The sequence below is a fragment of the Phaseolus vulgaris genome, chromosome 8 (genome assembly GCF_051622355.1).
Source record: "Phaseolus vulgaris cultivar YP4 chromosome 8, ASM5162235v1, whole genome shotgun sequence".
Taxonomy (NCBI): Eukaryota; Viridiplantae; Streptophyta; class Magnoliopsida; order Fabales; family Fabaceae; genus Phaseolus; species Phaseolus vulgaris.
Genome location: NC_143505.1, coordinates 33742899 through 33814987, shown reverse-complemented (window position 1 = coordinate 33814987; position 72089 = coordinate 33742899). Strand labels below are relative to the sequence as shown.

The window sequence follows — 72089 nt, the reverse complement described above, 5'->3', positions numbered from 1 at the left end:
CGGCGATGTTGGGCCACCGCAAGTCGCCTAACCTCAGCAAACGTGGCGGGGTGTGCCCTGATCAACGCCTCGCAGAATGGTCCCGACAGCACGCCTTTCTTAAATGCATAGACTAGCATTTCTTCATCTTTGGCCGGCGATCTGACCATCTGCGCCCCAAAGCGATTTAGGTAGTCCCTGAGGGACTCTCCCTGATACTGCCTTATATCAAACAGGTCGTAAGACACCCTGGGCGGTGCCTTATTCACGATGTATTGCTCGACGAAAATCTTCGAGAACTGCTGGAAACTGGTTATGTGACCGTTAGGCAGGCTCACAAACCATTCCAGCGCCGTTCCCTGGAGCGTGCTCACAAACATCTTGCAATACACGGCGTCTGATCCCCCTGACAGCATCATCTGCGTATGGAACGTGGTGAGATGAGCCTCAGGATCCTCCACGTCGGTGAAAACAGCCTTAACAGGAACCACACTCGTAGGAATAGGCGTGTCAGTAATCTCCTGATCGAAAAGCATAGGAAAAACACGAGGTGGCGACGACGGCGCGACCTCTTCAGCAACAGAACGCCCTTGCTGCTCCTGAAGAGCTTGACGCAGCTCCTCGGTCACCTTGCTAAGCTCATCATTCCTGGCCCGAGAGGCGGCCAGGTCCTCATGCATTTTCGCCTGTTATATGCGTGAGGCTTCCACAGTTGCCTGCAACGAGCGCATAATCTCTACCATCTGCGCCATGGTCATGGCGGCGGCGCCTTCAGCAGCGACGGGCGCAACTGGACTTGAACGATTGCTTCTCATTTTTCTCATGAAACTTGGCGAATCACAGAATGCGGCAAACAACACTTACTTCAGCTACGATCGATTCAGCGATCAATCGGGAAAAACTGCGCGAAACTCTGCAAGAAACTCAAGAACACCGCGAACCTCCAAAGAAACCTGCAACTCCTCCAGAAACCACCGCTTCTCCCACGGATAACCAAACGAGCAAAGGAACTCAAACTCCACCGAACAAATCACGTGTAAACAGCAGAAAACCTCACTTCACCGAACAAAAATCCAAACGAACGGTGGAAAACGCGAAATCACCGAACAAACCTCAAACGAACAGCAAACGATGGTTGCACCAGCACACAACCACGCAGAAAACCACGAAAACCTCCAAGAACTCACGTTGTGGATGGGAACAGGTTTTACACGACCCCACGGTGGGCGCCTGATGATCCTGCCTGTTGACCAGAACGTTGGAACCTGCCTCGTCAAAGGATCGACGTGTGCACCGCTTTCAAACCTCTGCCCTTCTTCAAGATCCACCTCAAGAACCTACAAAAGAACAGAGCGGCGCCGCTGCGGCCGATCGCACTCCAACGCCCAAGTCAGTGACCGAACCACCAAATACTAAGAGCAAGAACACTCAAGAAATCTCAAGGAACCGTGCAATGTTCTCTCTCACAGTAAGCTCTAGAACTCGCAAGCGTAAAGAGTATAATCTGAACGTGCGTACCTCAGAAAGTTCGTTGAGAACTCTTATATACCTGGTCACTTTCTCTCTCCTGGCAGTTACAGACCTGGACACGTGGCTCGCATCCAGTCGTACACGTGCCATCATCTGGAGCCTCCTTGAGTTGGGCGCTGCTTCTGACTCTCTTTTTGGCTAAGTTATTTATGCATGGTACTGCCCAGTGCATAGCTAACTTGGGAGCGCGATCTGTACTGGAATTGGCGAGTGAGGGTGCTCTCGTACACCTTCCCTGTGGTCTCGCCGGCCGCCTTCATAATCTGCACCACCTTCATCTTCGGCGATGTGCTTGCTCTGGTGATCTCCAATCATTTGGTCGCCTGAGTTTACATCTGGCGACTTCATCTTTAACCCGGTGATCGCCGGTTCTGGTATGCTGGAGATCGGAACACGCCAACTTAATAACTGGCGACTTCCCGAGCCCCCCCGACTTCCTTCACTTCTGCGAATCTGGCGCCTTGTCAACACGCCTACACTGTAGCTTGGTGCCACGTCATCACCTCCGACTACCAGGGCGATACAAGAACCAAAAGATCAAAGAAGACGAACTGTCAATGAGGGAACTAAAAGATCAAAGAAGAAAGGTCCAACGGTAGTACAGAAGGGAAGAGTCGATGAGGAAAGAACGCAGGGAGAACTCTTGGAAGAAAGACGAACAGTACGGAGAAGATACGAAAAGATAGAAACAATGAGTTCAAGTGCGGGATTTCAAAGACTCAAACGTTACTAATCCGATCGGTCATCGGTAGTCGATGACGTCAGCATCAGAGAACCACGTGGACCACTCGCAGGGTGACACGTGGACCAGGTGGCAGAGAGGTAGGGGGACGATCGCCAAGAGAGGTGATCGGTGGTCAGTAACCAAGTTACCACCGACAGATCAGGCGGCAGAGAGGTCGGGGGATAGATCACCCAGAATGGTGATCGGTGGTCAGTAGCCAAGTGACCACCAGCAGACCAGTTCCCAGACTCGCGCCTGGAGGCAGAGCGCGAGTAGCGAATAAACACTGATCAGTCATCGGGTGTATTGTCATTGGGGTCTCGTGTTACACGCAGTTAAACTGGGACTAAGGTTCCCAGCGAGAGCGTTACGCATAGACCTCGCATGAGCACACCTCAGGGAATCATGCACGAGAGTGGCCTGAAGGAACTAGTAAGCCAGTCAGTGATTGGTGATTCCCTCAACCCATTACGTGCGTGTCATCCAGAAGGGTAAGTCGCCTACACAGAGAGTAACGTTCGGTGAGTGCGCCTAGACCAGCCACACCCGACGACCACTCCTAAGAGTGTGCAATTTACCCAGATAAGAGAAGCATCCTAAGTTACTCCGCAAGGGCGTAACTTAGGCACACAAAGAGAGGCGCTAGAGCCCTTCCAGTAAGTGACACGTGTGTGGTTAGATGTGAGTTGCAGGCCTCCACGTGTCATCATCTGAGAGGGGTGCGGTCCAGACAAAAGAGCACTCCGTACCACTAAAGGTACAGACAGGCGCAGCCAAGCGCAGACATGCGCAGACTCTCACGCTCCCCATTGCTGATTCTGAAGGTACGCTTTCTCTGAAAAGCACGACAGGGTTCTGACACATGCCAGAAAAGCATAACAGAATTCTGTTATGCCCAGAAGCAGGGAAAGAGAGATAAAAGGCAGAATCAGAGTGAGGGTGAGGGGAGAGAGGAAAAAACAGAGTGCAAGTTTTTCGGATACACACACATTTTTACTAAGTTTCCAGTTTTCTGGTGGTTCTGTTGAACTAACTTGATCGTCGGAGTGCAAACGGCCGCTAGAGGCGCCGTCTGTGTATTTTGCAGGTCACATTTCGAAGACATCTGAGAGAGAGTTCAGAAGGTGATTCTTCAGGAGACACAGTCGCGAAGATAGGGCAGAAAGTGTTACGAAGCGATTCACCCACGTTCAAGTTGCCGGCAGGATCATTTGGCGCCCACCGTGGGGCCCGAGTGAATCGTTGTCCCACATATACCACAGTTTTAAAGCTCACCAGAGTTTTATCAGTTTCTCTGATAGAGAAGATGCCTAGAAACAGACAACCATCACCTGCGCCATCCGCTGACGAAGGAGCTGTGACAATGGCGCAGGTCCTGGAAATGGTGCGCACGCTGCAGGATAACGCTGCAGCATCGAAAGTCGAACAAGAAAGGATGCAGATGGAGTTGGCTGCGTCGCAAAGCAGGAACGACGAACTGAATCGTGTCAACGAAGAGTTGAGAAGAACGCTGCAGGCGCAGAGGGAGCACGTCGTTGACGAAAGGGTGTCTAGGCAGCCTTCACCTCCAAGGGCATTTCCCATGCCATTCTCCCCCGAGATTATGGGAACCATGGTGCCTTCCAACCTGGTGGGGGTAAAAGCGTCGTTCAAAGGGGTAGAAGACCCGGAGGCGCATCTGACGGCATTCCACACCCAGATGATGTTGTCTGGGGGCTCAGACGCTGTATACTGCAAGATGTTCATGAGCACCCTGAGCGGAATCGCCATGGAGTGGTTCGTGAGTTTACCAGAAGGGCATATCACGTCGTTCTCTCAGTTCTCGAAGCTCTTCATCGAGCAATACATCGTCAACAAGGCACCTGCAGTGGTGTCCTACGACCTGTTCGACGTGCGCCAATACCAGGGGGAGTCGCTGAAAGACTACCTCAACCGTTTTGGAGCACAAGTGGTTAGACTACCCAGCAAAGATGAAGACATGCTTGTGCACGCGTTTAAGAAGGGAGTGTTGCCTGGCCCTTTCAGTGAGTCTCTCATCAGGAGCCATCCCAGCACCTTTGCAGAGATCCGACGACGTGCGGTGGCGCACATAGTGGCAGAAACAGAAGTTTCTGAGAAGAGGGGAAGTGCTGCGCCACCCAGACCGCATGGAGGGCAAGGAAAACCACAGCAAGCGAGGGTGCATGAGGCCAAAGAAGGGAAGAAGGTGCGGGAAAAACCTCGTCCCTATGCACCAGGCAAAAACCAGAGTAAGGGGCGTGCAAGGGAGAATAACGCGCCCCCAAGATACAACTTCATGGTGGGGTTGGCGGATCTCATCGCCCTTCCTGCCGTAGCAGCAAGACTACGAGTACCAGAGAAGACAGATAAGGTACTCGGAAGGAAGAAGAATGAATGGTGTGAGTTTCATCAGGCCTTTGGACATACACTTCATTCCTGTTTGGCGCTGGGACACCAACTGGCAGAGTTGGTGAAGTCTGGTTTTCTAGCAGATTACCTGCGTGAGCCACAGGGTGATCGTGCGTCAGGATCCCAAACTGGAGAGCAACAGCATGAAGTCCCTGTGCATGGGGAAGTGCAGACGATCGCTGGAGGCTTCTCTGGTGGGGGATGCACAACTTCACAAAGAAGGAGATACACTCGATCTGTGATGACGGTAGATGCAGCGAGTGAGAGTCATTTCCCTGAGGTGGACATTGTCTTCAGCAAGGCTGACCTACGAGACGTTGTCCCACACGACAACGACCCTGTGGTCATTTCTCTCATCACCGCAGGAAGACGAGTGCATAGAGTACTCGTAGATCAAGGAAGCTCGGCGGATGTCATGTTCTGGCCAACGTTCAACAAGCTACAGTTGTCCCCTGATCAGTTGAGACCGTATACTGGTTGTCTCTACGGTTTTGCAGGGGACCAGGTAGAAGTGCGGGGATACATCGAGCTGAGGACAACGTTCACCGACGGAATGGCAGCCCGCACGGAAAAGATAAAGTACCTGGTGGTGAACGCCCCTTCTGCGTACAATGTCCTGTTGGGGAGGCCAACGCTCAATAGACTGGGCGCAATACCATCGACAAGGCATATGAAGTTGAAGCTGCCGTCGATGGAAGGGGCCGTGATAACCATCAAGTCGGATCAGGCTGAGGCAAGACGCTGTTATGAGAACAGTTTGAAGCAAAAAAGAAGTGTATGCCATGTCACCACAAAACCACCACCAGGCGTGCGCAAAGAGCAACCGGCGGTCAGGGAGACACAAGGCGCTCAGAGGATGGAGAACGCTGCGGTGGGGGGCTCCCAGGTGGCCCAAGTCGTGGAAGAGGAGGAAGGCGCGATCACTCCTCGCGAGTCAGGGATCGCGAGAGCGGTCATTGCCAGTGAGAGGAGGCCCCACCCAGCTGAAGGATGGGTCGAGGTGGACATCAGGGGAAGAAAATTCAAGTTGGGGAAATCCCTCATTGAAGAAGAGCGAAGGCTGATCATGGGTGTAATTGAGAAGCACATGAATGCCTTTGCATGGTCATCATCCGACATGCCAGGAATCGACCCCGATTTCCTCTGCCATCGTCTATCAATGGACCCCATGGTTCGACCGGTGCGACAGAGAAGAAGGAAATTCAACGAGGAGAAGAGGAAGGTGATCCACGACGAAGCGCAGAAGCTCCTTGTCGCAGGGCATATCAGAGAAATCCAGTACCCCGAGTGGTTAGCGAATGTGGTACTGGTGCGGAAGGCAAGCGGCAAGTGGAGAATGTGCGTGGACTTCACTGACCTCAATAAGGCGTGCCCCAAGGATTCTCACCCCTTACCCAGTATAGATGCTCTAGTCGATAGCGCCTCGGGGGGAAAGCTACTCAGCTTCTTGGACGCTTTCTCAGGGTATAATCAGATCAGGATGCACCCAATGGACGAATGCAAGACCGCGTTTATGACGGAACGGTCTTGCTACTGCTACAAGGTCATGCCATTTGGGTTGAAGAATGCGGGGGCTACCTACCAACGGCTCATGGATAGGGTGCTCTCGCCCATGCTGGGAAGAAACGTACACGCCTATGTAGATGACATGGTGGTTACGTCCCAAGAGAAGAAGCATCATGCAGCTGATCTGGAAGAGTTATTCACCACCATTGCCAAGTATAGGCTGAAGCTCAACCCTGAGAAATGCATATTCGGTGTAGAGGCTGGGAAGTTTTTGGGTTTCCTCTTAACAGAGCGAGGAATCGAAGCTAACCCGGAGAAGTGTGCGGCGATCGTGGCGATGAGGAGCCCAACGACGGTGAAGGAGGTGCAGCAGCTCACCGGCCGCTTGGCAGCACTGTCCCGGTTTATGTCTGCTGGTGGGGAGAAAGGTCACCCATACTTCCAGTGTCTCAAGCGCAACAGCAAATTTCTCTGGACGCAGGAGTGCGAGGAGGCCTTCATTAAGTTGAAGGGATATCTGGCAAGCCCACCAGTCTTGCGAAAGCCCCAGGTAGGCATTCCCCTCCGTCTATACTTTGCTGTTACGGAGAGGGCAGTCAGTTCAGTCCTGGTGCAAGAGCTGGACCAGGCCCGGAGGCCTGTTTATTTCGTCAGCAAGGTGCTGCAAGGCCCTGAAACCAGGTACCAGGCCCTCGAGAAGGCTGCTCTAGCGGTGGTATTCTCAGCCAGAAGACTCAGGCATTATTTCCACAGCTTCACAGTGGTGGTGATGACTGATCTGCCTATCCAGAATGTATTGAAGAAACCTGATGTGGCAGGAAGGATGGTCAAGTGGGCAGTAGAATTATCGGAATTCGATATTCAGTACGAGCCCGGAGGACCGATCAAGGGGCAGGTGTTCGCGGACTTCGTAGTCGAGCTATCATCCATCGCGACACCTGCAGAAGGGCTAGATTTTCGATGGGTGTTATCGGTGGATGGCTCCTCTAATCAGCAAGGAAGCGGCGCTAGGGTCATCCTGGAAGGGCCAAACGGAGTACTGATTGAGCAGTCCCTCCGTTTCGCCTTCAAGGCTAGCAACAATCAGGCGGAGTACGAGGCCCTGATCGCGGGAATGTTGCTAGCAAGGGAAATGGGAGCAAGAAATCTGTTGGCCAAGAGCGATTCGTTACTGGTCACCGGGCAGGTTACCGGGGAGTTCCAAGCAAAGGACCCCCAGATGGCAGCCTACCTGGAGTATGTGCAGCTCCTGAAGACGTCTTTCGCCGAGTTTGAGTTAGTGCATGTACCAAGAGAGCAGAACGCCCGAGCAGACCTGCTTGCCAAGCTGGCCAGCTCAGGCAAAGGGGGGAAGCAGAGGACTGTCATTCAGGAGACCCTGAAGGTGCCGCGCGCGTTTGTATCAGACAACCAGGTGCTTCATGTATACAAGTCAATGGAGCGTCTAACGATCGGTCATCGGTCGTTGACTCAAGAGACGCTGAGAGCGCCGAGGGTGAGATCGCGACCCTCAAAGATCGGTGAGTCGATGGAGGTCCACGCGGAGAAGGAATCCCACACCTGGATGACGCCATACTGGCTATACTTAGAAGATGGTGTACTCCCGCTCGATCTGGCAGAGGCAAAAAGAATAAAGAGGGGTTCAAGTAAGTTTACTCTCATAGATGGAAGCCTATTTAGATTTGGATTTTCTCACCCTGTGCAGATCTGTGTACACGGCGAGCAATGCACCAGACTCATGTCTGAGCTGCACGAGTGGGTGTGCGGAAGCCATGTAGGTGGTCGCGCTTTGGCAAGTAGAGTACTCCGCGCGGGGTACTACTGGCCAAAGCTGAAGGAAGATTGCATAAGGTTTGCTCAGCGATGCAAACAATGTCAGCTACATGCAGACTGGCACAAGGCACCCCCTGAGGAGTTGAGGTCCATCCATAGCCCGTGGCCATTCCATACATGGGGGATTGACATCCTAGGACCTTTTCCCCTGGCGACAAGGCAGATGAAGTTCCTCATTGTGGCCATTGAATATTTCACTAAGTGGGTGGAGGCAGAGCCAGTTGCACACATCACCGCACAGAAAGTCGAACACTTCGTCTGGAAGAACATTGTCTGCCGCTTCGGAATACCCAAGAGGCTGGTTTCCGACAACGGCACCCAGTTCACCAGCCATCAGTTGAGGAAGATGTGTGAAGAGCTAAAGATACAACAGGTTTTCGCCTCAGTGGAGCACCCACAAACAAATGGGCAGGTGGAGTCAGCAAATCGGGTGTTGCTCAGGGGGCTGAAGCGAAGGCTAGACAAGGCCAAAGGAGGCTGGGCAGAGGAGATCCCCAGAATTGTGTGGTCTTATCACACCACCCCACAGTCCAGCACCCATGAGACACCCTTCAGCCTTGTCTATGGGACAAACGCCATGATTCCTGTAGAGATACAGGAGAGCTCCCCCAGATTCTTGAACTTCGTTGCTGAAGAGTCCAATGAAGAGCGTAAGGTGAATCTGGATCTACTAGACGAAGTGCGAGAGGAGGCCAGAGTCAGCGCTGAAGCCGTGAAGAGAAGAGTAGAGCGGAGGCACAACTCTAAAGTGAGGCCCAGGCGCTTCCAGGAAGGTGATCTGGTGATGAGAAAGGCGCATCAGAATGACATGCAGAATAAGTTATCCCCGAAGTGGACAGGCCCGTACAGAGTGGTGGAGACATTAGAGAACGGAGCCTATCGCCTAGAGACTTTGGAAGGAGGAGCAATCCCCAGAACGTGGAACGCCACCCATTTAAAATTTTATTTCAGTTAAAATTGTACAGTAATGGCGTTCTCACGCTAAAGGCACACGCTTTGTTTGTGGTGGAAACAGTTGAGCAGACAAGGGGGCACTTTTTTCCCTAAAGAGGGTTTTTAACGAGGCCACCCAATTAAAAGAAAAATTCCCAGCATATAAAGTGTTCTCAAGTATTAAAGTTAAAATCCTCCTTGCCCCAGGTGCAAGTGCAGGTGATTGGTTAGGCCCTACTTGCCCTAGGCGCAAGTACTGGCACCGATCTAAGTCTTCCTCACCCCAGGTGTGAGCGCAAGCAGAAAGGTTTGAAAGGTCAGGGGTGCTAGTAAGACCAAGAGAAGGAAAGGAAAGGTTTTGACAAAACATCCTTACCCACTTGGCATGCACCAATATTGGCCCAGTAAAACTCTCAGTCAGAAAACCTTTCTCACCCCAGGAGTGAGACAGGGAGTGAGCGACTCAACCCGCCAAAGGGTGATGACCTCGGGGAAAGGGAAAGGGGTTAGCGAGAAACACTTCCTTTTCCCCAAGATGAGGCCTCACTTTGAGCAATCGATGTCAAGGTCCTTTATGCACTTAGCGCTAGAGCGACAGAGAAAGCTAAGTAAGGACTAAAGAGCGATCACCGATGAGTCGTCAGTAATTGGCTAGTAGTACAAAGCAGCGCACGAGGACTGTTAAACACCAAGCTGAGGGAATAGCCAGTCGAGATCAAGCAGATCGCGCTAAGCCTGAGTTGGTTAACACTTAGTCGCGCGCAAAGAGTAAGAGAAGCAGATCGCGCTAAGCCTAAGCTGGTTGACACTTAGTCGTGTGCGAAAGGAAAGGTAAAGCCCAAAGATCGCGCTGAACCTAAACTAGCTAACAGTTAGTCGCGCACATAAAGATAAGTGGAGTCCAAAGAAAATACAAAGAGAAATTGAGCAATTGAATCCGAGATATATCACCAGAGATGTTCATACAATTGTCAGTTACAAAGAGTTGAATGGTGCAGAAACATAAGGTGACAGAATGAAACTTTGTACAGAAGAAGTCAAAATTACAAAGGGGAGGAGATTCAGGGAGTAGGAGGCCTAAGTTTTCCATCTACCACCGAGTGATGAATGCTGAATTGCGCAAGGTCTAGGTCTGGGAGGACGCAGCGAACTTGCTCGAGCGCCAACTCGAATCCATCAATGAGGGAATCGGCGCCCACATTCATCAAGTCCTCTTTCTCCGCCTCCAGACTTCGCCTCGAAGCCTCTGCAGCATCCCTCTGCGTGGTAAGGGTAGCAAGGGAGGAGGCAGCCTCAGACAGCTGGCCCACTGCCTCCTCAAGCTTCTTTTCGGCAGCAGCAGTTGCCTCCTTGGCGGCCTTGAGCATCTCCACCCGCTGAGAATCCTGTTGGCGTAGGGAGGAGTTCTCAGCCTGTAACTCCTCCGCCATCTGACTCCGTTCGAGCAAAGAGGAATTCTCAGCCTGTAACTCAGCCACCTTCAAGTCCAGGGGACCAACAGTCTGCCCCATCAAGATCTCCATCTTGATGGTCTCCTGGACCTGCAGCAAGTACTCCCTCCTGGCCTTCTCCACCATGCCTCGCATCAGCTCGATAGACCCCTGAGCGGCTTCAAGGTCACTGTGCATCGACTCATTGTCGTGCTCAAGTTCCCTCACCCTTTTCTCCAGGGCTTTCTGCTTGCGATGCTGGGTGGAGAACTCTAGCGAGAGCACCACCTGCTTGGCAAGGTGTGCGTCTATCTCCTCCCCGCTCCAGTCGACGAGCTCCCCATTGCTGATGTGCTGCCGCACCATGGAGATAACTCTACTGAAGTTCTCATGGTTGGCTCCAGTGTTGCTTGGGCGCGAGTCAGACCCACCATGTTCAGCATTGGCGGTGGAGATTGTCATTGGAGGCGGGGCACACTCTTTTTGAGCAGAAACACCCCCAGCAGGGTGAGCGGATGGACCAGGTGATTGGCCTGCTGGGGGAGAAGTTGGCGGTTGAGAGATTGGAGGCGATTTTTTGCCAGGAGAAGGAGGACGTGCGGGCTCTGGGGCCGGTCGAGTAGAGGGAGAGGGAGGTGGTGAACCTTCCTCTACCTCTACCACCTCTATCCCTCCAGGCTGGAGAGACGAGACCCCCTCGGCTACTGCTTTCTTCCTCTGGCGGTGAATGAGGGGGGAGCCTGAGCTTTCCTCTTCCACTGAGGCAGCAGCAGCAGCAGGTACCAGCGAAGAAGCCTTCACCAGTCTCTTCCTTTTCTTCCCTTGCTCGAGGCCTTCGGCTGGCGCGACCGAGAGCAGAGGGGCTTCGATTGGCTCGGTGGTGGAAGAGGAAGAGCCAGTCCCTTTGGCCGCTCGGCGTTTAGCGAGCTCCAACACCGCCAACCTCCTATCTTTCCCTGACATTGAATCTGCATAGGCAAGAAAGAGGGAAATTAGACAGCTAAGAGACGCAAGCAAGGTGAAAAGTATAAGAGCATGCATGAGGAAGTATAAATGTCCTAAGGGGCGGCAGAGAAAGGACTACCTATATATTTCTTCAGGGAAACCACATCAAACTCATCCTTGATGAGGCGAGCGGAGTCATACTTAGCCCCCAGGAGCAGCCCACACAGCTCGCGCTCGTAGGGGGCCATGGTCTCGAGATCCTTGGGTTTTTTAAATTGAACCTGGGGAACCCAGTAGAGGGGGTACCCCTCGAGCAGATGAGGGCTTTGTGGGGTGGCGGATATCATATAAAATCTGCCCTTCCAGTCTTTGAAGGACTGCTGGTACAGGCCTAGGAGCACCCGTCCAGCAACCCCGTTCAGGCTGACCCAAAACCTATCCCCTGGTTTTTTCGCCTCAAAGAAGTAAAGGAACACCTCCACCGAGGCGTTGTGCCCAAAATGGTTGCACAGGATCTGAAACGCCCGGATGAAGGCCCAGGCGTTGGGGTGGAGTTGGCAGGGCGCGACGTTCAACTCCATCATCAGCTCTTTCTCGAAGAAGGTGAAGGGAAGTCGCAGCCTCAACCTTTTGAAGATCGCGGAGTAGACAAAAACGAAGGGCACCCCATTGGTGGCCCTGTCGTCAGCGCAAATGGGCATCCCTCGGGGAGGGATGCGGACTCGGATGTGGAAGTCGTTTTCCCTGTCTATGGAACACGAGGGTTCGTCCGGGTCGTGGCTCAGAAGTGAGTTAAGATGGTCCTCAGGTAGCAAGGTAGACGTTTCAGATAGCAACGCCAGAGGGGCCCAGTCATAAACTTTGGCGTTGTCATGGAATGAGGTGACAACAGGCGGTGGCGAAGCTGGTGCACTCGCGGAGGGCTGTGCACCAGAAGAAGAGGCAAGGAAGCGAGCGGTCTGCTTCAAGCGAGCCATCGAGAGATAGCTGCAATGGAGGAAAACGAGGGGTCAGAAATAGAAAGGGAGAGAGTGATGGATGGTTCGGTGAAAAACAGAGAGAGGGAATGAGGGAGAAATGCCCAGGTAAAGGAGAAAGAAGAGGAGGCAGAAGTCAAAGCGGAAACATGAGAAAAACCCTAGCGCGGGTTGAGAAGAAGAAAAACAGGGAAGATGGATGCATGATAACTAGAATGATAAATGCAATCGGTAAAGATGACCAAAAAGGGGCCAGGGAAAAGAAAAACCATACCTTTGGATGATCGTAAGAGTTTAGGATCACAGAGAATTTGAAGAAAGATGGGTGCGCAGAAGAGAGGTTCGCAGAGAGTCTGGGAGTCAAATGAAGAAGATGAAGGAACAGTGGAAGGGCGCGCCAATTTGAATGAAAGAAGCGCTAGCGACGCACAGCGCTGGCCGTTGATGGGGCCACGTGTCGCGAGATTAAGAAAGGAAGTCCAAACGTTAAAGAAGCAGCACGTGAGGTGGCACGTGAGGCGGCCCCACTTGCCACGTGGACTGAGGGCACGACCACTTAGTCTCTTCGCTGAGAACGAGTTCTCGACTCGAGACTGGGGGGCTTGTGATCCGATCGGTCATCGGTAGTCGATGACGTCAGCATCAGAGAACCACGTGGACCACTCGCAGGGTGACACGTGGACCAGGTGGCAGAGAGGTAGGGGGACGATCGCCAAGAGAGGTGATCGGTGGTCAGTAACCAAGTTACCACCGACAGATCAGGCGGCAGAGAGGTCGGGGGATAGATCACCCAGAATGGTGATCGGTGGTCAGTAGCCAAGTGACCACCAGCAGACCAGTTCCCAGACTCGCGCCTGGAGGCAGAGCGCGAGTAGCGAATAAACACTGATCAGTCATCGGGTGTATTGTCATCGGGGTCTCGTGTTACACGCAGTTAAACTGGGACTAAGGTTCCCAGCGAGAGCGTTACGCATAGACCTCGCATGAGCACACCTCAGGGAATCATGCACGAGAGTGGCCTGAGGGAACTAGTAAGCCAGTCAGTGATTGGTGATTCCCTCAACCCATTACGTGCGTGTCATCCAGAAGGGTAAGTCGCCTACACAGAGAGTAACGTTCGGTGAGTGCGCCTAGACCAGCCACACCCGACGACCACTCCTAAGAGTGTGCAATTTACCCAGATAAGAGAAGCATCCTAAGTTACTCCGCAAGGGCGTAACTTAGGCACACAAAGAGAGGCGCTAGAGCCCTTCCAGTAAGTGACACGTGTGTGGTTAGATGTGAGTTGCAGGCCTCCACGTGTCATCATCTGAGAGGGGTGCGGTCCAGACAAAAGAGCACTCCGTACCACTAAAGGTACAGACAGGCGCAGCCAAGCGCAGACATGCGCAGACTCTCACGCTCCCCATTGCTGATTCTGAAGGTACGCTTTCTCTGAAAAGCACGACAGGGTTCTGACACATGCCAGAAAAGCATAACAGAATTCTGTTATGCCCAGAAGCAGGGAAAGAGAGATAAAAGGCAGAATCAAAGTGAGGGTGAGGGGAGAGAGGAAAAAACAGAGTGCAAGTTTTTCGGATACACACACATTTTTACTAAGTTTCCAGTTTTCTGGTGGTTCTGTTGAACTAACTTGATCGTCGGAGTGCAAACGGCCGCTAGAGGCGCCGTCTGTGTATTTTGCAGGTCACATTTCGAAGACATCTGAGAGAGAGTTCAGAAGGTGATTCTTCAGGAGACACAGTCGCGAAGACAGGGCAGAAAGTGTTACGAAGCGATTCACCCACGTTCAAGTTGCCGGCAGGATCAGTTACAGTTGAGGCGCCAAAGGACGCAAAAAGAGCTCCGTGCGATTGGGCCACGTGTCACGAGATTAAGGCATGACCTGAAGAGTCACTCTTCTTGCTCAGAGAATATCACATCGTTAGAATCCTCGAGGGTGCGTTGCGCCGGCGGTGCAGAAGGCGTCACGTCAACCGGTCAGGAAGTGACGCGTCATCAAAATACCCTAAGGACAATGGAGGCGAGGCCTTAACCTTAGTCTTTTTGCTGAAACCAGTGTCAGCTCAAGACTGGGGGCTTGTGTACCGTCCTGTTCCCGGGCGTTGACCAAAGGTCAGGGTCAACGCATGGTGGGACCCAAGGAAGAGAAGTCAACAGGTTGGTCGCTCGAGTCACTGCCTCGCTGAGGCATCGCCCAAAGAAAGGCGTCGCCAAAGAGAGGTGTCGCCCAAGGGGGGCCTCGCCTAAAAAGAAACATCGCCGAACGAAGACATCGCCCGATAGGCCTCGAGCCTCGACCATACGGAACAACGGTAAGGAGAAGAGAAAGGTGGCTTCAAGGCCATAAGTCTAGCACCAGAAGGGGATATCCTGACTCGTGAAGTACCCCTGCCACCACTGGGAGACCCTGGAACAGATACGGGCCATGAGAGGGCCATAACCAGGGGAGAACCACGTGCATGGTACGAGGGAAAGGTAGATCCACCCGGAGGGTAAGCAGCTAATGATTGGGGCGCGTGAGTTGACGCCCAGAAAGTCAACCCACGTGCCATAAGCACTTCGCAGGAAAGAGGGCTCACACTAGAGAATAACCCTAAGATGGGTTGCGACGTTGTGGGACCCTCTACTCAGAACAACGGTCAAGTCAGAAGGGCACGTGGCAAGGCACACGTGCTCATTAAAGGTTTCAGTGAAAGTTTGCCAAGGTACGCGTTAATTCAGTTAAGATTCGAATGTTCCAAGGAATGTTTTTATGCGCTTTGACGTGCTTTAAAGATGAGAAGGGTATAAAAAGGGACCTTGGGAGCATTTGAAAAGGATAAGATTTTTTAACCTAATACACACGGATACACAGAGCAAACCCTAGTTGTCTTTGCGGCGCACTTACAGTGAGCACAAGGCAATTAGGGCAACACAGTTCTAGTTACACAGTTTTAGTCATTCAGTACAATTTCTTCGACCACCTCTCAAGGGTGTGTCCCCTATTGATGTTTCTCGCTAGCTGACTTGATCATCGGAGTGCAAACGGCCGCGAGGGCGCCCCTTTGTTCACTTCTTTCAGGTACTCACAGACGGAGCAAGACGAAGGTGCCCTAGCTCGCAGGGACAAGCCACGCGCAAAGACGATCCCGGTCAACCGGCGGGAACAAATACAACGTCGAGGCCCTCGCGATGTTCTATTCACTGCCCTTACTTGTTCTTGCTTTGTGTATGACTTATCTGCTTTCGTTGTATAGTACTTAACTTGTGCCTAACCCCTACTGCATTTATCTTCTTGGTGCAGGTTCAAAGATGGACAAGCAACGAAGGTTGAGGCTTGCTCAAATTCTGAAGTGCAAGGGCGGGGCTTCTTCACAAGGGGTTGGAGATTCCACACCTCCAACTTCTGCGACCGCCCCTGCTTCTCCCAACTCTGGCCCTCAACACCTTCCAACGCCATCAACTCCACCAACACAGCTCTCTCCTGATCAACCTCCAAACTCACCCTCTCCCATCGCGGCCATGCCCCTTGCGCTGGTCGAAACTACTACTTCATCAGCCCCCCTTGATAAAGGGAAAAGGGTAGTGGAGGTGACTTCCGATGATGATGAAGACTCTGCTGATGGGCAAGTCTTCAAGCAACAAAGGACAACTCAGCATGCCCCTCAGACAGTCGCCTCTGCCACTTCATCCTCACATGGGGCCGAATCCTTGAGGGAGGACCCTCCAAGTGCCAGTTCCCCCCCTCAACCTATGGCCCTGGAGGGTGGGATTGAAGTTGAGCCCACAACAGTTCCACCACCTGCCCTAGAACTCCCCCTCCCAATGCAAGATTCGCTGAGGGGTTTCCTGGGTAGGATGTCCCCGCGCGGCCAGGCTGAAGGGACCCAGAAGGAAAGCATTTACTATTACATGGGCGCCTTCATGTCTTGTGCCCACTCCTGGCATGCGCAAGCCAAGGCTAAAGCTGTCGAAGCCTCTGCTTTCCAAACGCTGGAGAAAGAGGTCGCCTCTCTGAAAGAGGAGAAGGAGAGGTTGGCCACTCACTGGGGGCGCCAAGAGGATGCTTACAAAACGTCTTTGAGGGTGGCGCAGAAGGCCAAGGAGGAGGCCAATAAGCGGCTGCATGAGGTTTCGCAAGCCCATGTTGAACTCCTTTATCAGGTGGTGCCCCTCCGAGTAAAGGTCGCTAATCTGGAAGCAGAGGCGAAGACCTCAAAGGCGCGGCAAAAGAAACTCGAGGACCAGTGTGTGGATCGGGAGCAGACACTGGGGAAAACTGAGGTCGCGCTTGAGGCAAAGACTAGTGAATGCTCCCAGCTAGCCGCCGAGAACGCCACCCTCCAAGCCAAAGTCCAAGAGTTTATGGCTGCTTTGGCCTCCAAAGAACAAGAGATGACCACTCAGGCTGCTGAGGAAAAGATGAACAAGGAGGCTGCCATTGGGTTCGTCGATGGGTTCGCAGAGGCTCTTGTCCAAACGGCCTGTGCCAACCCCGGCATCGACGTCTCCGGGTGCAGCCCTTCGAATGAAGTGGTCGATGGCAAGATTGTGCCTTTGGAGGCCTCTAAGGAATAGCTTATCCCTACCTTTTTGTAACCGCTGCAAATACTTCCTTTATAAACTTGTATTTAGCGACTTTTAAACTTATCTGTAATCCTGACTCGTGACCCTGTTTAAATGCTATCCGCTTTCAACTCCACTTATGTATTTTAGATACAAGTGATTACTCTGGCTCCATACTCTTGTGTATCTTTCTCTGCTTTACTACCTTGCCTTTAGCTCTTTAGGTAGCGCGTAACTTTCTCTTTTACTCTCCCTTCTTAAGACGTGACGCATACCCTTCTCTTGGTCTTTCACTTAGACTCCACTTGGCTTTCGTATCTGCGAGGGATCTTTCTTATGAAGGCGTCACCTGCCTCGGCATTGCCCAAAGGCAAAAGAGGATTTAATTTCGCGTATTTTTCCTTGTATCTACGGCTTTTGATAGCTCGTGCTTTTATGCTTCTTTTTCTTCTTGCTCATCGGTTTTTACTTGCCTTCTGAACTCGCAAAAGTCTTCAACTTGCTTTGTACTTACTTGTTTGAGCCCTCTGGCACTCACTGCCAAAGGCATTGTTGGCTTTTCCATCACTTCAAGATGGAAAATAGGGGGTCTCATCTCTTCTCTGGCCTCGACATCGCTCAAAGGCGAAGGAGGACTTGATCTCCTTTATGGCCTCGACATCGCTCGAGGGCGTGGGGGGCTTATCTTACCTGTACTGTGTGTCCACGCTCGAGGAGAGACCTGCTCTGGGTGTCCTCAGCGTGTCTAGACACTTGGGACGAAAGTCGCGCTTCGGTGCCATGCCCATGGAGAGGCCTATACGATAGTGTTGTATCGTCCATGGGGTGTCTCAAACACCAAGGCAACTTAGCCCTTATCTCTTCGCATTTGTGCCCACGCCTGAGGAGGGGCCTATAACAGCAGCGCCGTATCGTCCTCTGGGTGTCTGAAAACACCAAGTGACCTGGTTCTCCACTTACCTTCTGATGCTCACACTCGAAGGAAACGCCTCCCGACACTTCCTTACGAGGTGTCTAAACATCAGACACAGGAGCTAGCTATTCATACCTGAGGAGGGGGCGTCCCGAAGGAATCCCTTAACCCCTGCTCAGGGACTAGGCACCCGGATTTCAACTTAACATTTGACACCGGGGCTAGTTATTCATACCTGAGGAGGGGGCGTCCCGAAGGAATCCCTTAACCCCTGCTCAGGGACTAGGCACCCGGGTTTTAATTTATACTGAGCGTACCTGTCTTCTTGATCTATGGGTATGAGCATGCGCTCCAGCTACTTGCTCTGAATTTTGACGTTTGTTTTCTCATCTGGCGATGTCTCAACTTGGTGAAGCCTACGCCTGGCGATGCCTACTCTTGGCGACGCCTCCACTTGGGCGACGCCTCATCTTGACGATGCCTTGTCTGGGCGACGCCTTATCATGGCGATGCCTACCTCAGGCGACGCCTTATCTTGGCGATGCCTACCTCAGGCGACGCCTTGAGTCTTTGTCTTTCGTTTCTTAATCTTTGCTCTTACATCGTGTGGAAGGGAAAAACTGAACAAAGCTTTACTTGAACTATCTTTTTTACTTGGGTGACCTCACTAAAAAACCCCTTAGAGGGAAAAAGAGCGTCCCCTTTACAACTGTGTATTTCATACTGACTTGTAACTAAAGAGAGTTCTAAACTACACTCGCTTCCCTAGGCATTGCCCTTTGTCCTAGAGGGGCGCTCCCATACCCTAAACACCCCCCTCTTCGTCTTTAAACTATTCTCATAGCATCTTCGGGCTTCTTCCTTATCGGACTTGATCACAATCACCTTGCCGCTCAGATCTGGCAACTTCATCTTCATATGGCGAGTGGAGGACACTGCCCTTGGCCTATTCAGTGCTGGCCTGGCCAACAAGATGTTGTAGGCTGAATTGGCGTTTACAACTAAGTACCGAATGCTCTCGGTACGTGACGCCGCTCCATCGGTAAACGTTGTCCTCAGTTCTAGATAGCCACGCACCTCAACTGGGTTGTCTACGAATCCTTACAGGCATCCAGTGTAGGGTCTCAATAAGTCAGGGAACAACTGTAGCTTGTTGAAGGTCGACCAGAACATGACATCAGCGGAGCTGCCCTGGTCGATGAGAACTTTATGTACTTTACTTCCAGTTGTGACGACCGAAATGACCACGGGGTCATTGTCATGTGGGACGACATCCCGTAGGTCAACCCTTGTGAAAACGAGGTCTGACTCCCATGGGTCATCCGAAAATTCCTCAGCGTCCAAACTCACTAACCTCACATATCTCTTACGCTGGGAGGCAGTGGGCCCTCCTCCAGAAAAGCCAACCAGAAATGGTGTGCACTTCTCCATGGATCGGCATCTCGTGTGCTTGATTCTCCTCAGGCACTGTTGGGGTTGTGGTCTCAGCAGACCCAGTAAGGTAATCTTTTAGGAACCCGTTCTTCACGAGCTCATCCAACTGATAGCCCAGCGCCAAGCAGTTGTTGATATGGTGCCCAAACGCCTCATGGAACTTGAACCACGACTCTTTGTGAGGTCCTAGCACCTTATTAGACTTCGTTGGTGGCTTCAGCCTGTCAGCTATGTTAGGCACAACGATGAGGTCCTTTAGCTCCACCACAAAATTGTGCCTCAACAGTCTATTCCCTTCCCTTGCTGGCCTGTTCCCTTCCACTCGACCCCTGGGCTGGGGCCTCCTTCCCTCGTAGGGGCGCTTCCTTTCCTTATCTCTTCTCCCCGTCGTGGCCTCGTTGACCCTAACGGGTTGCGCACGCGTATGTGCTCTCGGGCGTGTGGGCGCGACAGTTGTGCGCTTCTCGTATACCTCACCCTCAGAGGCAATGTGTTCTACCGCACGACGCCTTATTTCAGCAAAAGTCTTGGGGCGATTGCGGATGATTGACTCGGAGAAAGGCCCAGGGCACACCCCCTTTCTGAACGCATACACGATCATTGGCTCCTCTATGGTGCCAACCTTCACCACCTGTGCCCCAAAACGGTTAATGTACTCCTTCAAGGTCTCACCTTGATATTGCTTCACGTCAAAAAGGTCGTACGAGACGGGCGATAGAGGTTGAGGTCGAGGAAGGATCAGGGAAGCTTGTTCCAGGCTTTCGAAGCAGAGGATGAAGTCGTCAGATAGTCATTCCCTAGCTAGCCAGAGGTTGAGGTCGAGGAACAGCTTACCCGAGCATGCACGATGAAGTAAGTGAAGTAAATCATGATGGCGGCCGGGGAGACCACAAGGAAGGTGTGTATGAAGACACCCGTACTCGCCACGCAGAAGAGATCACGCTCCAAGACAGTTATGCGCTGAGTTGCTTCCTGCATAAGTAACTTAGCCAAAGGCCTGAAGAGTAAGAGGTGACGCCCAAGTCAAGGATGCTCCAGATGGTGACACGTGTACAGCTAAATGCGAGCCACGTGTCCAGATGTGTAACTGTCAGGAGAGAGAAAGTGCACAGGTATATAAGAGATTCTAACGAACTTCTGAGGTACGCGCGTTTTAGAATACTTCTTTTACGCTTGCGAGAACTTGAGTACGCTGAGAGAGAATTTTGCACGGTTCCTGAAAGTTCTTAGTTTTCTCTTAGTATTTTTTGGTGGTTCAGTCGCTGACTTGGGCGTCGGAGCATGATCGGCCGCAGCGGCGCCATTCTGTCTTTTGCAGGTTCTTGAGGTGAATCAAAGCGAAGGACGGAAGCTAACACGGCGCAAAGTCGATCCAGATTCAGCGAGGCAAGGCTCTTGCGTCTTGGTCAACAGGCAGGATCATCAGGCGCCCACCGTGGGACCGTGTAAAACCTATCCCCATCCACAGTGTGAGTTCTTGGAGTTTCTGCAGTTTCTGTGTGGTTGTGTGCTGGTGCAACAATTTTCCGCCGTTCATTCAGGTTTTGTTCGGTAGATTCGTGTTTTCCACCATTCGTTCGAAGTTTTGTTCGGTGAAGTGAAGTCTTTCGCCGTTTACGCGAGTTTTAATCGGTGAGATCGAAGCTTCGCCGTTCGTTCGGATTTTCGACCGGTGAATCAGAGGTTTTGGTGGAGAAGCGGTGGTTTGTGGTGAAGTTGCGAGTTTCCGCGAAGGTTTTTGCTGATTGAGTTTGTGTTCTTGAAGTTCTGTGGAGTTTACGAAGTTCTGACCGATTGATTGCTGGATCGATCGTTGCTGAAGGAGGTTTTGTTCGTCGCTCGTTGTGATCTCTTAAGTTTTCATGAGAAAGATGAGAAGCAACCGTTCAAGTCCAGTTGTACCAGTTGCTGCTGAAGGTGCCATGACTATGGCGCAGATGGTGGAGATCATGCGTGCGCTGCAGGCGAATGTGGAAGCCTCGCGCATAGAGCAGGCAAAGATGCATGAGGACCTAGTCGCCTCTCAGGCCAGGAATGAAGAGCTCAGCAAAGTGACTGAGGAATTGCGCCAAGCTCTTCAGGAGCAGAGAGGGCGCCCATTCGCTGAAGAGGTCGCACCGTCGTCGCCGCCTCGCGTTTTCCCCATGCCATTTGCTCAGGCGATCACAGACACGCCTATCCCTGCGAGTGTGGTACCCGTGAAGGCTACTTTCACCGGCGTGGAGGATCCCGAGGCGTATCTCACCACGTTCCACACGCAGATGATGCTGTCAGGAGGCTCGGATGTTGTGTATTGCAAGATGTTTGTGAGCACGCTCCAGGGAACAGCGCTGGAATGGTTTGTGAGCCTGCCTACAGGTCACATAACCAATTTCCAGCAGTTTTCGAAGCTTTTCGTCGAGCAATACATAGTGAACAGGGCGCCGCCTAGGGTGTCTTATGATCTGTTCGACATAAGGCAATACCTGGGAGAGTCCCTCAGGGACTACTTGAATCGCTTTGGAGCGCAGATGGTCCGCTCGCCAGCCAAGGACGAAGAGATGCTGGTATACGCCTTCAAAAAAGGCGTGCTGTCGGGACCTTTCTGCGAGGCACTAATTAGGGCTCACCCCGCCACGTTTGCTGAGGTTAGGCGACTTGCGGTGGCCCACATCGCCGATGAGAGTGAGGTCGCCGAGAAGAGAGGGAGCGTGGCCCCTGCCAGGCCACGTGCCCAGACCAGGTTCCAGCCACAGAGGGTGCTGGAGACAGCGGCGGCCAAGAGGGATCAAAGGACCCACCATTCTTATGATCCAAGAGGGCGCCCCAGGGAGTACAATCGCCCGCCAAAGCATAAGTTTGTCATGGGGTTGGCGGACTTGATCGCCATCCCCAATATAGCAGCCAGGCTCAAGGCACCCGAGAAAGTGGGCGACAAGGTGTTGGGACCAAAGCCGGACGCCTGGTGCGAATTCCACCAGGGTTTTGGTCACACCGTGGACTCATGTTTTACATTGGGATACCAGCTCGACGACCTGGTCAAGAGCGGTTTCCTGAATGATTACCTGCTGGACAGAAGGACGGGGAGCCCGTCGAGCTCCCAGCCGGCGGGTGGCGAGGCTCAGCAGCATGAGATGCCCACTCATGGACAGATCCACACCATCATAGGAGGTTTCTCGGGTGGTGGATGCACCGTGTCACAGAGGAAGAAGTATGCGAGGTCTGTGATGACGGTGGACATGTTCGAGGACCACTCGCCAGATGTGGACATCACGTTCACAAGGGAAGATCTCAGGGACGTTGTCCCTCATGACAACGATCCAATAGTCATCTCGCTTGTTACGGCGGGAAGGAAGGTCCATAGGGTTCTGGTGGACCAAGGAAGCTCCGCAGATGTGATGTTCTGACCGACTTTCACACAGCTGCAGTTGCCCCTTGACCAGCTGAGGCCCTATGGAGGGTGCTTGTATGGGTTCGCCGGCGATCAGGTGGAGGTCAGGGGGTACATAGAGTTAAGAACTACATTCACGGATGAGGCGGGCTCGAGGACGGAGAAAATCAAGTACCTCGTCGTGAATGCTCCCTCAGCATATAACATTCTGTTGGGAAGACCAACACTCAACAGAATAGGTGTTGTGCCTTCAACCAGGCACATGAAGGTGAATTTGTCATCGATGGAAGGGGTGGTAATCACCATTAAATCTGACTAGAAGGAAGCGAAGAAATGCTATGAAAATAGCCTCAAGAATAAGAGGTCAGTAAGTTACATCACAACGACGCCGCCTCCCGGCGTGAAGCCCAGGCCAACAGCGTGGCGAGTTGTTAATACGGCGATGGAGGTGGCTGCCGGAGGCGATGTCCCCATGCTGGATGTTGAGGCTGAGGGAGAGAACGCCGATCGGGAAGAAGAGGCGAGGAACCGCCCAGAGGAAGCGAGGGAGCTGGGAATCGCCAGGGCGGTGATCGCCAGGGAAGCTAGACCCAAACCCGTAGAGGAATGGCTCGAAAGGGAGATCGGGGGAAAGGTCTTCAAGCTGGGAAGATCCTTGGAGGCTGAGCTCCAAGACCAGATCGTCGAGGTGATAGAGCGGCATCTAGATGCTTTTGCATGGTCTGCTTCGGACATGCCAGGTTTCTTGTGCCACCATCTAGCAATGGACAACCAGGTCAGACCAGTGCGACAGAGGAGAAGGAAGTTCAACGAAGAGAGGAGGCAGGCAATCAGGGATGAAACACAGAAGCTCCTCGCCGCAGGCCATGTCAGGGAAGTGCAGTACCCTGAGTGGTTGGCCAATGTCGTGCTGGTGAAGAAAAGCAATGGGAAGTAGCGCATGTGCGTCGATTTCACTGACCTGAACAAGGCTTGCCCAAAGGATTCGTATCCTCTGCCAAGCATAGACGCCCTGGTCGACAGTGCTGCAGGGTGCAAGTTGCCGAGTTTCCTGGACGCCTTCTCGGGGTACAACCAGATAAAGATGCATCCCATGGATGAAGAGAAGACCGCCTTCATGACCGAGAGATCGTGCTACTGCTACAAGGTGATGCCCTTTGGGCTGAAGAACGCGGGGCCACGTACCAAAGGTTGATGGATAGGGTACTTGCACCAATGCTGGGGAGGAATGTGCAAGCGTACGTGGATGATATGGTCGTGACCTCACCGGAGAAGAGCAAGCACGTTGCGGACTTGGAGCAGTTGTTCACCACAATCGCCAAGTTCAGGTTAAAGCTGAACTCCGAGAAGTGCATTTTTGGCGTGGAGGCGGGGAAGTTCTTGGGATTCCTCTTGACTGAAAGAGGAATAGAGGCCAATCCTGATAAGTGTGCTGCCATCTTGGCGATGAGGAGCCCGGCTACCGTGAAGGAGGTGCAGCAACTTACAGGTCGGATGGCCGCCCTGTCCCGTTTCGTATCGGCTAGCGGAGAGAAAGGCCATCCGTACTTTCAGTGTTTAGGGCGGAACAACAAGTTTTCCTGGACGAAGGAGTGTGAAGAGGCCTTCGTCAAGCTTAAAGAGTACTTGGCGAGCCCGCCGGTTTTGTGCAAACCGTTGGTGGGAACCCCTCTCAAGTTGTATTTTGCTGTAATTGAGAGGGCGGTGAGTGCGGTGCTCGCCCAAGACCAGGACCAGGCTCATAAGCCTATTTACTTCGTCAGCAAGGTGCTGCAGGGCCCGGAGGTGAGGTATCAGGCCTTGGAGAAAGCCGCGCTGGCTGTGGTATTTTCGGCGAGGAGGTTGCGCCACTATTTTCACAGTTTTACAATACTGGTGATGACCGACTTGCCCATCCAGAAGGTTCTGAAGAAGCCTGATGTAGCTGGGAGGATGGTGAAGTGGGCGGTGGAGCTGTCGGAGTTCGATATCAAGTATGAGCCCCGAGGTCCGATCAAGGGGCAGATTTTCGCGGATTTTGTGGTCGAGCTCTCGTCAGAAGCAGCGCGAGTTGAGGGGGATGATTTCTGTTGGGTGCTCTCGGTGGACGGATCGTCGAACCAACAGGGTAGCGGTGCTGGAGTCATCCTGGAAGGGCCCAACGGTGTGCTGATTGAACAGTCCCTGAGGTTTGCCTTCAAAGCCAGCAACAATCAAGCAGAATATGAGGCGTTGATCTCCGGAATCTTGTTGGCCAAGGAGATGGGAGCTAGGGTGCTGATGGCTAAGAGTGACTCGCTATTGGTCATGGGACAAGTAACAGGCGAGTTCCAGGCCAAGGATCCACAAATGGCGGCTTACCTGGAATATGTGCAGGAGTTGAAGAGTTCCTAAGTCTCCTTTGAAGTGGTGCATGTGCCCAGAGAGTAGAATGCCCGAGCTGACTTGCTAGCTAAGCTCGCCAGTTCGGGCAAGGGGGGTAGGCAGAGGACGGTGATCCAAGAAACTCTGAAGACGCCTAGGGCATTTGTGGCAGACCACCTGGTTCTTCAAATAAGCAAATCGATGGAGAAAGCGGCGAGGAGTCACAGGTCTTTGACTCAGGAAACCTTGAGATCGCCGAGAATAAGAGCATGTCGGGGGGAGAGGGTAAACATGACGCAGGTCTGCGCTACGCATGAGCCAGACACGTGGATAACACAATACCAGCGATGCCTGGCAGATGGCCTTCTCCCGCTGGATCCGACGGAGGCTAGGAAGATAAAGAAAAACTCCAGCAAGTTCACAATGATTGATGGCAAGTTGTATAGGTTTGGGTTCACACACCCACTCCTGGAATGTGTGCACGGAGAGAAATGTACAAGAATCATGGCCGAGCTCCATGAAGGGATATGCGGAAGTCACGTCGGGGGTCGAGCTCTGGCCGCGAGAACCCTCCGTGCAGGTTACTACTGGCCAACAATGAGGGAGGACTGCAAGAAGTATGCACAGTGTTGCAAGCAATGTCAGCAGCACGCCGATTGGCACAGAGCGCCTCCCGAAGAGTTGAAGTCGATTTACAGCCCCTGGCCGTTTCATACGTGGAGGATCGACATTCTGGGACCTTTCCCATTGGCGATCAGGCAGATGAAGTACTTGGTGGTGGCAATTGAATATTTCACCAAGTGGATCGAAGCAGAACCAGTAGCCCAGATCACCGCACACAAGATCGAGAGCTTTGTGTGGAAGAACATCGTGTGCCGGTTTGGTGTGCCTAAGCGCCTGGTGTCAGACAACGGAACTCAGTTTGCAAGTCACCTGTTGAAGAAGCTGTGTGAAGTGGTGGGAATTCAACAGGTATTTGCATCCGTCGAGCACCCTCAGACAAATGGCCAAGTAGAGTCCGCCAATCGGGTATTGCTAAGAGGCTTGAAGAGAAAGCTGGAGAAAGCCAAGGGATCGTGGGCTGAGGAGGTACCCCGTATAGTTTGGGCGTACCACACCACCGAGCAGTCAAGAACCCAAGAGACCCCGTTTAGCCTGGTCTATGGATGCGACGCAATGATTCCAGTGGAAATCCAGGAGAGCTCGCCGAGATTCCAGAACTTTTTAGCGGAAGACTCGAATGAGGAAAGAAGGTTGAATCTGGATTTGCTGGATGAGGTCAGGGAGGAGGCGAGAGTAAAAGCCGAGCCAGTGAAAAGAAGGATTGAACGAAGGTATAACTCGAAGGTGATGCCAAGGCAGTTTAAAGAAGGCGACCTGGTGATGAGGAAGGCCCACCAGTACGAGATGGAGAACAAGTTGTCGCCTAAGTGGACGGGAACGTTCAGAATCACCGAGGCGCTCGGGAACGGTGCTTACCGCTTAGAAACTTTGGAAGGAGGGGCGATTCCTCGCACTTGGAACGCCACGCACCTCAAGTTATATTACAGTTGAAGCTTTGTAAGTAAAAACAAACGCGAAGAGTTTTTGCAAGCTTTCTGTTAAAACAGTTTGAAGGGGGCACTCTTTTTTCCCTAAGGAGGGTTTTTAATGAGGCCACCCAATAAAGAAGAGTTTTCAAAGTTTGAAGTGCTTTAGATTGCATGCTTGTTGTTACGAAAGTTTTAGAAAAAGACCTTGTCACTCCTATGTGATTCAAGGCAAGTTTGAAGATATGCTGCATGCTTTCTAAAAAGTTTTTAAGTCCCCATCGCTTTTCGGCGATTGGCGGCATCAGTTAAAGTTAAAAGTCCTCATCGTCTTTCGGCGATCGGAGGCACCAGCAACGTTTAAAAGACCTCAACGCCCTCGCGCGTCTTGAGGCGAGAAAGAGATAAAGTCCTCAGTGCATCCAAGGGGGAGGAGATGTACACCCTGGGCAAGTTGAGGCACCAGATAAAGACCTCCTCAACTTTGTGCGAGTGCAAGCGAGAACAAGTTAAAAGTCCTCAGTGCATCCAGGGAAGAAGAGATGTAATCCCTGGGCAAAGTAGAGGCATCAGATCAAGTCCTTCTCGCCGTCGAGCGAGTTCAGGCAAGATAAAGACCTTCTCGTCGTCGAGCGAGTTCAGGCAAGGTAAAGACCTTCTCGCCGTCGAGCGAGTTCAGGCAAGATAAAGATCTTCTCGCCGTCGAGCGAGTTCAGGCAAGATAAAATCCTTCTCGTCTCGAACGAGTTCAGGTACGGTGTAGAGGGTGGAAGAAGTTTAAAGGATGGCTAAGGTAGGTTCGAAGAGAACGCCTAGCTATCCGGCTTATTGTTCTGAAACTCAGGGAGGTAGAGAAGGATCCGAAAGGCGCCTCTACCCCCAGATGAGGGAACAATGGCCAAGTTATGAAGGCAAAAGGAGGCTTACATCGCCGGGACCCGATGGCGGTCAGAGGAGATTCAAGCAATGGCAAGAGTAAGGGCCCATTCTGATGGAGCAGATCAGTTGATAGTTTGATCGAGTTTGAAGCAGTAAGTAAACGATAGAATCGCTAAGTTAATTTGTTTAAGCGGTCTCTACAAGGAGAAGCAAAGCAAACAGAAAGACCACATGTGGAAGCGGAAAAATTTATAATAAAGTTGTGCCAGTTCGAATACAGAGAAAAGAAAATTACAAGCAAAGATCGTGCAAAAGAAGATAGGCAAATAAGTGATGGAGGGAAGTGGCTAATCTTCAAAAGGAACGATCTTCCCATCCACCACTTCGTTACAAATCGACACCATGGAGAGGTCGAGCTCGGGGTACTGGCAGGCGACTTGCTCCAGGGCGGCGTCGAACCCAGCGGCGAGGACTTGGGCAGAGCTTAGTTCGAGCTCTTCATTTTGTTGTTTGAGCCCCTCGGTTTGCTGTTCCAGCTCGTCAGCTCGTTTCTTCAGTTCTTCAGTTTTCCCACGAGCTTGAACGAGGTCTTCAGCAACCTTTTTGCTTTCCTCCCGCGCTTGGGCCAGCTCTGCAACAGTTCTCTTGTTCTCCTCTCTAGCTTCGGCGAGCTTAGCCACGGCGTCATCCCTCTCCTTTTTGACCTTTCCAAGGAGAACTTCCCGATCAACCGACCTCTTTTCAAGGTTCTCTACCTTGGCTGCATCCGCTTTTATTGATGCCTCCAAGTCAGCCACCTTGAGCCAGTAGGGAACCAGCTTACTCTCCAGCTCGATCTTCTCTTAAGTTAGGAGGTGCAGTTTCTTGCGTAGATCGGAGGTCTCCTTGCGTGCAACCCTCAGCTCGGCACTCATGGCGTCCTCCACCCTTGAGTGGTCAATCTCCGCCATCATCAGGTTACAAGACAGCTTTTCCGCCTCGATCCTTATCAGGCGATTCTCCTCTTGGAGTGTGGAGATATCGTCTTGAAGTTTTTTGTTGGAGCTCTCCACAGCTTTTGTTATGATAGAGGGGAGGTCTCTGCCATCACTTTGAGTTTAGCCGTGAAGGGCCCCCAGATTCCTTTGACCGCGACGGGAAGGCTTGCAGCCGCTGTTGGTGGAGGTGCTGAAGGAGCCTGGTGCTGACTCTCACCACCACCCTCTTGAATTGGTTGATGAAGTTGGGTTTCCTGGCATGGTGGTGAAGAGGGGGACTCGGTTATGAGTATGGGTGAGTTGTGAGCGCCTTCATCCCCACCTGGTGCAGCTTCAGCGATTGAGGCAGTTGAAGGAGGACCCTCTCCAGCAGATACGAATGGCGTGGAGGCGCTAGGAGGGTTCTCCATGAAGTTGGGCTCGTTGCCTTCAACCGCAGGAAGCGCAGCTGCCAAGGGCATTGCTTGGACCGGCGGTGTTGGAGCTGGGGGAGAGGGCGGTGTTGGAGCTGGGTGAGAGGGCGGCATTGGTCTTGGGAGAGCAGGTGGTGAAGAAGGTGCCACCCTTCTCCTTTTGGTAATGAGGTCGTCCTCAGTCGCCTCATCATCCTCATCCTCGTCTTCTTGAACCACTTGAGGAGTTTTCCTCTTTGGTTTCTTTAAGACGAGCTTCTTTCGTTGAGGGGCGGGCAGTGCCTCTAGAGGAGCTGGGCCTTGAGGGGGCGATCTGCCCTGGGCAACAGCGATCTCCACCACCGAGTTTGGCACGGTTTGAGAACCCGACGCCAATTTGTGGGTTCGGGCGAGCGCCCTCAGTTCAGCCAATTTGCCTTTGCCCAACATGAGATCTGCACAGTGCAAAAATATACAAGTAAGCGTGAAGGCAAAAGTAAAATATACGAGTACGGGTGCGAATGATACAAACAAATGGTGCAGGAAGTAAAAACCAAGTCTTGATCATTTTGGCGCACTTGGACGAACTTTCCCTTCCAATCTTTGTAAGATTGCTGGAAGATAGAGAGGATCGATCTCCCAGCAATTTCGTTTAAGCTCACCCAGGGGCGGTCTCCAGGATTCTTAGCCTCGAACAAGAAAAGGAAGACGTCTACCGAGGCCAGTAGTCCCAAATGCGCACACATGATTTGGAATGCCCGCACGAATGCCCAGCTGTTGGGATGGAGCTGGGCAGCAGCGATGTTGAACTCAGTTAATAATTCCCATTCGAAACGAGTGAAAGGAAGCCTGAGTTTCACCTTCTTGAAAAGGGTGGTATAAACGAAGCAGAACAACTCGTCGTTGTTCCCCTTGTCATCTGCGCAGATTGGCACGTCGGGAGGGCAAGGCAGCACTGTTAGTCTATCGTCATGCTCCTTGTGGAATGAAAGGTTGGGTTCGTACCCTTTCTTCAACCGTAGCACCGCCAACGCAGAGTTGACTGAAGAAGTCTCCTTCAGCAAAGTTGGGGTGGCCCATGGGTAGAGTTTCTTGTAGTCTGGAGTGGGAATGGGGGCTCCTCCAACGACTGGTGGAGTTGCCTGAGCAAGGTTGGGACGAGAGGTTGCAGGCCTCTAAGCCTGGGAAGAGGGAGCACCAGATGCTCGCGGTAGGTTATGCGCTTGGGATGGAGGGTTTCGTGATGAAGGATGAGGATTCGCGGTGGTTTTTGTACGAGCCATCGCGGGAACTGCAAAGGAAAAAGAAAAAAGAAAGATGAACGAAGGTTGTAGAGATCGACTCGATTGTGGACGAAGGATGAAAAACGAACGAACGAGAGTTCGTTGTGATGAAAGTAATGGAAGACGAAGCCCTAAGTTACGAAAAGGGAGGAGAAGAAGAAACAACCCACAGCGTATGCACCAGACAGATAAAGGATGATGCGAATCGGTTAAAATGCAGCAAGTATCAACAGAAGAAGTAAAAGAGGTACCTTTCGATGATCAGATGAGCGTTGAAGGGAGTTGGAGATTGAGGGAGCCGAGAAGCGCTGTGGGTTTTGCAGAGAAAACTCAGAGCGTTTTGAGAAGGCAGAGAGATGATGAAACAGTAAAAATGAAAGGGTTTAAGGGTTTTTCAAACGTTTTTGGAAGCGCAAACGACAGCTAAAGACGACCGTTGATGAAGCCACGTGTCGAGCGATTGGAAAAAGGTGTTTGGTGGAGCGTCAGAGAAGCAGAGGGTACGAGCGTTTGGAATTCTGTGCCAGCACCACGCAGATCGGCAGTGACGTGACCTCTTAGTCTTTTCCCTGGACAAGTCTTCGCTTAAGACTCGGGGGCTTGTGTACCGCCCAGGTGGTCGGAAGTGATGACGTGGCAGCAAGCTATTATATAGGCGTGTTAAACGGGGCACCTGGCTGGCAGAAGGGAAGGAAGTCGGGGGCCTCGTGTAGTCGCCAGTTATTAAGTTGGCGTGCTCCGATCTCTAGCATACCTAAACCGGCGGTCACCAGGTTTGAGATGAAGTCGCCGGATGCGAACCCAGGCGACCAAGTGATTAGAGATCGCCGAAAGAAGGACATCGCCGAAGGATCAGGGAAGCTTGGTCCAGGCTTTCGAAGCAGAGGATGAAGTCGTCAGATAGTCATTCCCTAGGTAGCCAGAGGTTGAGGTCGAGGAACAGCTTACCCGAGCATGCACGATGAAGTAAGTGAAGTAGATCATGATGGCGGCCGGCGAGACCACAGGGAAGGTGTGTATGAAGACACCCGTACTCGCCACGCAGAAGAGATCACGCTCCAAGACAGTTATGCGCTGAGTTGCTTCTTGCATAAGTAACTTAGCCAAAGGCCTGAAGAGTAAGAGGTGACGCCCAAGTCAAGGATGCTCCAGATGGTGACACGTGTACAGCTGGATGCGAGCCACGTGTCCAGATGTGTAACTGTCAGGAGAGAGAAAGTGCACAGGTATATAAGAGATTCTAACGAACTTCTGAGGTACGCGCGTTTTAGAATACTTCTTTTACGCTTGCGAGAACTTGAGTACGCTGAGAGAGAATTTTGCACGGTTCCTGAAAGTTCTTAGTTTTCTCTTAGTATTTTTTGGTGGTTCAGTCGCTGACTTGGGCGTCGGAGCGTGATCGGCCGCAGCGGCGCCGTTCTGTCTTTTGCAGGTTCTTGAGGTGAATCAAAGCGAAGGACGGAAGCTAACACGGCGCAAAGTCGATCCAGATTCGACGAGGCAAGGCTCTTGCGTCTTGGTCAACAGGCAGGATCAAGATGCGCCTCAGGGTCCTCCATCCCTGTGAAAATCACCTTGGGCCCCGTGAATGTGTTGGGGATCACCGTCTCCAGAATCGTCTATGAGAACGGTGTCGAGAATTCTCTCTGTGGAGTGACAAGCTCAGGCTCGTCTATGTCGCACCATCCGCGACGCAACTTTTCATTTGCACGGTGGAGCTCTTCATTTCTCGTCTGAGATGCCGCGAGCTCTGCTTGCATGCCCTCTTGCTCCACTTTTGACGCTGCCATTGCTTCTTGCAATCCCTGCATCATACCCATGAGTTGTTGCATGGTCATCTCTTCACTCCTAGCACGTGCGGGTCTCATTTTTCGGTTTATGGAAACCTTCCCAATTGTCGTGCAACTTGAGAACTGGAATTGGTGAACTGTACTTATGATGGGACTCATGTTTTAAATCGGCCCCACGGTGGGCGCCAAATGTTCCGGTCGGTTGACCAGGATCGTCTCTGTGCGTGACTTGTCCTTGCGAGCTAGGACACCTTCGTTCTGCTCTGTCTGTGAATACCTGAAAAGAAGTGGACAAAGGGGCGCCCTCGCAGCCGTTTGCACTCCGACGATCAAGTCAGCTAGCGAGAAACATCAAAGGGACACACCTCCGTATCGGAACACCGTGAATGGATGCTCTAAAGGTGGTCAAATAACTGAATACTGAATGCTTTCTTCCCTAATTGCTTGTGCGTACAGTGGGTGCGCGAGCAAAGCAACTAGGTTTTGTGTGTGTGTAAACTGTGAGAATTAGGTCCAAAACTCGGATCCCTGTCTCAAACGTCTAAAACCCCTTTTAAACACATCCCGCATTTAAAGCGTCTTAAAGCGCATTTAAAGCGTATAAAAACGTTCAATGCATTTAAAACCTTTAAAGCATTTAACGTGCTTTAAAGCGTTCGAAACGTAAACTAAATTAACGCGTACCTTAGCAAACTTTCGGGGAAACTGATATACCTTGATGTTTCAATGTTTTCTGCTATGTGTTCTTCTGACTTGATCACTACTCTTCGTGGAGGGCCTTACAACATCGTAACCCAACTTAGGGATAATCCATCGTCTAAGTCCTCCTTCTTGGAGTGCAACTGCGCAAGGGGTGACTTTCTGGGTGCCAACTCATGCGCCCCAACCTCTAGTCACTCACCCTAGGAGTGTATCTACCTTCCTCTCGTACCATGCACGTGGTTCTCCCCTAGGCGTGGCCCTCTCATGGGTCGTATCTGTCCCAGGGTCTCCCAGCGGTGGCGTGGGTACTTCACGAGTCAGATTACCCCTTACTGGTACTAGAACTGTGGCCTTGAAGCCACCTTTCTCTTCTCTTTATTACTGTTCTGAGGTACTGAGGCCTCTCGCAGTGTCGCCCCCTCCACGGTCTTTCCTACCCATGGGTATCGGGGGTGACATTGTCGACGCCTTGTCTTGGCAACGCCCAATCTTGGCGACGCCTCATCTTGGCGACGCCTCATCTAGGCGACGCCTACACCTGGCGACGCCTACACCTGGCGACGCCTTCAGTGGTCAACCTGTTGACTTTCCTCTCTTGGACCCCCTTGAGGGGTCCTAACACACGTTGACTTTGACTTTGGTCAACACTCGGGGACGAGACGGTACAGATAAATATTGTAGTTGTCATGAAATATTAATTACGTGAATTTGTTATATAATATTAGATTTTCTTTTATGAGTGTGTAAGAAAATTATTTTAATTAATAAGGACGATATAAAAGTTTGTATGAATGCCAGTATAAATATGGGTCCCGATTTTTTGGACAACTCTAAATGAGTTGCTCCACCATACAACTGCCAACGTGGCAAAACAAATATTATTTTATTTGAATTGTGGGGTCCAAGCAAAATCTGAAATTTAGTGTTTAGGGTGCGGTAGAATGTGAAATTAGGTTTTAAGAAAGGGGTTGAAATTAGGTTTTAAGAAAGGGGTTGAAATTAGGTTTCTTCTTCTCCACCACATCGTCTTCTCCACCACATCGTCTTCTCCACAACATCGTCTTCTCCACCACATCGTCTTCTCCGCAAGCTATTTGTTCCAAGTTCTCCGCAACCTTTATGTGCAGCGGCGTTCGTGGTCGTCGTAGGTGCATCTATTTTCAGGGTGGCTTGGCGGTGGTGTCGTCTTCGATATCCTCCTTCCACGGTGGTTGGGCGGCGGTGTCATCTTGGACATCCTGTTTTCACGGTGGTTGGGTGGCGTTCTCCTCTTGCACATCCTGTTTTGAAAGGTAATACATTTATTTTTTTCATTTGTTTATTAAGTGAAACCTTGTTGTTGTGTGATTTTTGTTGTTGGGTCATTCCTGTTATTTGTCCTGTGGTGACCCTTGTATGAGCCAAAACAGATTTTTTTCGTATAGACTGTTAAGATAAATGTACATTCGTATTTGATGTTGGGTTTACTTTGTGGGTCTTTGTGGGTTTGTATTTCACTATTATTGTAGTATTTTTTTCATAGTAGCATGTTAGGATACACAAAGAAAAGGGATTGGTGGAGCAACTCATTTAGAGTTGTCCAAAAATCGGGACCCATTTTTCTGGAGTATGACTTGATTTTTTGTGGAAAATATTTTGTTGTTGGAAATATGTGTCTTACTGTAAAAATAATGCAGAGTGTTTGTTTGGAATGTTAGGTTGATGAGGTACCAAAATTTTTAAGAAAATTTTGTAATGTTGACATGGATAAGAAAGTTAAAAAGAGAGTGTTAGTGTTAGTGTTGATGTTGGTTGGGGAGGGCACTAGGTGGGGAGAAAGTGGGTTAAATCGGTTTTTTTATATAGGCCATCAAAGTAGGATAGTGTCAAGTAACCACAATGTTCACTGAATTTAGAGGGTTGCAGTATGTTGTGTCCCTAATAGGAGTATGTGGTGACCCACATGAGACTTCTTGCACAAACTTAACTGGGGAACTTTTTCTTGAAATTTCAATGGGGAGAAAGTGGATTAAATGAGTTATTTAGAGGCTATGAGAATAGGAACCTGTGAATTAACCCCAAAATTTAGTAAAGTTAGAGACTAACAGTACATGGTGACCCTTCAGGGAATATGTGGTGACCCACTTCTTACTTCCTGCACAAACCCAATGAAACTTGTTATGGAAATATGAAGTGAGTGTTCATGTTTAGGGTTTGGGATGGGCATGATGTGGGGATAAAGTGTGTTAGATCAAGACTTTAGAGGGCATGAGTGTAAGGCAGTGACAAGTGAGCAGAAATCTAGTAAACTTAAAGGGTTGCAGTATGTGGTGACCCCAGTAGGAGTATGTGGTGACCCACATCACAGTTCCTGCACAAACCTAGCAGGGGAACTTTTTCTTGAAATGTCAATTGTGTTCATGTTGGTTAGGGAGGAACACGAGGTGGGGAGAAAGTGGATTAAATGAGTTATTTAGAGGCTGTGAGAGTAGGACCCTGTGAATTAACCCCAAAATTTAGTAAAGTTAGAGACTGACAGTATGTGGTGACCCTTCAGGGAATATGTGGTGACCCACTTCTTGCTTCCTGCACAAACCCAGTGAAACTTGTTCTGGAAATGGGAAGTGACTAAGTGTTGGTTGTAGTGGGCGATGAAGTGTGAATTGTTTCATTTTTAAAGATTGATGTTCTTTCATTGTTGTTTGGTTTTAAATAACGTATTCAATGTTGACGAACATGTGCAGACGTCTTACGTTAATGATAAAGACGATCCCAATGAGCAAGGCATACCTGAAGAGCAAGGTGTACACGAAGAGCAAGGCCTATCTGATGAGCAAGGTGTACCCAAAGAGCAACATGTACCCGAACAGGAAGACGTACCCGAAGAGTAAGACGTACCCCAAGAGCAAGACATACTCGAAGACCAAGATGGGGGAGAAGAAAAAAGTAACATATTCACCCGAGTGAAGCATAAAGCAAGGAAACATGTGAAGTCGGCTGTGATGAAATCACCATGGACTAGGTATGGAAGGGGAAAAAATGATTTTGTTAGTCATAATTGAAAGGGATCGTACATGACGTGTTTAGTACTTAAGTATGTTTATTACGAAGTAGTTGTTAAGAATGATATATGTTTATTTCATTGGGTGTAATGTGGTTAGAGAATTTAAGACATGTATTTAGCAACAACGTTGTAATTTTAGTAACTCTAATTTGGTTGGACTTTTTGAAGCTTTATTTAATTTTAATTGTCTTCCATTTATGTGGTTGAAGTGAACATATTTTTTAAATTTGAATGTATGGCAGTGTCAACACACATAAACTAAGTTCATAGAAGCTAAGAAGGACAAGTAACCAAAAAATTCACTTAACACATGTAATAAGCATTGTTCAAACATGTGCTTATAAATTATAAATACAATTTTGTATCCTTAATTACACAATAATAGTCTTCATTGTGCATGTAGCCATGTTTGTAAGATGTGGAAGTTTAAACCATCCTTGAACGTCAGATTCTATCTTCCTCCCTCTTATTCAATAACTCCAATTGTTTTGCATCTGAATATATTTTGAATATTGAAATGTGAATTATAATATTGGATATAGGACATTGTTTTTTAAGTATAGACAATTTTTGAAATTGTACCTAGAGTCGGTGGATCGCGTATTACTGGATGAGAACAACGAACTTCCTCATCAGATGGTGGACATATGTCAAATTTGAAAACCTATAGGCATGAATCAGATGGTGTACATATGTTAAATTTTAAAACCTATAGGCATGAATATTGTAACAAAAGGCACAGTTGTCTGTACTATAGTTATAATGAAAGCCACATACCTTAACAATGTTGTTTATGGTTATATATTAAGGTAGAATGTTCTTTTGATTCGAACTAAATATGACTACCTATAACAATATTAATGATTTCATGAAATATGAAATGGACTTATTTGAAAAAAAAGTTTTATGGAAGATAAATACATTCTTTAGCACAAAGACTGATCCTACTGCAATTTGTGATCCAAATTCCGGATCTTTTAACTCCTTTGCATGTACACTTGCTCTAACTGTTCCTGTTGGATCCTGTAATAAAGATGTGTATAATAGTAATTTTTTTGTTGCATAAACTGAAAGGATCGAAAGAGTACATAAGGATGTAATCTTGACGAATGTGAACAATGTATTCAGGATGGAGTTTATGAATGACACATGTACAATTTTGTTATGTAATATTGAACAATTGTTGTACATGTTCAGCCACCCACATGCAATGACTAGTTGTATATGTTTGAATGAAAGTTTTTTTACCATATTCAAAATATTTTGTAAGATTACAGTGTACATGGTTATCCCGAAAATGCGGATAATTTATTCTAAATCGATCAATTATGTGAGTAGTATTAGCAGTCATGCATTTTCCCTCAATGGTTGCATTTTAGCTTCTACTAAAAAATTGGATTGGTCCAAAATGGTAAACTGCTCAAGGGGTCCACTTTAGGTTCTACTACAAAAATTGGATTGAGCGAAAACGGGGCAGTGCTGAAGGGGTTCATTTTAGCTTGCACGAAAATAATTTAGATTGACTGAAAATAGGCCAGTGCTGAAGGGGTCCATTTTAGCTTGCACAAAAAATTTTGGATTGAGCGAAAACGAGGCAGTGCTGAAGGGGTCCATTTTAGCTTGCACGAAAATAATTTGGATTGATCAAAAATAGGACAATGCTGAAAGGGTCCATTTTAGCTTGCACGAAATTTTTTGGATTGAGTGAAAACGGGGCAGTGCTGAAGGGGTCCATTTTAGCTTGCACGAAATTTTTTGGATTGAGCGAAAATAGTCCAATGCTGAAGGGGTCCATTTTAGCTTACACGAATTTTTTTGGATTGAGCGAAAATAGGTCAGTGCTGAAGGGGTCCATTTTAGCTTGCACGAAAACTTTTGGATTGAGCGAAAAAGGGGCAGTGCTGAAGGGGTCCATTTTAGCTTGCACAAAAATAATTTAGATTGATCTAAAATAGGGCAGTGCTAAAGGGGTCCATTTTAGCTTGCACGAAATTTTTTGGTTTGAGCAAAAATAGTCCAGTGCTGAAGGAGTCAATTTTAGCTTGCACGAAAATTTTTGGATTGAGCGAAAACGGGGCAGTGCTGAAGGGGTTGATTTTAGCTTACACGAAATTTTTTGGATTGAGCGAAAATAGGTCAGTGCTGAAGGGGTCCATTTGAGCTTGCACGAAAATTTTGGATTGAGCGAAAAAGGGGCAGTGCTGAATGGGTCCATTTTAGCTTGCACAAAAATAATTTAGATTGATCTAAAATAGGGCAGTGCTAAAGGGGTCCATTTTAGCTTGCACGAAAATTTTTGGATTGAGCGAAAACGGGGCAGTGCTGAAGGGGTCAATTTTAGCTTGCACGAAAATAGTTTCGATTGATCGAAAATAGGGCAGTGCTGAAGGGGTCCATTTTAGCTTGCACGAAAATTTTTGGATTGAGCGAAAACGGGGCAGTGTTGAAGGGGTCCATTTGAGCTTGCACGAAAATTTTGGATTGAGCGAAAAAGGGGCAGTGCTGAATGGGTCCATTTTAGCTTGCACAAAAATAATTTAGATTGATCTAAAATAGGGCAGTGCTAAAGGGGTCCATTTTAGCTTGCACGAAAATTTTTGGATTGAGCGAAAACGGGGCAGTGCTGAAGGGGTCAATTTTAGCTTGCACGAAAATAATTTGTATTGATCGAAAATAGGACAGTGCTAAAAGGGTCCATTTTAGCTTGCACGAAAATAATTTGGATTGAACGAAAATAGGACAGTGCTAAAGGGGTCCATTTTTGCTTGCACGAATTTTTTTGAATTGAGCGAAAATAGTCCAGTGCTGAAGGGGTCCATTTTAGCTTACACGAAATTTTTTGGATTGAGCGAAAATAGGCCAGTGCTGAAGGGGAGTCCATTTGAGCTTGCACGAAAATTTTTGGATGGAATGTTTCTTAGGCATAGTATCATGAAATTTTGTCTTCCACGCTTTGATCGTAGTTGTTTATGTTTTACCCAAATACTTGGTAAAAAAGTTGCCAAATTTTGAACTTTAACTTAATATTGTTAACTTTAAACTTATTTTAGTGTAGCAAAATGCACAAATGTAAATACTTAAAACTTTTTTTTGACTAAGTCCAACGAACTAAGAACGAAGTCATACTTAACCACGAACGACCGTTAAATTAACCTTCCACAGTATGTGGCACATGCTAATGGATCCTTTGGGTTTGAATACAAATAAAATCATTTCTAGAAAAACCTCTCATCATAATTACAAATGATGGAAACTAATTTTAAGTGTAATTAGAAGGTTTGTTGCATCATATGGTACAACAATATCCGTCTTCAATTCTCAGCATTATAAAGTTCGCACATTGTTCAACTCAATGGAAGTGTATGTAATCCATTATGTTTCTACAGTTATGAATGCTCCTAGGATACACTAAAACATGTAATGAATAACTACACAATTGCAGAACAAACAGCTTCACATGCAACGCACTCTCAACCACCATCATTCTAATGTTCCACGAAAGTTGAACTCCCTCAACACATTTTCTCTTTCTGCATTATGTGCATCAAGGACCCAATTACAAACCATTTCTTGACGGAATGCTTGAAGCTCGTCCTGAAATTAATTTTGAAAATCAATTTTCAGTGCAGAATAAAACATATAACTTGTACTCTACTAGTGAAGGGAACAAATACGTACGTTATTGTATTCAGGCATCGTCTTCCCGTCATAGTCAGCCATACCATTCCACAGCTCAATATATTTCAAAACCAATACTTAACAATTATAACTACATAAAGAAAAGCACATAAAAATATTTACATATGAATATGCATAAAAATAACAAAAAGTTTTCATTTCAATACTAACCCGTTTGGCTGTATAGGAAGTTTTTGTTTGACTACCTTGATGGGGGGACTATCCACCCCAACCAACACACACTTCACATTTCCAGAATAAATTTGCATTGGTGTGTACAGGAAGTCTAATGTGGGTCACCACATGTTACTACTTGGGTCACCACATACTGCAATCCTCTAAGTTGAGTGAATTTGTCATCAGTGGACACTGCCCTTCACTCATGGACTCTCAAAACCTGATCTAACTCACTTTCTGCCCGCATCATGCCCACCCCAACCAACATGGACTTCACATTTCCAGAATAAGTTTGCACTGGGTCTGTACAGGAAGTCTAATGTGGGTCACCAGATGTTCCTACTTGGGTCATCACATACTGCAATCCTCTAAGTTGAGTGAATAATTGCTCACTTGACACTGCCTTGCACTCATGCCCTCTAAAGACCTGATCTAACACACTTTCTTCCCACGTAATGCCCACCCCAACCAACACGCACTTCATATTTCCAGAACAAGTTTGCACTGGGTGTGTACAAGAAGTCTAATGCGGGTCACCACATCTTCCTACTTGGGTCACCACATACTGCAATCCTCTAAGTTGAGTGAATTTTTGATCACTGGATGCTACCCTACACTCATGGACTCTCAAAACCTGATATAACACACTTTCTGCCCACATCATGCCCAACCCAACCAACACTAACACGCTCTGCACATTTACATAATAAGTTTGCACAGGGACTATGCAGGAACTATAATGTGGTCACCACATATTCCTACTAAGATCACCACATACAACAATGCCCTAAGTTGAGTGAATTTGTGATCTCTGGACACTACCTTACACTCATGGACTCTAAAATCTGATCTAACGCATTTTCTGTCAACATCACGCCCAACCAAACCAACACCAACACGCACTTCACATTTCCAGAATAAGTTTGCAAAGGGACTGTGCAGGAAGTCTAATGTGGTCACCACATATTCCTACTAGGGTCACCACATACAACAAACCCATTGAGTGAATTTGTGATCACTGGATACTGCCCTACACTCATGCTGCATACTGTGATTTCGGTATATAGATGGATAAAAACAACTCTACATACATGGATAACAACAGCTCAACAAAAAGGATATGGTGCAAACTATGTTTCTTCATATTTATTGGGTTTATTGAACGGTTATCCAACTGTATATAACTAGGGCCAAAATCACAGGAAAAAAAGTATTGTTGGAAATCATTAACCGTAAAATTGGAAACAAAAAGATCTTATTGTAGTATGACATTTTACCCCATGGGCATGTTTGGTTGCACTCTGCTGCCCTGCTTCACAGAAATAACATGTTTTATACATACAGAGATGCAAAGTCACACATTCATATTTTTACAAACATGCTATACAAAATTAAGAGCATCTCATGGTAATTTCTTAAATATAGATTACAAATTCATATTCTCATTCCCTTTTGTCAACCACACTCTGTTTTTCAGCATTTTATAACAATGATTGGTTAAAAAGTATTTACTGCTTAGAACTGTCTATGTCACATCTAGGTAACAAACAATTACAATGGCATTGGACTCAAGCTTCAAAGCTTAATGTAATGTTTATTTTGCATCAGAGTATTGACAACATGATGCCAGCTTCCACAGATTTTGGAGTTGCAATCACTTAATGACTTGGGGTTTTCTGAAACATATGTGAGATGTTTGCAGGTATGGTATTAAATTATACCTGAAAGTGTATGCCAAATGTTGAGTACTATAAAGAAAACCTTTGATTTGTTATGCTTTGTATTTTCTCAACCAATATATTACATGCTACAATGCGTGACAAATTTCGGAGGTTGTCAACAGCATGAAAGACCTAATACATATCTGTGCACAACACAGAGTTGGGGTAATAAGTAATTTGCGTGTAGTTTTTATGATGAGGTTACCCTATCGTGTTCTATTTTCAATTAATCTAGTTGTATGAAACTGTTTTAATTTGGGCTTGTGGAATTATATTCTTACATTGGCCATTAGTCTTGATGTGATTCCAATAGCCACATAGAACAAGATTCTTGACATTTTTAGGAATCACCTTGAGCTGGAAAATATAGAGGCACTTTTCTTAGAGTTGGATCATGGTTCTAAGACAAGAACTCACCAATAACTAGCACCAAATCCCAAACTCATTTGGATGAACCAAATATTGTCAAATTGAATCAACAAAGATATGAAAACTGGAATGACCGAACAGAATTAAACAACAAAAAAGAACAAGTGCTGGAAAATAGAAAAACCGAAACTGAAAAACTCAAGAACACAAAGCAACATGAACAATTGAAGAAGAAGAAAGGAAGGAGAAGAGAATGCTCATGAAGATGGAAGGAGGATGGATGATCTCGCCACTAGAAGTGTGGAATGCTCCTAGATGAGAGTGATGCCGCCACTTGAGGACTCCATTGATCCATCAAGATAAGACTAGAGAAGAAGGCTCCAAAAGCTCTCCAAAGGTCACTCAAAATTTGAGTAGAGTTTTCTTAGATTAATTCCAATCTCAATTTTACAAAGAGAGCACCTCTATTTATAGCCTAAGGTGCTGAAATGTAAGCTACAAAAATTCAAAAAAAACTCCCTCCCAAAAAGCTTCTAGAATTTGCGCCTAAAACAAGGCATGAGGAAGGTGTGATCCTTTCTCTCACTTTGGCACCTCCTTATTTACTCCTACACCTATCTACTAATACACCCCCCTAAGACTCTTAACTAAAGACTAAAAGATGTTTTAACAATAGAGGTTTCCAATGTTTCCCTCTAAGCACCTTTCTAAACAATATTTATTTAAAACTTGGCCTTGCCCTTCATGCGATGGTCTTTGGGCTTTTATGGGTTTTGGCCTTCTTGGGCTTGGGCTTGGGCTTGGGCTTTATCTTTTGCAAAGATTAACAAGAAAAACTTTAAATGTGAAGGCGAATGATCTTGTTCTTCATTATAAAAAGCCACCTTTAGTTGATTCTCATCATACTCCCCGAGTTGGAGAGAATTCGCCCACGAATTCTGAATCCCTGCATATAACAAAGTCAATGTACTTTTACAATCAAAAGAGTAAGACAAAGGAATACATGACTTAGTAGAGGGAATCAAAGGGATTGCAGAAAAGGAGGTCCTATGAATCAACCAAGTTGGAAAAATTTGTTTGGGAATGATGATATTTTTTGGAAAAAGACCTCTTAAATGGTGAAACCCATTAGGAGGTATGAAAAAATCATCCCTAACATATTTTAACCAAGGTGGTGTTGAAATAGGAACCTTGGGTAATGAAAAAGATAAAGAAGAAGAAGACCTTGGAGGGTCCATTTGAGGTATAGCACGAGTCAACATGATGGATTTAGAGGAGAAAATGGTGTGACTCGGTGTAGTACTTACTTCTTTTTCTTTCTCATTTTCTCTTTTAGTTTTCATTTTTATTTGGTCCTCATGAACCTCTTTGGGAGAGAGGGGTTTTAATATAACCTTGCGCCCTAGGAAGGAAAAAGACATTGTATTGGATAGGCCATCATGTAAAACATGTCTATCATATTGCCAAGGCCTTCCTAAAAGAAGATGAGAAGCTTCCATGGGCACAACATCACATAAAACCTCATCTTTATACTTTCCTATAGCAAAGTTAATGAGGACTTGTTTATTCACCATGATTTCACCTACTTCACTAAGCCATTGTAATTTGTAGGGCTTGGTATGAGAGATAGTGGGTAAGGCTAACTTCTCCACAACTCTTGTACTAGCCACATTAGTGCAACTTCCCCCATCAATAATCAAGGAACATAACTTGTTGTTGATAAGACATCGGGTGTGAAAAATATTTTCTCTTTGAGTATCATTCAAAGATTTTGGAATTGTGCCCAACATACGTCTTACCATCAATAAGTCACCTTCACAAGGACTTTCACTCTCATTTTCACTTGATGGTCTAGAAGGTGAAGAATGCCTAGGTGAAGTGGAATCATGCTCACTAACTACAATGCCTTCATGCATGTACATACTTCTTTTAGAAGGGCAATTAGCAGCAATGTGACCATATCCCAAACATTTAAAACACTTTTGACTAGACGATTTAATTGGGGATTTAGGCCTAGAAGTAGATGGCGTAGGATCCTTGGGTTTGAAAGAAGAATCTTTGGAAGGATGATTAGAAAAAGAATTTTTGGTTCTCCAAGACTTGGAGTAGTATCCATCATTGGAAGCATTTTTGAAAGAGTTTTTCTTAGCAAGTTGGGCTTCCACCTTCATTGCAAGATGAACTAAAGAGCCCAATGATGAATACTCCTGTAACTCAACAAAGTCTTGAATATCCTTCCTAAGACCACTCACAAACCTAGCAATCATAGCTTCCTCACTTTCCTCTAATTCAATTTTAAGCACAAGCGTTTCTAGCTCTTTATAATATTCATCCACATTTAGCGTGCCTTGTTGAAACCGTTGGAGTCTCAACATGAGGTCTTTCCTAAAATGTGGGGGCACAAATCTAGCGCGCATTTGATCCTTTAAAGAGTTCCAAGAGTCCACGGGAGGACCCTTGTGATAGATAATGTCCTTTACAATTCCATGCCACCATTTCATGGCATAATCACTAAACTCTAGGGTGGCTAGCTTAAGCTTATGCTCATCTTGGATCTCATGGATCTCAAATATTTGTTCACACTTAGCCTCCCAATCTAAATATACATTAGGATCACTTGAGCCATTGAAACAAGGAAGCTTGACCGAAGGTAGCCTAGCCTTTGCATCTTGGTAGTAGCCATTGCCATAGTTTGGTCTCTCCCCTTGGTTGTGATGTCTATGTCCAAGGAATTGGGGTGGAGTTCTCCTTCTCCTATGGTCATCTTCACGGCCAACATCATTTGAAGAAGCTCTTGAAGATGGTCTATGAGAATGATGTCCATCATGGATAGAAGGAGATGGTCTAGCTTGTTGGACCTCCATCTTTTGCATTTTCTCCTCCAACCGTCTAATGGTTCTTTGAGCTTCATGTAATTCACCAAGGATTGAAGCTTTGGAAGGAGAATTCTGCTTGTAGGATGCATCACTTGAAAATCTAGCCATTTGTAATTAAAAAACAGCAAACACACAAAAACAACAAACAAGTTAAAAATTAGCAAAAACAGTGAGCTTTGGCAATGAAACTGCCGAAGTGAAATGAAGCTGAAAAAAGAGATCACTCTCAAAGAAACAATGTTCTTGCACCAATCTGATCTTGAGGCCTTGGAATCCTCAAATGAAATATGTCAAAGCAAGCACACCAATCTTAAGAGCAAACCACCACAAAACCAAAGAAACAATAAAGACAAACAAGAAAAGGTATAAGCAAGGAAAGGTAATTGCAAAAGGAATACTATATGTAAGACAAACTCAAAGAGTAAGAATGAAAGACAATCAAGAAAATAAAGAACTCAATGAGAAAAGTAGGCACACAAAAGAATACCTAAGGAAAAGCACTAGAGTAGATGAAGAAAACAAAAAAATATTAGCTACTGGAAAATTTTTTTTATGCAAACTGTGCTTGATATTCACTGATTTAACTGGAACGTTGTAGAGCGAACTGGATTATGAAATTTATACCACAGAAACTTCAAGATGTTAACTCAATAATGGCACTGGAATCAATTAAAAACAGTAAGCCAATTGAGAGAAATAAATTTTTTAAAATCACTGCCAGATTACCGTATTTTTTTCGGCAGGAATGTACACTTTTTTTATTTTATTTATCATTTTTTGTGTACTTCATATTTTTGAATGATTCTTTTTTCTATTCTTTTATAACACTTTGAATATCTCAAATCCAGAATTTCAGAATTTTACAGTACGTAAATCAGTTGCAATAAGGAAAAACAGTAAGCACTTTTTTTCAGAAACAGAGGAATCCTAATAGGAATAAAAAAACAGAATGATGAACTAGCAAAGACATAATAGAAAATGATGTATTGGAACTTGTATAGGTCTAGAATACAAGTATGAACTCAAATCTAAAAAGAAAATGCACAAAGGATCAACATCAATTCAGAAAATTATATGACACCAAAGCAAGAAACAATCAAAACAATAAAAGTACTACTAGAAGTAATGACATATATGGAATAACATGACTAAGACAAAACTTGACATGATTCAAAAATTAAAAGACACATCACAAATTGTAACAAGTGAAAGGAAGCTTAAGGTAAACTCTAGGAAGGATAATGCCATTCCAAAAGAGCAACCATACTCATAAGAATTATGAGTGCCATAAACCTTTCCACAAACACTTGGAGCAAAAGAAAAACAGCAAGAATACTCAATTAAAATTCTAAAACAGAAACTTAAATTGCAAGAAATTAAAGAGCTCTTGAAATAAAGTGCACACAACTCAACAATTAAACAAGAATGAACCTAAGACTCATGATACCACATGATGTGATTCCAATAGCCACACAGAACAAGATTCTTGACATTTTTAGGAATCACCTTGAGCTGGAAAATATAGAGGCACTTTTCTTAGAGTTGGATCATGGTTCTAAGACAAGAACTCACCAATAACTAGCACCAAATCCCAAACTCATTTGGATGAACCAAATATTGTCAAATTGAATCAACAAAGATATGAAAACTGGAATGACCGAACAGAATTAAACAACAAAAAAGAACAAGTGCTGGAAAATAGAAAAACCGAAACTGAAAAACTCAAGAACACAAAGCAACATGAACAATTGAAGAAGAAGAAAGGAAGGAAGGAGAAGAGAATGCTCATGAAGATGGAAGGAGGATGGATGATCTCGCCACTAGAAGTGTGGAATGCTCCTAGATGAGAGTGATGCCGCCACTTGAGGACTCCATTGATCCATCAAGATAAGACTAGAGAAGAAGGCTCCAAAAGCTCTCCAAAGGTCACTCAAAATTTGAGTAGAGTTTTCTTAGATTAATTCCAATCTCAATTTTACAAAGAGAGCACCTCTATTTATAGCCTAAGGTGCTGAAATGTAAGCTACACAAATTCAAAAAAAACTCCCTCCCAAAAAGCTTCTAGAATTTGCGCCTAAAACAAGGCATGAGGAAGGTGTGATCCTTTCTCTCACTTTGGCACCTCCTTATTTACTCCTACACCTATCTACTAATACACCCCCCTAAGACTCTTAACTAAAGACTAAAAGATGCTTTAACAATAGAGGTTTCTAATGTTTCCCTCTAAGCACCTTTCTAAACAATATTTATTTAAAACTTGGCCTTGCCCTTCATGCGATGGTCTTTGGGCTTTTATGGGTTTTGGCCTTCTTGGGCTTGGGCTTGGGCTTGGGCTTTATCTTTTGCAAAGATTAACAAGAAAAACTTTAAATGTGAAGGCGAATGATCTTGTTCTTCATTATAAAAAGCCACCTTTAGTTGATTCTCATCAAGTCTTGCCTGCAAAGTGTTTCAAACAATTATCCTCTACTAACAACAACCTCAAAGCTCAACATGCAATAGATGCAGGAAATGGAGCACATGTCAAATGTTCATGGTCTCCCAACTTATACAATCACACTCAATAAGCTGATGGACTCTAAAAATCTTATCTAACGCACTTTTTGCCCACATCATGCCCACCCCAACCACATATTCCTACTAAACCCTAAACCAACAATTACCAAACTCGTTTGTTTAACGATTAGAACATACAATTTATATGCTCTAACTTCATCACTGTGAAAAAAATTTATCAATTTTATATCAATGTGTCTAGTAATAACAACAATACCAACAGTTCAACATTCAAGGAAGAAAAGCTTCAAACTTCCTTCAACACGAAACTCAAACTAAAATTGAATCAAAAGAGGCTCTACAACAACATCAAAATCACACAACAATGTTTCACTTCATAATAAATTGAATCAAAAATATATTATCTTTATCACCTAACCACCATGAAAAGAGATGGAGGGTGTCCACCGAGCAAACACCGGTCGACGACGACAACGAAGAACAAGACCACGGAACCACGACACAGGAAATCAATACAACAACAAACTGCAAGAGGGAACGATGCACTGGAGAACCACGAGACCTTTGCGAAGAAGAAATTCAAAGAGGGAACGGTGCACTGGTGAACCACGGGACAAAAAGAAGAAGAAATTGAAAGAGGGAGAGTTCAGCCACCAAAAGAAGAAGAAATTGAAAGAGGGAGAGTATCGTAACCCTAATGGAAATTTGAACCAAAGATTAAACCTTTTCAAAAAAAAAATTGTGGACCCCACAACAACAATTTAATATTTATTTTTTTGCCACATGTGCAGTTGTACACTGGAGCAATGAGATAAGCGGTTGTTCAACCAACATTTTCCTATAAATATATAGTACTCGAGAGGAAAGAGGTGCAACTTTAGAAATGGAAAGAAGTAGGCAAACTCATTATCATTGGTCACTTGCAACAACAACTTTGGAAGATGATAATTTGTTTTTGTTTCAGTATTTATTTAAAAATAGTAATTGTTATTTGAAGTAAAACAGGAAAAGCAATATTTAAAATGGTTAAGAGGCTATAATTTTGCTATATCTATGTGGAAATAAAAGAAGAAATTAGTAAAGTAATTATGTGTTATCTAGGAAGGGTTTAGGGTATTAATCGGTGGAAGAGGAAGTTAATATAAAGTTATGAAAAACAAAGAAAAGGAAAATGGAGAAAGAAATTTATAGTCCTAAAGAAATGGCTGTATGATGATTTTGTCCTTTGGTCTTCGCCTCTTTCTGATATGATGGTGAAACTCAGGTTGCCAAGGCAGAAGATGGGTGCGGTGATCTAAGAAATGCCTGAAGACCCAATTCCTCAAACCGAAATCCTTAACCTCACAAAACCGGTTGGCCCAGTCAGCAGGTTCAACCGCTTTGGTCCCTAAACCAGGTGCTCTATCCCTAGACCCAGCATTTTGCTTTTCCTTCCAATCTGCAACATAAGTTGCCACCCTCCTATAGAACTTCTGCTTAAACACTTTCCACACTTGGTACTTGTAATGGTTAATCACAATCTTACTTTTGTCCGCATCCACAGCCACAAATGGCGCACTTAGATGGAAGTGGTGCACTACATTGATCAAACTCTGGTTCAGTGCCTCGGGTCTCACTGTGCTCTTGTGCCTCTCACTTCCACTTAATCGACATGTGTACCCCATCGCTACGCCTTCTTTTGGTACTTCTCGCCGCCCCGAAGGCCCAAAACTATAACACAGTGTCCTAATCTCACCAACGTTCTCTCCGGGCTTTGCATGCTGCCAAATCACATCGGACAAGCCCCCTTTCATCCTTATATGGAAGAACTCATCCACGTCAATAAACGCAACCCACTTGCACGAGGACCGTGCCCGCAGGGCACAATGCGCAAACCCAGCTTCTTGTGTCTTCACCCAAGGCCACAGGTGTTGCGATATGTTGTAACCAACTCTTTGTAGGAAATAAATCACGTTTTCTATATCATCATCGCTGTTGTTGTCGTAGACATACCAACGTTGGACTCCGATTTTCGCATGGTACATTACCCACTCTTTCAAGAACCGAGCTTGGTTGCGGAGCATGGTGCATATACAAATCTCATAAGCCTTTTTCTTCGGCGTATTGTGTCGTGCACAAAGCCCAGGACGAGCTATGGAAGGAAATATTACTGTGTCTCTCGTCTGAATCGTCACTTTGATGGAGTGGGCCTGGCCTATTAAGATGCTTTTTGGTGTTCTGCACCTTATGATCTCCTGTGCACCTGATATGACCTCAGTTTTAAGAAAGAATTTGGGTTTGGTGAAATCCCAGCCGTAGATACACTGGAATCTGGAGGGTTCTATGAGTCTCTCGGGTCGAAGATTGAGGCCCTTGACGAAGACGAGGGTGGTGTTGTCGCGGTCGAAGAGGGCTTCGTACACGAGTGGGGTCCAGTGGTGAGTGGATGAATCTTTGGTGGGAAGGACGCCGTCTGATTTTATGAAAATCGAGACCGTGTTGCCACGCGGAGGGAGCGCGCACCGCACGATCTGCTCGTGGAGGCGTGCAATGTGGAGCTGAATGGGCGGCTGAGTGAGCCTGGAAGTTGAGTCGGCGGAGAAGTAGAGGCAGAGAAGGTCGTGTTTGCTGTGGAAGCGGAAAGAGGGAGGGTAGTTTAGGAAAATGAGAACCTGGTCGGGAAGCATGACGGTTTCGCGGATGGTGATTGTGGCGTGAGAGGTGGTGGGTGGAGTTTCCCATCTGAACAGGAGCGGTGATTGTGAGTCGTTGAGGGGGTAGAAGAAGAGGGTGGTGAAGAAGATGGAAGAGACGAGCAGGAGTAGGGTAGACCAGAAGAGCGCCCTCCATGAAACGATGCCGTTGCGCTTCCTACGTTCTTTCATGGCGGGAGAGTCCCCAATGCTCTTTGTGTTGTTCCTTCATGTCATTCATTTTTTACCAACGAAGAAGGATTTCTGTTTTTCTTTGTCTCCAGGAACAAGAGAAGACGAAGAAGGAGAGTAAATAGCGGGCATTGAGAGGAAGAAAAAGAGAGACCATATTTCCTCTGCGTTGTGCCGTGTATGTCGGTGTCTTCAAATCCTGCGTTACATGCACATCATCTTCTACTAATTACCCACTTTCAAATGCTTTCTCACTACATCTCTATTCAACACGCCACAAATATTTCCTTTTTCTTTAAATAATTGTTAAATTATCACAAATTTACGTTCAAGCTCTAAAAACGATTCACTTCAATTTCCTAATACAAATCAATTTTATACAATCTTCTAACTTCATAAATCATATATTTAATAACTCAAAATCTAAATATTAATATATTATTATTTTAATATCTAATACACAATTTATATTGTATAGCCTTTATGACAGATATATTCTCATAAAGTATGTAGTATTATCTTTTTCTTATGAGAACAAAACATACTCAAAAATAAATTATTTTATATGAATATTTTTGTTTCTTTAAGATATTCATTAAAATATTAGCTAACTATTCAAAAATGCATAAATTTTAATAAATACTTAAAACTAAAAATTCCCTTCACGATTTATAATGATATTATATATTGCAAGTTAACTAAAATTAATATAAAATAAAATAAATTATTAAATTAAAATCGATAGACACTAGCTTAATGGATTAATGAATATTCTTTTATCATCCTTTTCTATCATAGAGCTTTCTTGATGTAATTTGATCCTGCCGACAACTCGAGCGTGGAGGAATTGCCTTGTCGCTTGCTTGACCAGCCTCTGGCAACTATGCTATCTGCAGCAACACTCTTAGAACCTCCTCCTTGGGAACTCCGAACGCAACCTGCAAACACACAGACGGCGCCTCTAGCGGCCGTTTGCACTCTGACGCTCAAGTTAGACCACAGAATCACTAGAAAATAATGTGTGTAAAAAACAGTGTGTATTTCTCTCTGATCCTCTTTTTATCCCCCTCTGTGTCTGTGCCTAACAGAATTCTGCTACGCTGTCCTCTGCGCGTGTCAGAATTCTGTTATGCTTTTGTACGAAAACGTACCACAGTCAGGGTCGTGGGTGTCTGGGTTTTCTGCCTGTACCTTTCACGACACGGAGTGCACCTTTATCTGGGTCGCGCCCCTCTCAGACAGTGACTCGTGGAGGCATGCAACTCGCATCTAACCGTTCACGTGCCTCCACCTGAAGGGCTCTAGCGCATCTCTTGTGCGCCTAAGTTATTCCCTTGCAGAGTAACTTAGCGCGTTTCTTCCATCTGGGTGAAATCGCACATTCCCAGGAGAACGCCAAGTGTGGCTGGACTAGGCACACTCACCAAGCATTGCTCTCTGCATACACGATTTCCCCTTCACGATGCCATGCACGTAATGGGTTGAGAGAGTAACCAATCACTGACCGGTTTACTGACTCCCTCAGGCCACTCTCGTACACGACTATACCGACGAGGAGCTCTTCTTTCTCTGAGGTATGATCATGCGAGGTCCATGCGTAACGCTCTCGCTAGGAATCTCAGTCCCAATTTAACTGCGTGTAACACGAAACCCCGATGACTGATCGGTGCTCTATTGCTTCTCGCGTTCTCCCCTGGGTGTTTATCTTGGAACTGATCTGTCGGTGGCCACTCGGTTACTGACCACCGATCTCCATACCGGGGAATCTCCTCCATGACTACTCTGCCACCTGATCCACGTGTCACCTGTTTATCTTGGAACTGATATGTCGGTGGTCACTCGGTTACTGACCACCGATAACCATACCGGGTGATCTCCTCCCCGATTTCTCTGCCACCCGATCCACGTGTCACCGTGCGAGTGGTCCACGTGGTTATCTGTTGCTGACGTCATCGACTACCGATGACCGACCGGATCACAAGCCCCCCAGTCACGAGCTGTGAACTCGTTCTCAGCAAAGAGACTAAGTGGTCGCGCTCTCGGTCCACGCGGCAAGTGGGGCCGCATCACGTGCCACCTCACGTGTTGCCCTTTAACGTTACAACTTCCTTTCTTAATCTTAAGACACGTGGCCGCATCAACGGCCAGCGTGGAGTGCCGCTAGCGCTTCCCTTATTCAAATAGGCGCGCGTTTTCACTATTTCATCATCTTCTTCAATACTCTCAGGCTCACGTCGAATTCCCTCTCTGCGCGCCCATCTCCCTTCAAGCTTTCTACCTCCCAACCTTTCGCGATCACTCAAAGGTATGGTTTTTCTTCTTCCTTGGTCTATTTAGGCTCTTTTCACCGATTGCATTCGTCCCTTTCATTATCATGCATTCATCTTCTCTGTTTTTCCTCTTCTCGACCCGCGCTAGGGTTTTCGCGCCCCTCACTCTACTTTCTGCTTCTCCCTCTTCCTCTTTTTTGCCTGGACATCTCTTTCTTCTTCCCTTCCTCTGTTTTTCACCGAACCATTCATCATTTCTTCTTCTTCCATTCCTCTGACCCTTCATTTTTCTCCATTGCAGTTATCTCGCAATGGCTCGCTTACAACAAACCGCTCGAATCGTCGCTTCGTCTTCTGGTGCACAGCCTTCAGCAAGTGCACCGGCGCCGCCACCACCCGATGCAACCTCCTACCATGACAACGCCAGGGTCTACGACTGGGCTCCCTTGGCGTTGCTGGCCGAAACCTCCACCCTACTACCGCAGGGTCACCTCAAATCCCTTCTGAGCAACGACCCAGATGAGCCTTCTTGCGCCGTCGATAGGGAAAACGATTTTAATATCTGTATACGCATTCCTCCTCGAGGGATGCCCATCTGCGCGGATGACAGGGCCACCAATGGGGTGCCCTTCACCTTCGTCTACTCCGCCATCTTCAAGAGGTTGAAGTTGCACCTGCCCTTCACCTTTTTCGAGAAGGAGGTGATGATGGAGCTGAACGTCGCACCCTGCCAACTCCATCCAAATGCCTGGGCTTTCATCCGGGCATTTGAGATTCTCTGCAATTACTTCGGGCTTAACGCCTCCGTGGATGTGTTTCTCTACTTCTTCGAGGCGAAGAACCCTGGGGACAGGTCCTGGGTTAGTCTGAATGGGGTTGCTGGACGGGTGCTCTTGGGCCTGTATCAGCAATCCTTCAAAGATTGGAAAGGCAAGTTCTACATGATATCTGCCACCCCACAAAGTCCAACATTGCTCGAGGGGTACCCCCTCTACTGGGTTCCTGGGGTTGAGTTCAAGAAACCCCGGGATCTCGAAGCCATGGCCCCCTACGAGCGCGAGCTATGTGGGCTGTTCCTGGGGGCCAAGTACAACTCTGCTCTTCTCATCAAACATGAGTTTGATGTGTTGGCTTTGAAAAAATACATAGGTAGGCTCTTCTTCTTTCACCTCTTAGGATACTTGCACATTCTCATGCATGCTTGCATACATTTTGACTCACTTGCATAACTATGCCATCTAACTCTTCTTTTTCCCTCCGATGTAGATACGTTGTCAGGGAAGGAAAGGAGGAAAGCTTTGCTGGAGCTTGCTAGACTCAAAGGGGCCAAAGGGACTGGCTCCTCTTCTTCCACCACCGATCCTATCGCCGCTCCTCCTCTCTCGGTCGCGCCAGCTGAAGGCCCCGAGCCAGGAAGGAAGAGAAGAAAGCTGGTGAAGGCCTTTCCTTCATCTGCTGCTCCTGCTCCCTCAACCGAAGAGGAGAGCTCTGGCTCTCCTCTCGTACACCGCAAGAGGAAACTTCCAACGGTTGGGGGGGCTTCATCTCTTCAGCCTGGGGAGATTGAGGTAGTGGAGATAGAGGAAGGTTCGCCCTCGCCTCCTTCTATTCAACCTGCCCTAGTGCCAACATGCTTTCCCTCTCCTAAACAACTGCCATCCCCAGCTGCTCGATCACCATCTCCTTCCCCAGCAGGCCAACCACTTGGTCAATCCACTCCACCTGCTGGGGGCGATTCTGCTCGCTCGGGGGATCTCCCGGGACCTCTCGTGACGCCACCACCACCGCCAACCTCCGCCGCTACCGCTGAAGGCAGCGGGGCCAGCTCTCGACCAAGCGGCTCTGGAGCAAGCAATGAGAATTTCAGCCGAGTCATTGCTTTGGTCCGACAGCTCATTCGCAGCCGGGAGCTTATCGAATGGAACAGAGAGGAGGTGGACATGCACCTGGCTAAGCAGATAGTGCTGTCCCTGGAGTTTTCCACCCAGCACCGCAAGCAGCTAATCCTGGAGAAAAGGATCAAGGAGCTTGAGCATGACAAGGAGTCATTGCAAAGTGACTTTGAGGCTGCCCAAGGATCCGTAGAGCTGATGAGGGGTATGGTGGAAAAAGCCAGGGGAGAGTACCTAGCGCAGGTCCAAGAGACCATCAAGACTGAGATCTTGATGGGGCAAGCCATCAATGTCTTGGACTGCGAGGTGGTGGAGTTGCCGGGCAAGGTGACCCACCTGGAGGCCAAGACTTCCTCCCTACGCCAACTGAACTCACAACTGGCGGGGGATTTCGAGTCTGCCAAAGAAACGACCACTACTGGGGAGAAGAAGCTTGAGGAGGCGGTGAGCAAGCTGTCTGAGGCAAAGGGCCAATTGGAAGAAGCTGCTTCTTCCATTGCTTCCCTTACCACCGAGAAGAATGCTGCGGAGGCCTCCAAGCAAAAGCTCGAAGTGGAGAATGTTGACCTTATGGGCGTGGGCGCTGAAGCCCTTGCTGATGGGTTCGAGCTGGCACTCGAGCAGATCAAATGCATTCTTCCGGATCTGGACCTCTCCCAGTTCAGCATTTATCACGAAGTGGTAGATGGAAAACTCATCCCTCCTCCTTGAGCTCTTTCTCTCTCTTTTTTTTTGTAATTTTACACTTCTACACAATTTGTTGTACTTGAACTTGTATAAACTCTGTTGCTTAATATATAATAGTTTCAGACGCATATCTTTCTCTTCGCATTTTCTTAAGCTTTGTCTTTCTCTTTGCACACGATTAACTGTTAACCAGCTTAGGCTTAGCGCGATCTGCCTTCTTTGATCTTGGCCTCTACTTTGATCACGACTAGTTACTCCCTTAGCTTTGTATTTAACAGTTCTTATGCATAGCTTTGTACTGGATGACTGACTAGGCGTAGTCTGTCTGCCTCAGCTTGTTGTGTAAGAATTTGTTTGGAAAAGACTGATCAGTCATCGTTCTTCAAGCAGCGTACCCACCAACAACTCATCAGTCATCGTTCTTCGGGCAGCGTACCCACCGACAACTCATCAGTCATCGTTCTTCGTACTTCACTTTGCTTCTCTATCGCTCTAGCGCTAAGTGCATAGAGGACATCGATCGTCAAAGGTGATACCTTGTTTGGCGAAACTTGCTCAACTGCGTGAACTCAGCGATACTTGAACTTGACCCTCCATGTACCGCTTTTAACTCGAGCAAGTTGTTTAACCTTATAACAAACTTGGCAAACTGTTAACTCAAAGTAAACTTGAGCAACTATCAATTCTTTGGCGATGACGTTCAATAAAACTTGTGAACTTAAGGCAACAAACCTTAACATAAAATCACTTACTAGGCAGCAGGTTTTGACTCAAACTAGTATTAAAATATAGTTTACCTGATCTGCCAAGTGAAATCCCCCCTACTTCTGTCATCGCCCGGAACTCTTCTGATCTGGTGCTCGCCGCACAACCCCTTCACTGTCTCAACTTTTACGCCATAAGGTTCTGGCGATGTTACCTTTCTTCTTTTCCTGACCTGATCATTGTTCCCTCATCTGGGGATAGAGGCGCCTTTCGGATCCTTCTCTACCTCCCTGAGTTTCAGAACAATGATCTGGTCTTACTGGGTCAACATTGATGTTTCACTTAAAGGGGGAAAGGCATTTTCCTTCCCTTCCCACCATTTAAGGCCACAAACACCCCTGACTTTTCAGCTCATCTTGCCTGAACTCACTCGGTGAGAAGGGCTTTATCTTGCCTGAACTCACTCTAAGGTGAGAAGGACTTTATCTTGCCTGAACTCACTCTAAGGTGAGAAGGACTTTATCTTGCCTGAACTCACTCTAAGGTGAGAAGGACTTTATCTGGTGCCTCAACTTGCCCAGGGTGTACATCTCCAGCCCCCCTGGATGCACTGAGGACTTTTAATCTTGCCTCTATCTGCTGGTGCAGAGAGGTCTTTTAATCTGTTCTCGTCTGCACTCGCACAAAGACGAGGAGGACTTTATCTCTTTCTCGCCTCAAGACGCGCGAGGGCGTTGAGGTCTTTAATCATTGTTGGTGCCTCCGATCGTCGAAAGACGACGAGGTCTTTAAGACTTTTAACTGATGCCACCGATCGCCGAAAAACGATGGGGACTTTAAAACTTTTAACTGATGCCGCCGATCGCCGAAAAACGATGGGGACTTAAAAACTTTTAACTGAGAGCATGCAATACGATTTTACTGTTGCCCTAGATCACATACGAGTAATAAGGCCTTTTTCCTAAAACTCTCAAAGCCATAAGCATGCAAACATAGAAGCTTTAAACTTTGAAAAACTCTTCTTTATTGGGTGACCTCATTAAAAACCCTCCTTAGGGAAAAAAGAGTGCCCCCTTGAAATTGTTTAAACAGAAACTATTCAAATCTCTTCATATTCGTCTTTACTTACAAGGCTTTAACTGTAATACGACTTGAGATGTGTGGCGTTTGAAGTGCGAGGAATCGCCCCTCCTTCTAACGTCTCCAAGCGGTAGGCGCCATTCCCGAGCGCCTCGGTTATTCTGAACGGTCCCGTCCACTTGGGCGATAACTTGTTCTGCATCTCATACTGATGGGCCTTCCTCATCACCAGATCGCCGCTTCTGAACTGCCTTGACGTTACCTTAGAGTTGTACCTTCGCTCAACTCTTCTCTTTACCGCTTCGGCTTTCACTCTCGCCTCCTCCCTGACCTCATCCAGCAAATCCAGATTCATTCTTCTTTCTTCGTTCGAGTCTTCCGCCACGAAGTTCTGGAATCTCGGCGAGCTTTCCTGGATTTCGACTGGAATCATCGCATCACATCCATAAACCAAACTAAAGGGGGTCTCGTGGGTTCCTGACTGCTCAGTGGTATGGTATGCCCAAACTATGCGGGGTACCTCTTCAGCCCACGATCGCTTAGCTTTCTCTAATCTTCTCTTTAATCCTCTCAGCAACACCCGATTGGCAGACTCCACTTGGCCATTCGTCTGTGGGTGCTCGACAGATGCAAACACCTGTTGTATCCCCACCTCTTCGCACAGCTTTTTCAAGAGGTGACTTGCAAACTGAGTCCCATTGTCTAACACTAGGCGTTTAGGCACACCAAACCGGCACACTATGTTCTTCCATACAAAGCTCTCGATCTTGTGTGCGGTGATCTGGGCCACTGGCTCCGCTTCGATCCACTTGGTGAAGTATTCAATCGCCACCACCAAGTACTTCATCTGCCTGATCGCCAATGGGAAGGGTCCCAGAATGTCAATTCCCCAAGTATGGAACGGCCAGGGGTTGTAAATCGACTTCAGCTCTTCTGGGGGTGCCTTGTGCCAATCGGCGTGCTGCTGGCATTGCTTGCAACGCTGGGCGTATCTCTTGCAATCTTCTCTCATCGTGGGCCAGTAATAGCCTGCACGGATAGTCCTTGTCGCCAACGATCGACCTCCAATGTGGCTCCCGCAAATTCCCTCATGGAGCTCAGCCATAACCCTCGTGCACTTCTCTCCGTGTATGCATACAAGAAGGGGGTGCGTGAATCCAAACCTGTACAGCTCGCCGTCAATAAGGGTAAACTTGCTGGAGCTCTTCTTTATTTTTCTGGCCTCAGCTGAGTCCACTGGAAGCACACCATCCGCTAAATAACGTTGGTAAGGCGTTATCCACGTGTCTGGCTCGTGGACAGCGCAAATCTGCATCGACCTTGCCCCTTCTTCTGCTGGGCGCGCTCTGACCCTCGGCGCCCTCAGAGTTTCCTGCGTTAGGGACCTATGACTTCTCACCGGTCTTCCCATTGATCTACAAACATAGAGAACTTGGTGGTCTGCCACGAATGCTCGAGGTGCTTTCAAAGTTTCTTGAATGACAGTCCTCTGCCTACCCCCCTTGCCCGAACTGGCGAGCTTGGCTAGCAAGTCAGCTCGGACATTTTGTTCTCTTGGCACGTGCACCACTTCAAATGAAGCGAAAGATCTTCTTAGCTCTTGCACGTACTCCAAGTAGGCTGCCATCTGCGGGTCCTTGGCTTGGATCTCGCCAGTTACTTGTCCCGTGACCAACAGCGAGTCGCTCTTGGCCATCAGCACTTTCGCCCCCATTTCCTTAGCCAGCAGGATTCCAGCGATCAAAGCCTCATACTCTGCTTGGTTGTTGCTTGCTTTGAAAGCAAACCTCAATGACTGCTCTATCAACACTCCGTTGGGCCCTTCCAAGATGACCCCAGCCCCGCTGCCCAGCTGGTTGGACGACCCATCAACAGAGAGTACCCAGCGAAAATCACTCTCGGCGTTTTGTGCCACTTCGGAGGACAAGTCGACCACGAAATCGGCGAAGACTTGCCCTTTGATCGATCCCCGGGGTTCATACTTGATGTCGAACTCCGAAAGCTCGACCGCCCACTTCACCATCCTTCCAGCCACATCGGGCTTCTTCAAAACCTTCTGGATCGGCAGATCAGTCATCACCAGTATCGTGAAGCTCTGGATGTAATGGCGCAATCTCCTCGCCGAGAATACAACCGCTAATGCTGCCTTTTCTAGGGCCTGGTACCTTACCTCCGGGCCTTGCAGCACCTTGCTAACGAAATATATAGGCCTTTGGGTCTGGTCCTGATCCTGCACTTGCACTGCGCTGATCGCCCTCTCAGTTATGGCAAAGTACAGCCTGAGGGGTGTTATGTCTTGGGGCTTGCACAGAACTGGAGGGCTCGCCAAATATTCCTTGAGCTTTATGAAGGCCTCCTCACACTCCTTTGTCCAAACAAATCTGTTGTTTCTCTTCAAACATTGGAAGTATGGGTGGCCCTTCTCTCCGCTTGCCGATACGAATCGAGACAGGGCGGCCATCCGCCCCGTGAGTTGCTGCACCTTCTTCACATTGGCGGGGCTCCTCATTGCCAAAATGGCGGCGCACTTCTCGGGGTTAGCCTCAATTCCCCTCTCTGACAGAAGAAACCCCAGAAATTTCCCTGCTTCTACACCAAAAACGCACTTTTCAGGATTCAGTTTTAGCTTGTACCTGGCTATTCTGGTGAACAACTCTTCCAAGTCTGCGACATGCTTGTCTTTCTCCAGGGACGTCACGACCATGTCGTCGACGTATGCTTGCACATTCCTTCCGAGCATGGGCACGAGCACCTTGTCCATCAGCCTTTGGTACGTGGCCCCTGCATTCTTCAACCCGAAGGGCATCACCTTGTAGCAATAACATGACCTTTCCGTCATGAAGGCGGTCTTCTCTTCGTCCATGGGGTGCATTTTGATTTGGTTGTACCCCGAGAAGGCATCCAGGAAACTGAGCAGCTTGCACCCTGATGCACTGTCTACTAGGGCGTCAATGCTTGGCAAAGGGTAAGAGTCCTTCGGGCAGGCCTTGTTCAAGTCTGTAAAGTCAACGCACATCCGCCACTTTCCGCTGCTCTTCTTGACCAGGACGACGTTAGCGAGCCATTCTGGATATTGGATTTCCCTGATGTGGCCCGCTGCAAGTAGTTTCCGTGTCTCTTCTTTGATCGCCTGTCTCTTCTCCTCATTGAATTTTCTTCTTCTTTGGCGGATGGGCCTGACTTGGGGGTCCATTGCCAAACGATGGCACAAGAAATCGGGGTCGATCCCCGGCATATCTGAAGCAGCCCACGCAAACGCATCCAAGTGTCTACTTATTACCTCGGCGATCTGGTCTTGCGTCTTGCTATCCGGGGTTCTTCCCAGCTTAAACACCTTACCACTGATCTCCTTCTCGAGCCATTCCTCCACTGGCTGAGGTTGCCTCTCGCTGGCGATCAGCGCCCTCGCAATACCGGTTTCTCTGGCGGTCTCCGAGCAGTTTCTCTCCGACCTTGCCTCTACATTCCCCATCGGCACATCGCCCTCGGTGACCACCTCTAACGCCGCATCCGAAGCTCGTCGGGGTTCGCGCTCCGGCTCCACGCTAGGGGGAGGCGTTGTGGTTACGTGGCACACAGACCTCTTGTTCTTGAGGCTATTTTCGTAACACTTCTTTGCCTCCTTCTGGTCGGAGCAAATAGTGATGATCATACCCTCCATAGATGGCAACTTGACCTTCATGTGCCTTGTCGAAGGCACAGCTCCTGTTCTGTTGAGCGTTGGCCTCCCCAGCAGTATGTTGTATGCTGATGGGGCGTTTACAACAAGGTACCTGACCTTCTCCATTCGTGAGGCCAAACCGTCAGTGAAGGTCGTCCTCAGCTCGATATACCCCCTCACCTCCACTTGGTCGCCGGCAAAACCGTACAAGCAGCCCCCATATGGTCTTAGCTGATCAGGGGACAGTTGCAACTTCTCAAAGGTTGGCCAAAACATCACATCTGCTGAGCTTCCTTGGTCGACCAGCACCCGGTGGACGGTCCTTCCCGCCGTGACAAGCGAGATTACAATAGGGTCGTTGTCGTGAGGCACCACGTCCCTGCGGTCCTCCTTGGTGAACGTGATGTCCACGTCGGGCGAGTGATCTTCAAAGACTTCTACTGATATTGTCGACCTCGCATACTTCTTTCGTTGCGACGATGTGCACCCCCCGCCGGAGAATCCGCCAGCTATGGTGTGGATCTCGCCGAGAATAGGCACCTCGTGCTGTTGCCCTCCGCTACTCGCCGGTTGAGACCCTGATGCTTGGTCCGCTTGCTTCTCTGGCAAGTAATCCTTCAGGAAACCACATTTGACCAGCTCGGCGAGATGGTGCCCCAGAGCCAAACACGAATTGATAGAGCGGCCAAAACTCTTGTGGAACTCGCACCATGCGTCTGGTTTTGCCCCCAAGATCTTCTTCGCCATTTTCTCAGGCACTTTGAACCTGGCAGCTATGTTTGGGATGGCGATCAAATCAGCCAAACCCATCACAAACTCATACCTGGGGGGGCGATTACTCTCCCTGGGGCGCCCTGGTCCCTTGCTTTTATTTTTCTTAGGGTCGTAAGGATGACGCGTCCTTTGATCCCTCTTTCCCGCCGCCGCCTCCATTACCCTCTGAGGCTGTACCCTTGCTTGGGTGCGCGGTTTAGCCGGGGCCACATTTCCTCTCTTCTCGGTGACCTCGCTCTCGGCGGCGATATGAGCCACAGCACGTCGCCGGATTTCGGCGAACGTGGCGGGGTGGCTCCTGATGAGCGACTCACTAAAAGGCCCAGGAAACACGCCCTTTTTGAAGGCGTGCACGAACATCTCTTCGTCCTTTCCTGGCAAACGGACTATCCGAGCTCCGAATCTGTTCAGGAAATCCTTCAAGGACTCCCCTTGGTACTGCCTTATATCAAACAAGTCGTAAGACACCAAAGGTGGTGCCTTGTTCACTATGTACTACTCAACAAACATCTTGGAAAACTGTTGGAACGTGGTAATGTGGCCAGTGGGTATACTGACGAACCAGTCCAACGCCGTTCCGCTCAAAGTGCTCATGAACACCTTACAATACACCGCGTCTGAGCCCCCTGAGAGCATCATCTGAGTATGAAACGCCGTGAGATGGGCTTCAGGGTCCTCCACCCCAGTGAAAGACGCTTTCACTGCCACAGTGCTAGCCGATACCACCGAGTCCATGATCTCTTGGGAAAACTAAACCCTGAAGGGCTTTGCGCAGCTCTTCGTTGATCCTGTTGAGCTCCGCGTTCCTTGCTTGCGAGGCCACCAGCGCCTCGTGCATCCTTTCCTGCTCAGAACATGAGGCAGCCACGTTCTCCTGCAGCGTCCTCATCATGTCCATCACTTGCGTCATGGACACAGCATCTTCGTCTGTTGATGGCGCAACTGAACTGGAGCGCGTTGTCCTCATTTTCTCAGCAAAAACTCAGCAAAGACTTTGAGAAACTCTAGAAACTTTGGTGTGGGTGGGACCTCGATTCAAACGGGCCCCACGGTGGGCGCCAAATGATCCTGCCGACAACTCGAGCGTGGAGGAATTGCCTTGTCGCTTGCTTGACCCGCCTCTGGCAACTATGCTATCTGCAGGAACACTCTTAGAACCTCCTCCTTGGGAACTCCGAACGCAACCTGCAAACACACAGACGGCGCCTCTAGCGGCCGTTTGCACTCCGACGCTCAAGTTAGACCACAGAATCACTAGAAAATAATGTGTGTAAAAAACAGTGTGTATTTCTCTCTGATCCTCTTTTTATCCCCCTCTGTGTCTGTGCCTAACAGAATTCTGCTACGCTGTCCTCTGCGCGTGTCAGAATTCTGTTATGCTTTTGTACGAAAACGTACCACAGTCAGGGTCGTGGGTGTCTGGGTTTTCTGCCTGTACCTTTCACGACACGGAGTGCACCTTTATCTGGGTCGCGCCCCTCTCAGACAGTGACTCGTGGAGGCATGCAACTCGCATCTAACCGTTCACGTGCCTCCACCTGAAGGGCTCTAGCGCATCTCTTGTGCGCCTAAGTTATTCCCTTGCGGAGTAACTTAGCGCGTTTCTTCCATCTGGGTGAAATCGCACATTCCCAGGAGAACGCCAGGTGTGGCTGGACTAGGCACACTCACCAAGCATTGCTCTCTGCATACACGATTTCCCCTTCACGATGCCATGCACGTAATGGGTTGAGAGAGTAACCAATCACTGACCGGTTTACTGACTCCCTCAGGCCAGTCTCGTACACGACTATACCGACGAGGAGCTCTTCTTTCTCTGAGGTATGATCATGCGAGGTCCATGCGTAACGCTCTCGCTAGGAATCTCAGTCCCAATTTAACTGCGTGTAACACGAAACCCCGATGACCATGCACCCGATGACTGATCGGTGCTCTATTGCTTCTCGCGTCCCCCGGGTGTTTATCTTGGAATTGATCTGTCGGTGGCCACTCGGTTACTGACCACCGATCTCCATACCAGGGAATCTCCTCCATGACTACTCTGCCACCTGATCCACGTGTCACCTGTTTATCTTGGAACTGATCTTTCGGTGGTCACTCGGTTACTGACCACCGATAACCATATCGGGTGATCTCCTCCCCGATTTCTCTGCCACCCGATCCACGTGTCACCGTGCGAGTGGTCCACGTGGTTATCTGCTACTGACGTCATCGACTACCGATGACCGACCGGATCACAATTCAAGAAGATGGATGGGAGACTTCATGGAGTGGCAGTGGAATGGTTGAAGATTTACATCGAATTTGAGAATTTGCTAAGGTTTGAGAGAGATTTAGGTGCTAGGAGGTAGAAAACGGTGAGACCAACTTTCTATGATTTTCATTAGGTCTAGAAGACTCTCTAGCAAAGGAAGATTTGGGAGAGAATAAATTTAAATTCTGAATACTTCATTCAATTGATACAAATCTGAATACATGGTGTGCATTTGAGCTATTTATGGATGAAGAGGATGAAGGTAGCTTGATCCTTAAGCTACCATAACTCTACTTAAGCAAGCTTAACTATGGTGAGGTTTAGTGGTTTAAGGAGGTGTCGTGTAGGTCCTCTTAAGCTTCTCTAGAGACCCTTGCTTGTATGACAAGTGAGGATTTCTAAAGTGTTTTTGAATTATATACAAAGTACTTTTAAAACTAATTCAATATTATACTATTTATACAAACAATTCTTCTGTCTTTATTCTTATATATAGTGGCTTGGATGATTCTCCATTAGACTCCCCCATTCAAAAAGATTTGTCCTCAAATCCGATTGAAGTGTCACCTTATTTTTAAAGATTGAAGTCAATATCCATCTGGTCTATGGATCCACCTAAAAAACAAAAAAAACAAAGTAAGAATACAGAATAAGAAAATATATATAATATTTTCCAAAATTTATGTTGTATTAGTTGTTTTTGTCTAGAAAACTTTGTAACAATAGAAGAAAAATGGAAGTGAGATATACCTTTTGACCAAGATAGAGTAAGTAGACACTACATTTTGGAGGTTTAGAATGGTATTCTTCTATTGTTGGTGGAGGTGTTTCTATGATTTTTTTTTCTTTTTCTATTTTTGTCTTTAGTTTATATCATCTCACGAACCTCTTCAAGTGTAAGAGTACATAAAGTGTATTTATGACCTTCGAAATGAAAAGTCATTTTATTATAATGAACTTCATGTAAGTACATATAATGTGTCCAATGTCTATAGGAATAATATCATATAAAATGTTTCCTTGATATTTTTCTATGTGAATTGGCACACTTGCTACACTTGCTTGATACTTCACAACTATACGATCATGTTTAATAATCCAATCTAATCTTTATGGTGAAGGATGTAATTGCTTGGCAGACTTTCTGATTTTTCTTACTTAAAACTTTTCATTTCCGCCCATTTCTCTCTTTTCCAATTTCAAGATTCAGCATTGCCATTGGTTTTATCTTAGTTGTTTAGTTCATATATAAAAATTATATAATTATATTATAAACATATATTATAATTGAATAATATACTTAAAATTAAAAAAATCATTATTTCACCCTTTTCTTCTTTTGTTTATTCCCGGTTTTTTTATTTTATTCTTAAACTTTTCATTTCCGCCATTTTCTCTCTTTGCCTATTTCAAGATTCACAAAAATTCCTAATTCAGATAACCTATTTTGGTAAGTTAGAAAAATTCTAATACTTAAAGGAGGAGGAGCAAGCGATGCACTGGAGGAAGAACAAGCAGCGATGGTGGCTTAGGACGTGGTGGTGGCATTTAGAGGGGAGCGGGTGATAGACTTGGTCGTAGTGCTGGTGGAGGTATTGGAGGAGGAGCAAGTGGCGGTGTAGAGTAGGAGGCGGTGCGAGCGGAGGAGGTGGGTTTGGCGGTGGTTATGGGGATAGAGGTGGTGTAGGTGGAGGAGGAGGGTTTGGAGTGAAAGTGGAGCTAGAGTTGTGGAGGAGGCGGCGAATTGGTGGTGGCGGTGGCTATGGAGTTATTGTTTCGTTCCTTCATATTTAAATTGTTTCAAATTTAATTTTTTCTGGATATTTTACTCCATTCTTAATTTTACCTCCCTTTTCTTTCTCCTTTCATAATAAAACTAATATTAATAAACAAGTTGTAGTAATAGGTTTATTTATTTATTTATTTTATTAAATTAATCGTGGAAAGTTCTTGTAAAAGTTATGAGCCATTACTAAAGTATGCTATGTTAATTCTCGTCAGAATAATTATTCATTGAATTGTTAGAATTATGCAGTTTAATAATTATGCATATATTATGGGTTAATAGCTTTGGAAATGAATAAAATTTGTATTTGTAATAGATTAGAGGGCTCGGTGCTCAGGTGATCGGACATCGGCACCTGTGTGAAGCAGGTCAGTTCGGTGGTCTGGTCGAGATAATGGGTTATGTAAGTGGGTTCTAAGGATGCGTGTGTTGAAACTTGTATATACGTAAGGTCTGATTAGCAAAAGTGTATGTGGTGTGTATAATACATTTGGGTCTAGCACAAGTAAATACCCACTAAAGACGCCTAGGTCCAAGAGCGCTAGGGTTTTCAGGGGTAAGTTGCATGCATGATACGTAAAGGCTAGAACGCATACAGTGACAGAAGGGCCCTATAATGCTGGTACATGAGTTGGTACCCTGACGGCCATGCTATTAAGATTATGCACTCCAAGGAGGAAGATTTTGTGCGATTGTTACACTAAGATTGGGTGACATCGTAACAAAATGTCTTCCCATCAAACCTACTTTCACTCAAGACAAGGTTCTCGTGAGAGGGGGGTTGTTACAATGAGGTAGCCTGAAAGTAGTCTATAAAAGGTGTATTGGCTAGACCTCGAACATCGGCATCAGACATCGACACTTGTGGAGCAGGTCGGCTCGGTGGACTAGACGCGATGGTGGGCCACGTAAGCAGGGCCCCAGGGATCATGAATGTTGAAGCTTATATACCAAGAAAAACCTAATTCATGGGATGGTCCAGGCACGTGGTTGTGTAATGGTTCGTTTAACTTCCTTTAATTCTCCAATTAGAAAGGTTTTTTGAGGAGAATGAGGCTTAAAGGATTCACCACTTGAAAGATGATCCATCACAACAAACAAACACAAAACACAATGAACAAACAATTAGAGAAAACAAGTTAGAGGTAACAATTTGCTCACGACAAAATGAAGAAAAGGAATTAATCAATCAAAGCAAATTTTTCTTTCCTTAGCCAAAGTCTTTCTTGTGGATTGGATAACTCTCAAGTGAAAGATGTCAAAGCAAACCTCACTTGGTCAAAGTAATATCACCACAAAACTTTAGGAAAGAAGAAAAGACAAACAAAAAAAGTTTAAAACAAGAAAAGGCTAAACCAAAGTTGGAAAAGAAATATGACAAAACTTTGAATAAAAGACAATCAAGAAAAGCACAAAAGAAGACTCAAAGAACCTTACTAAACTCTTAACTATGAAACATTTTTTTTTAACTAGAAATTTGTTAAAGCAAAATGATACAAAATTTCACAAAGTATAAAACAATTTGTCAATCAAGTTGAATCCATAAATGTGAAAAAATGAATTTCTAAACCAAATGAGAAGCAAGATGCCTTTAGAAACAATTGCTTGCTATTTTTGAAAATCACTTAGAACAAAACGTTACTGTTTTAGAATTGACTCAAGAGAACAGTACTGTTTTGCTTCTTTGTAATAGAATAGCTTGTTTTCTTTTTATCCTAATTGCATCATACAAAGTGTCATGAACATTCAATTTTCCAGAAAATTTTTTGGTGGATTCAAGATAATTGAACACTTGCAATCATATGTTTGGAACTTAAAATCAACTTTTACTCAAACAAGCTTCTAATTAAAGTGTAAAGTTCATAATTAAAAGCAAGCTAGAAGAATCAAATTAAGAACACCTAGAACACTAACGAACAAATGACTCAAAGTAAAACACAAGATCAAAGAAAGGCATAACAAGGAACATATTCAAAATGAAAAATGGAATGAATATTGTACCGCCCGGGTAGTCGGAAGTGATGACGTGGCAGCAAGCTATTATGTAGGCGTGTTGAGCAGGGCTCCTGGCTGGCAGAAGGGAAGGAAGTCGGGGGGCTCGTGTAGTCGCCAATCCTTAAGTTGGCGTGCTCCGATCTCTAGCATACCTAAACCGGCGGTCACCAGGTTTGTGATGAAGTCGCCGGATGCGAACCTAGACGACCAGGTGATCAGAGATCGCCGAAAGGAGGACATCGCCGAAGGATCAGGGAGGTTTGTTCCAGGCTTTCGAAGCAGAGGATGAAGTCGTCAGATGGTCATTCCCTAGCTAGCCAGAGGTTGAGGTCGAGGAACAGCTTACCCGGGCATGCACGATGAAGCAAGTAGATCATGAAGGCGGCCGACGAGACCACAGGGAAGGTGTGTATGAAGGCACCCGTACTCGCCACGCAGAAGAGATCACGCTCCAAGGCAGTTATGCGCTGAGTTGATTCTTGCATAAGTAACTTAGCTGAAAGCCTGAAGAGTAAGAAGTGACGCCCAAGTCAAGGATGCTCCAGATGGTGACACGTGTACAGCTGGATACGAGCCACGTGTCCAGATGTGTAACTGTCAGGAGAGAGAAGATGCACAGGTATATAAGGGATCCTAACGAACTTTTAGAATACTTCTTTTACGCTTGCGAGAACTTGAGTATGCTGAGAGAGAATTTTGCACGGTTCCAGAAGTTCTTAGTTTTCTCTTAGTATTTTGGTGGTTAAGTCGCTGACTTGGGCGTCGGAGCGTGATCGGCCGCAGCGGCGCCGTTCTGTCTTTTGCAGGTTCTTGAGGTGAATCGAGGCGAAGGACGGAAGCGAACACGGCGCAAAGTCGATCCAGACTTGACGAGGCAAGACTCTTGCGTCTTGGTCAACAGGCAGGATCAAATATAACAAAGGCTTAAAAAAATAATTCTGCAATGAATTAAAGTGCTGAAAATTAAAAACAAGAATGTAATGACAAGAAAGTAAAAGTACTTGAATTTAAAGAACAAGAATGTAAAGGTACTTGAAAGTAAAGGTACTTAAATTTAAATTGCTTGAATTAAAAGTTCCACATCAACTAAAAAAGATGAACACAATAATAGCTCATGATACCACATGATGTGAGTTGATTTTTAGTTGATTCATTAGGTGAGTTTTAGAATTAGGATCGGTAATTCTTATGCAATTATGGTGAGAAGTCTAAGAAAAATCTCCACTGGATATTAACTTAACAAGTGTTAAGTAGATCTGAAGGTTCATTTCCAAAAATCAAAGGAAAAACACAAGTATATGTGATAAATGAATCTAAATATGGTGCGGAATCATGAACACAAGAACAAGACAATTTAACCAATTAAAAACAACAAACAAAGTGATTAAACCGCAATTAGAATAAAGAAACAAGACAACTAAACCGATTGAATTCAAGAACACAATAACAAAACATATTTAGAGATTGACATGGAATGGAAATGGAATTGAAGATGAATGATAGGAAAACTTATGTGGTTGAAGCAAGGGAAGATGGTTCACGCCACTTGAAGGTGAATAGACTTCAAGATAAGTGATGTTGCCGCCACTTGAGAGCTCCTAAAGTACTCACAAGATAAGACTAGGTTAGGAGAACAATTCTCACAACTCTCACACAAATTGTGTATAGTAACTTTACTTCAATTTCAATGTATTTTTACATGAACCAAGCACCTCTATTTATAGCATTAGATGGTCGGATTTCAAAAGGAAAAATAGGTGGGAAATTCAAATGAAAAGCCTTTGAAATTGGCGCCTAAGTGAGTCACATGGAAGGTGTGACTTTGCTACTTCTTCTCATAAGCTCTAAACTCCTATCCACACCTCCCTTTATGTTCTATTTAAAAACTACTTTAATGAAATTACAAAAAAGACATCAATTGAAGCTCATCTAATAATGCTTGTGCCCTTGCTCTTAGTAATCTTCTGAGGCATGATGGATGATGAAATCATGTGTTGGGCTTGGGCCTCAGTTTGGGCTTGGGCTTCAATGTTAAGAACATTAATAGGAAGAACTTCAAGTGTTTTGGTCCTTGACCATTCCTCCTATTGATGACATCTTCTTTTGCTTGTTGAGATGACCCTTTAAGGATGGCATCCATGGTCATCTTTTTATGGATTTGGGTCGTATCACATGTGGACCTTCATGCCTTCCTTGCCTATACTTAGATGGTGATGTAACCCAAAATACATAAAGATGACCAAGGATGCTATACTTGAAGGGTCATCTCAACAAGGAAATAAGGACTTCATCAATAGAAAAAATGGACAAGGCCCAAAGCATTTAAAGTTCTTCTTATTAGTCTTCTCAAAAGATGAGGCCCAAGCCCAATTAATATCTTTTGTAATATTTTTAGAATAGTTTCAAGATAGAACATTAAAAGGGAAGTAGTAGGAAAAGTCACTTTTCTAGAATAAGGAAGTGACTTGAAAAGGGGTGGCATTTACCTTGTCTTTTCATATGCCTTGCCTTTTCATTTACAAGTGACTCTTCATGTATTTTTACCTTTTCATCACCGGTCCTCTATGTCTATATAAAGAGGAGCCTTGCTTTTGTAAACACAAGTTGAATATTGAAATTGAAAGTGATGTTACTCTCTAGAATTTGAGTGGTTTCTTTGTGAGACTTGCTCTCCTTCTCTTTGTCTCATCTTGTGGGTATTGGGAATCCTCAAGTGGCGATACTCTCACTCATCTTGGAGCCTTCCACCATCCAAGTTGATGGAGAAGGGCCTTCATGATTGGAGTTTTTGTTGGTGAATCGGTGGAAGCACAATGGAGGATGACGAATCAGTGGCAGTATTCCAATCTTTTTTAAGCTTCTTAGCCATGGCTCTAGTGATTGGCCCAATTTGACATGTTGGTGGGCTTTCAATTGAGTTGGTGCTTGGGCCTCTTCCATCATCCCCTCCCTCTTGAAAGGGATTTGTCCTCAAATCCAATGCTTTGTCTTCTTCATTAGTACCTACAAAAGGAGACAAATCAATGACATTAAAAGTATCATGTACTCCATATTCCGCAGGTAAATCAAGTTTATATGCATTGTTATTGATTTTCTTGAGGACTTAGAAAGGTCCATCACCTCGAGGACTAAGTTTATACTTTCTCTTAGTTGGGAATCTATCCTTCCTAAGATGAAGCCAAACTAGGTCTCCTTCCTAAAAAATGATTTCTCTCTTCCCCTTATTGTTATATTTGACATATTTCTCAATTTGTTGTTGTATTTGTTCTTTAACCTTCTCATGCATTTTCTTAACAAATTCAGCTTTGATAGCGCCTTCCTTATGCACAAAAGTTTGTGGATTAGGAAGGGGTAACAAATCTAAAGGAGTAAGAGGGTTAAAGCCATATACAACTTCAAATGGGGGAAATATTAGTAGTCTTGTGAACTACTCTATTGTATGCAAACTCAATATGGGGAAGATACTCATCCCAAGACTTGTGGCTACCCTTCATGACCGCCCTAAGCATAGTAGAAAGAGATCTATTGACTATTTCCGTTTGTCCATTCGTCAAGATGTGGAAAATTGAAGTTTAGTGCCATGTTTTTCCCAAAGAGTTTTCCGAAAATGGCTTATGAACTTTGGATCTCTATCCAATACTATGCTTCTAGGTAATTCATGAAGTCTTACCACTTCTCTAAAGAAGAGTTTGGAAACATTTTGAGCCATGGAATAAAATGTGCCATTTTGCTAAAACGGTCCACAACCACAAAAATGGAGTCAAAACCTCTTGCAGTCCTAGGGACTCCTAGAATAAAATCCATGCTAATGTCTTCCCATGGAGCACTTGCAATCGGTAGAGGAGTATAGAGTCCATGAGGCATTGTTTTAGATTTAGCTTTTAGACATGAAATGCATTTAAAACAATGTCTTTGAACATCTCGTCTCATGTGGGGCCAAAAGAATTTTCCTTTTAAAAGATCAAGAGTCTTATCAACTCCAAAGTGGCCCATGAGACCTCCTTCATGAGATTCCTTTACAAGAAGTTTTCGATGTGTGCCTTGACGTATACAAAGTTTGCCTTCTTTAAAAAGATATCCCTCAGACACATAAAACTCTTATTGTGCTCTATGTTCACACTTAGCAAAGAGGGATGCAAAATTTTGATCTTCTTTGTAAAGTTCTCTTATGTTGTCAAATCAAAGAATTTGGGTTCCAAGTTTTGAAAAGAGCACATGTCTCTTTGAGAGAGCATCAGCCACTATATTTGTACTACCCTTTTTGTATTTGATGACATAAGGAAATTGTTCAAGAAATTCCATCCATTTTGCATGGCGTTTGTTCAACTTATGTTGACCTTTCAAATTTCAAAGACTCCTGATCACTATAAATGACAAATTCTTTAGAAACTAGATAGTGTGTTCCCAAGTCTTTAAGGCCCTCACAAGTGCATAGAGCTCTTTGTCATAGGTGGGGTAGTTAAGGGTGGCTCCATGAATTTTTTCACTAAAATAAGTAATAGGATGCCCACCTTGCAACAAAACCGCACCTATGCCAACTCCCGATGCATCACACTCTAGCTCAAAAGTTTTTGCAAAATTTGGTAAACCTAGAATAGGTGCATTAGTGAGTTGAGGTTTTAGCCTCTTGAAGGCTTGTTCATGCTTCTCATTCCAACAAAATGGAGTGTCCTTCTTCACTAACTCATTAAGTGGTGAAGCTAGACTTGAGAAGTTAGGCGCAAAACGTCTATAAAAGCTTGCCAAACCATGAAAGCTCCTAACATCTCCTACATTTTGTGGTGTTGGCCATTCTTGGATGGCTTTGATTTTCTCGGGGTCAACATGTACCCCATTTTTGTTAACTACAAAACCCAAAAACACTACACTATCAATACAAAAAGTACATTTGTCGCTATTAGCAAACAAACTATTAACTCTAAGCACTAAGAGAACTTCCCTAAGGTGTCTTAGGTGATCTTTTAGGCTTTGACTATAGACTAAGATATCATCAAAATAAACTACTACATATTTACCTATACAATCCCATAAGACATGATTCATAAGCCTCATGAAGGTGTTAGGTGCATTAGTGAGACGAAAAGGCATCACCAACCACTCATATAGTCAAAATTTGGTTTTAAAAGCAGTTTTCCACTCATCACCCTCTTTGATTCGAATTTGGTGATATCCACTTCTAAGATCAATTTTGGAAAATATGATGAACCCATGCAATTCATCAAGCATATCGTCTAGTCTTGGGATTTGATGCCTATACTTGATGGTGATGTTATTGATGGCTCTACAATCACAACACATTCTCCACTTGCCATCT

At 46.7% G+C, this 72089-nt stretch overlaps 1 protein-coding gene and 1 long non-coding RNA gene across 2 annotated transcripts; one reads left to right on the top strand and one right to left on the bottom strand.

Annotated features, from left to right (window-relative positions):
- The first annotated feature begins 33243 nt into the window (after window positions 1-33243).
- Window positions 33244-35351, top strand: LOC150025565 (uncharacterized). The gene is made up of 3 exons (XR_016515192.1): window positions 33244-33379; window positions 33430-33718; window positions 35150-35351. It is a non-coding gene; the product is annotated as an uncharacterized LOC150025565 (long non-coding RNA).
- A 12563-nt stretch (window positions 35352-47914) lies between these two features.
- Window positions 47915-49672, bottom strand: LOC137825869 (C3H4 type zinc finger protein (DUF23)). The gene has a single exon (XM_068631664.2). It carries the CDS (start codon window positions 49669-49671, stop codon window positions 48001-48003), a length of 1671 nt encoding a protein of 556 aa, XP_068487765.2. The 5' UTR covers window position 49672; the 3' UTR covers window positions 47915-48000.
- Window positions 49673-72089: the final 22417 nt, after the last annotated feature.

Bases quoted from the DNA above. Each gene is read 5' to 3' on its own strand.
- LOC137825869 (XM_068631664.2), bottom strand. From the start codon at position 49,671: ATGAAAGAACGTAGGAAGCGCAACGGCATCGTTTCATGGAGGGCGCTC.